Below are 72089 nucleotides of genomic sequence, written 5' to 3'. Positions count from 1 at the left end.
GCATCTCTTTTTCAGATGGAATCAGATCCTGAGGAAAGAATCAGCCCTGCGTACCTCACCAGGGCCCCAGATGATACCATAAAGTAATTGGGAAATGAACAAGAGTGCTGCTTTCTTGGTGAACCTGGTACCAGCACAAGGGTGAAGGAGATTGATACAAAGAACACTCAACTCCCACCAAACAAGATATCCAGAGACACAGAGGCTCCCAACACCTCATCACTGAAGTAGACCTAAAACGAACCCAACATGGCTCTAGTTAATTCATGGAAGTGGGGATGAAAAGATTGTTAGAGCCACAAGTTGGGACATTATGCACAGATGTTGCCCATAACTGATGGCTAACCCTACAATGCATGACCTACATTCCCCAGTGAAAAGGATCCCTTCAGAGGGAGGAGGACAGGGAGGAAGCTAGGATGGCACCAACATGGCTGTATGCACACTGTATACATAACTAATAAAATAAACTTTTTAAAAAATAAGGTAGATAGGGAGCTTTAAAATCATCTACACCGGCCCCCCGCCCCAAACAAACAAGCAAACAGCAGCCACCTAAGTCAGAACAGTTCATCTGACAGCAGTTTAGAGTGGCATGTGTCTGACTTCTGTCATTGTTTTATCAGGCTTGCCTGTTCAAGGGCTTGGGGAGCATGGGAAAAGGATCACAGTTCTGTGGTGTCAGGTTGCAAAGCATTCCAAGGCTGACTACTGGCTTGTGAGAAATTCTTACTGGGAATCAGCTCCAAAACCAGGGCCTTACTTCCACACACCATCTGAGTGCAGAGATTATCCACATCTTGAGTTGAAGGCAGGGCCAGGCAGGAAAGACTTCCCAAGGGTCACCTGCAAAGAAAATATTCTTGATAAAAGCTCCCCAAAGTATACTCTCAAGAGTTTTGTGACCGTGAATCAAAGTTTAACTTCTCCAGAAGGTCAAATTCTTTATGCATATAGTTGGATAATAATACACAACTCATAATGCAGGAAGAATTATGTGAGGTAGTTTAATAAATGCACTTAAAACATGACCAGTGTATCCTATACCTACTCCATTCATTCCTTCAACTGTACTGGATGAGGGTCTACCATATGCCAGGCAGTGTTGAGATATTAAAGACAGAATTGGCTTCTGCCCCAAGTGGAATTTGTCCTTCACGTATTATTCAGCAGTATTCAAAGTTTCAATATTTTGTTTAAATTATTTGTTTCCTTTTGGGGAGACAGCAAAGGAAAAATAGAGGGGGAACATACCTCTTCACAGAAAGCTAAAGAAGCTAAAGAAATAACAAAGGGCCCTGACTGCCCATTGGATAAGCTTTCCCAATTTCTTTTGATATTTATTTCCAGTTTTATTTTCAGAGTACTCCCTGGTTCTTTTCAGTCCTTTTCCAATGAATTTCACTGGAATTTTACCATCACCATCTCCATCCTGATCCAAGACCACATTTTAACATCAAGGTAAGTAGAACATCCTTTAAAATATACATATACATATATATATATATATATATATATATAATTTATTTATTTGAGAAAGAGGCAGAGAGAGAGAAAATGGGCATGCCAGGGCCTCCAGTCACTGCAAACGAACTCCAGACACATGCACCCCCTTGTGCATATGGCTTACATGGGTCCTGGAGAATTGAACCAGGATCCTTTGGCTTTGCAGGCAAATTCCATAAATGCTAAGCCATCTCTCCAGCCCCTAGAACATACTTTTGAATTCCCCAATTTCCAGCCCTTGTTACTGTATTTATATCTGCACTTGCATTTAATTGTTGCCCAAGCCCTGGGCTTACACAGATTGCCTCACTGTTTGAGATACATCTACCCCCAAATGAAATTTAGACAGAAGTACCTACCATGGTAATTAGGGGCTAGCAATTACAGATAATTTCTGTAAAGAGGTTTAGTGAATTGACTGGTGAATTTTGCTTGATGGATAAACTATCTGCTTGCATCCTGGGACTAGCAAGGCCAAAACTGAAGGGAAATAGCAAGATTGGGATGTAATTGATATTTTCCTCTGTATGATAACTCTGAAGATACTATCACTTGAATCATTTTTTATTGGGTGTTCCAGCTGAAGTGTTTGTTTCATCTTTAAGCCATTACGAAGTGTGAGGAAGGCAGGCCACAGAAGGACCCATGTGCTGTTAGAAAATGTATAGGAAACAAGCACTACCTTTCTCAGGTTTGTCTTTAAATACTACTTGTGGAATACAGCCATAGTTGGCTTAGCCATCCTTGTACACAGCTTGCATAATTTTTCCTGCCAATAGGCTGCCTGGTTTTGTACTGGAAATATATAAACAGAAGCATTTCTCAGCCATGCTACCCATTCTATTTCAGTGGATAGACATGGGGAAGAGAAATATAACACAAATTTCAGTCATATCAAAGTAGATATGAATTTTTTAAAGTAATATTGCCTGAAATGATAATAAACACTTAAATTCTGAGCATTATAGTGATTTGTGGAAAAAATAAGTCATAATAAATATTTCAAAGCATGGAAGTATCATTCCAGTTATGGCTAGTGTGTTGAATCACAACAACCTGTGTTCATATAGTGCTGACAGTTCATGAAATTATTTTATGTATATTTATTCCTATCTTGACCTTATTGGGTAGGTGTGGAGGATTTTTGCCCTCCATTTGTTTATGAAAAGCAAGGGAAGAAGAAAGAAGACGCAGCTTGAGGCAGGAAGGAAGAGCTTCTATTTCCGATATAGGGGCCAGAGCTTCTATTTTGGATCCCAAGTAAAACACTGCCTCAATTCTATTCACTGGTCTTTGGAGATAGGTTCTAAATATCCTATAGGAATTCTGTGCATTGCATACTGACAATGGAAACAAACTGAGAGTGGTAATCAGAACTTTATATTATCTAGCATTTTTTTTAGGTTGCCACAAGAAGAATGCTTCCAATTGTTATGAAATGACTTTGGAATAGAAAAAGACCAGGGGAAACAAACAACACCCAGAACCAAAGATACCATTCACCTGAAAAACTTGACAAGATCACACCAATTACCCAAATAAGATAATATAACCACAAGAAGGCTTATGTGCTCAAACATAGGGAGACAGGTAGCTTATATGCATAAAACAACCAGATGGTGAGTGAGAGGGCAAGCACTTTCAGATGGAGGTTGAGATAAAAAAGCAGTAGAGTAGCAGTGGCAACTCAAAATTCTGAGACAGAGAAAAGAAATATACGGGTGAGTACCCCAGTTTGACAAGAGGAAGTAAAAAAAAATCAGCATATATCAAAGAAGAAAAGAAGACAATAAGGAAGAACCTACCCTTATTTTAAAGAGCAAAGAAAAATGAGCCAGGCACGGTGGTGCATGCCTTTAATCCCAGCACTAGGGAGGCAGAGGTGTGAGGGTCATCATGAGTTCAAGGCCATGTTTTGGGACAATAATGCAATTAAGAATAATGTCACATGCTTTGTTTGCAGAGGATTGTTCATTTTACTAGCCGACATGTTATAAATGACAGTGTGGGCAAAGGAATAAAAACAAGTGGGCAGACATAATTAGTCAATGTGTAAGTGTGATATTTCATTACGAAGTGTCCCCAGGAAGAGAAGATGTTGACTGCTTCCTCCTGGAGCTTTGGTTTGAGATATCTGATGTCACTCTTGACTGTGCTGTACAGAGACAAAAAAAAAAAAAGACAAAATCCTGAGGGCTGTATAATGGAATTGCTCCTAAACCACCTCGTGGGTTGATATACATTATCAGCCATGCAGGTTGACAATCCTAGTCTGATGATGATTGTGCTTTGTTCCCACAGGGTGAGAGAGGAAAGAAAGATGAGGAACACATTCAGGCCAAAGAAGCAGCATGTTTCAGAATCCTATGCAGTGTATCTATGTGCACACCAGAGAAGTGTAAAGTAATTCTCAACCCTGATGTGATGACCTATGATGCCATTTTTTATACTGGGTCTTCTGTGTCCCCAGTGTTTGATTCTAAAGGTTCCCTGATGGCCATGCACACTACTGGCTTCATGTGTGAATATGAGGGCGAGGTCTCCAATATCGAGTTTGGCTCTACTATGGAACACATCTCACTGATATTATGGAAAACCATGAGATGTGGTACAATGGAGTGTGTATAAGAAAGCAGGATGTAGAAATGCTGAGTCTAGAATATTGAGGACTAGAAAGAATTCAGTCTACTAGCTCTTTAGAATGGCCAATGGCCTTGTTACCCTACAGACAATTATGATACTTTTGTAACTTGATGACTTGTTTATTTTTATTTATTTATTTGAGAAAGAGAGAGAAAGAGGCAGAGAGAGAGAGAGAGAGAGAGAGAGAGAGAGACAGACAGAGAATGGGTGCACCAGGGCCTTCAGCCACTGCCAACAAACTCCAGATGTATGAGCCACCTTGTGCATCTGGCTGAAGTGGGTCCTGGGGAATTGAGCCTCCAACTGGGGTCCTTAAGTTTCACAAGCAAGCACTTAGCCGCTAAGCCATCTCTCCAGCCATGACTCGAAGCACCTAGAAGAAAGACTGAGTTTATTTGGCCTTACCCCGTTGAGATGCTTCATGATGGCAGGGGAAGAATAGGCGGAGCAGGCAGCCGGGCTGTCTTGTCAGCACTCAGGAGGGGAGGAGAGAGCATAAACCATTACAAAATCCCAGTGGTAACCCTCCTCCATCCATGTTCTAATACCAAAGTCTCTATCAGCTAGGGGTTCAGCATAAAGATAGGTTTTGTTCAAACCACCACAACCACTGTCCTCAACAAGGCATAATATGACCGCTATGTTTCTAGGCAACACAGTTGTGTTCCATCAGGGGCTAAGAGAAAAATGTATGAGGCGACTGTGTTTCTTCCAACCCCACCTATTTTGTTTTAGTTGACAGTATGTCAAAATCTATTATAACTCAATTCAAAAGTATAATTTCAATATATAGCAAAAATGTGTTTTGATGAGATATTGATGCTTTCCACATTGCTTCTATAATACGTCATTTTTACATTCTATTCCCAATCGAGACTAACCCATATGCCTAACAAGAGTGGATACCGTCTTCTACCTCAGGACTGAAGATGTTTGCACACACTCCGGCATTCCCAGATAGATCAGTTTATGAAAAGGAGACTTGCTCTCCTGTCATCTATATTTGCTTGATTGTCAGAGTACTGGACCCTGCCCTGCCCACCCACAGGGGACTTTCCCTCTAGAAACCCACCCACGCCCCCAGTCCCCAAGCACCCTCCTCACTCACCCACCCGGCCACCACTTTCCAACGCTGACCTGGAAGATCTGCTGGCTGGAGCTGCAGCAGAAGCCAGTCCAGAAATCCTAGCTTTGGGTCCCTATGACTCAGAGTAAATCCCCTGCGCCCAAGGCGCTAATGCTCCCAAATAGAGAGAGGCACTCCACAATGCAGGACTGCAGGAAACCTATGGGCAACCTGACTGTGAGGCTCGGTCCTGCTGGTGGCACATAGGGAAAGACAAGACTGTGCTTGCTTCTCCCCAACTCACCAGGTAGTCTTACCGCCCACCTACTGTGACGTGCGGTGGGGGGCGGGGGGGGGGAGCCAGGCTTCTGCCCAGGCAGTAAAGGGCCAATCCGGTGTTCTTTCCACACCTGGAGCCGCCTCTTAGGTCTAGGGCTGCCGCTTCTGTCTAGCAGCAGGAATTCCAGAGACTCCACCGCTACCGGAAAGATTTCTGATCAGCTTAAGCTTCTGTCTAGCAGCAGGAATTCCAGAGACTCCACCGCTACCGGAAAGATTTCTGATCAGCTTAGCAGAGCAGGCGGGTAACACCCCTCTGGAAAGGACGCTCCTCTTAGGTGAGTTACTCCATGGCTTTAGGGGCAGACCTGGAATTTGGGAGATTTGTTAGCCGTGGAATGGGGCAGGAAAACCTCTAGCTGGTGGAGAGGGGCGGGAAAGACCTGCGCATCTGAGTGTCGCAGCTCCTGAAGGGGAAGGGAGTGTGTTTCCATCCAGAGGTTACCCAGCCCTTACCAACACCTCGAGGCTGGACTTCCACTGTTCTTTGGTATCTGAAAGTACTTCACTTTGTCCCTGTTCACACTTGACCTTCCCCCAAGACCAAAATTCGTTCCTGTGAATTTCTCCTCACCATCGTAGGGTAAGCTTAGCTCTGGTCATCAACAGGTATCTGGGAGCCAACATCTGACATTCTCCACCTCCACAACATATGTAGCCAGCACCCTCACCTGAGAACCAGTGGGGTGCCTGAGGTCTCCCAGCCTTCTCTTCAAAGGCCCTCAGTCTCCAGAGCTGAGAAAGTAGATGCCACCTGAGTTCCTTTCAACATTTTTCTTTTGCATCTCAAGTACTGAGTACATTTTCTCTTAAAGAAAACTTTTAAGGAAACATCTTAAATATATGACTTAGGGGGTGATGGTTCTGAGGTAGGATCATACTCTAGCCCAGGGTGATCTGGATTTCACTCTGTAGTTCCAGGCTGGACTCAAACTCATAACAGTCCTACCTCTGACTCCCAAGTACTGGGATTAAAGGTATGTGCCATTATGCCCAGCTATGACCAGATTTTGAAAAACTTTTATGTTAAAAAGAAGCCCATACCTATCACCATCAATATTATAAATTACCTCTGTCCTTGTTAGTTTTGTTGAACTTGTGTAATGCAGGTTCACAGAGAACGCATGGATTCTGAGGAATCTGATTCCCTGTGGACTATGAAGTTCAGGGTGAACATGGGGCCGGGCACACTGAAGCCTCTGGCGCTGGGAATGGATGGCTTTGGAAGCTTTTGAGGCCTGACCAGCAATGTCACCCATCTGCAGGGGCTGGACGGACCAGGTTTGTTTGCAGTGGCTGCTTCCAGTCCCAGTCTAGACAAGAGGGAGCCAGGTGGTGAGCGAGGACTAGGCTTAGATCAGATGTGCTCCTGGCCTCTGGAAAGCCTAGCTGAGTAAAAGTGAAAGAGAGAAAGAGCACTTGACTAGAGCACCCAGAGAACTTGAGAGAGTAGGAAGTGGAGAAGGGAAGGAGGGAGAAGAAGTGAAGAGGGGCAAGGAAGAATGAGGAAGGAGGTAGGGAAAAGAGAGAGATAGCCAGGCTTGGTGGTGCATGCCTTTAATCCCAGTACTTTGGATGCTGAGGTAGGAGGACCACTGTGAATTTGAGGCCATCCTGAGTCTAATTCCAGGTCAGCCTGGGCTAGAGTGAGACCCTACCTTGAAAAAAGAGATAGACATAGGAAGAGGTAGAGACAGACACACCAGACTAAGTATAGAAACACCTTCCTGGAAAGCTGACAGGTTGCTAGAGAGGTGACCTTGTATAGGCTATGTGGTGTTTTTGTTGTTGTTGTTTTTAGTAAAGAAAGTCCTGGGCAGAGGATGGGTTATAGAACCTAGTCTTTTCATAAAAGAGCTCATCTAGGTTAGCTCTGGACACTTTACAATGTGATGCAACCTGGCTTACCCTGGACACTGTAGAGGAAGTGTGTGGCAGATAGACATGAGTGTTTTCTGAACCTCCATGTGCACTGTGACTGCTCAAGTACGTGCCTGAGAGCTGCATGATTCATATTTCTTCCCAGATGTTGGAGGAGTGTGAGTCATCAATAGCCGTGGGACTTCACACTTTTCTCCTGTGGCTCAGCATTAAATTTCCATTTTCAGATTTCTTAATTACAGTCCATTTCCTCCTACCTGCACCCCTCTCCAGGGTTTCCTGCTGTCTGAAGAGTGTCCTGTGGGGAAGAACTGACAGTGATAATAATACTAGCAGTAATATTACACAGCAAGAGATTGGGCATGGGCTGTTGTTCTCAAAACACTTTACCTGCATTGTATACTTTTTAATCTTCACATTAGTCAAGGGTGATGTTATCACTTCTCTTAGGATAAGGAAAAGGAGGCAGAAACTAGTTAATATTGCCAAGGCCATGCCACCATTATACAGCAACCTTCAAGTTGAGCTCAGGCAGTCTTATAAGCAATAACATATGACTTTATCTATTTAGAATTCCTGCTTTTTTCACAAACAAGAAACTGTGATTCATAGAGGCCAAATAGATTTTCTTAGGAGCTAATTACCATAGTTACTTGGAGGAAGATAGGGCTCCTATCTACACCAGGGGGATTAAGAGCCTCAGTATCATCTTTGAATGTGGTAAACAATGTGTGAAGAAATAATTCTGGGGGTGACCATTCTGTATATAATTTTCTATTCTCTCCAGCAACTTTGTCATTTTTCTCGACCAAAAACCCGTAAGAAGCATAATGAAGCCAAGCATGGTGGTATACACTTACCAATGCCACACTCAGGAGCATGAGGCAAGTCTACCCAACAAGACTGTTCATATATATATATATATATATATATATATATATATATGATCAGGTCTGGGGAGATAGCTCAGTTATCAAATTGCTTGCCTCACAAGCATGAGGACCTGAGTCAGATTCCAGTATCCAGTGACCATGCTGGGCATGGTGGTGTGGCAGACAAAGACAGGCAGATTCCCTAGGGATCATTAGCCATCCAGCTTAGCTTAATTGGTAAGCTCCACACCAATAAATGATCCTGTCTCCGAAATACAAAAAAAACAAAAAGGACAACATACATGAGAAATTAAACCTCAGGTTGTTTCTGAAGTCCAATCACACATGTGAACCTGCAAACATGTGTTAAACCCACACACATGCATTGCATCACATGCATTTAAAAACTAAAGAAATTAAATTAAAGGTGATTTGTGTTTCCTGGATGGGTGTTTATAAGAATGGACTGGTATTGTGATTATGTAAGAAAAAGATATTAACATTTAGAGATGGGAAGTAATTTAAGGTTAAAACGTCATTATATCACTTATTGAAATTGAGTAAAAAAAATAAAAAGAGAATGTAAAGTTGAAAAAAATTAAATGAGTAATTGTTAACTATAAAATGGGTATTTGATACTTCACTATATCTTTTGCTTTGTCTTTTCTATCTCAAAATAGTCTTGTTATAAGATTTCCAAAGTCTACCCTCTAAAGTTTTAGGACCTTGAATCAAAGTTTGCCATTCTAGAAGTTCCTGTTCCTTATGAGTAAAGTATGACTCATAGTGCACATCTGCTAATGTAGTAAAAGCTACATGAGGTCATTTAAGAATAGCAATTAGTACGTAACCCAGGCCATCCTATGCCTACTCTGTTCATTCTTTGAATGTGCCTTTATAAGTGTATAAAGTTGAAGGAATGCCACATGTCAGGCATTGTTAAGAGTTTGAGTATTGAACAGAGATGTGCCTGCCATCCTCAGTGGTATTGATCCTTATAAAGGAATTCAGCATTGTTACAGGTTTCAACAAATTGTTCATTCTTTTTTGTGAAAACAGCAAAGGAGAAACACAGGGGAAAACACCTGTTCCAACAAAAATAACTAAAAATCAAAGTAGTTACTGAGGTTTCATAGCAAAACTTTGGATCAACTTTAGATATCTCTTTCCAAATTTCATTTGTTTTCAGGTACTACCAGTTTTATTCTACTCATTTCCCTATAATTTTACCATCCCTTACCATATTAAGGACAACTGGATGTTAACAGCCACATAAGTAGAACACTTTTGAATTCTCTAAGTACAAACTCCTTTGGAGGGTACTTATTTCTACCTACTCTCTGATTCAAGCTCTGTGCTTGAACAGATATTCTTCGTGATTAAGATAAGCCTTCACCCAAGCATAACCAAGATAGAGCCACTTTCCAAGATCGTTGTGCAGTTAACAATTGCAGATAATTTCTATAAGTTTGTTGCTGTAATTTGTATAAGTTTGTAGGGTCTGGCCCATAATGCCCTGCTTTCAACATTGGGGTGACTGGTTGGTGAATATACTACCTACTTGTCAATTTAGCATTCTGGGACAAGCAAGGAAAATGGTGGGATTGGGACTCATGCAGTCTGTCCCTCTGTACAACTGAGGATAACCGTGCTATCACTTCAGACACTTTGCACTTGGCATTTCAGCTGAACCATCTGCTTCATCGCCAAGCCATCATGAACTATATGAAGAATAGGTTACAGGAAGTTTCATTTGATGTAAGTAAAAATAGAAAAATCAAGCAATATTTTCCTTGGGTGTGTCTGTAAATACCACTTGAGGAATATACCCAGAGCTAACAGCCAACCTTGACCACAGATTGTATATTTCTTCCTGCCTAAACACTACCTCATAGTGTATTGGGAATATTGGTTGTACAGAAGGGACATAAAACTCAAAAGGTATTTTAAGATTATGTGAAACTGCAATAGAAGAAATCAAAGGCTATTTGTAAGACTAACCTGTGACCAGTCAAAATCAGTGCTATTTTCTAACATGGAACCAGGGGCTTACTGTCCCAACTGGGATCCAAGGCACTGAATCTAGGTCCACAGTATTTTTATTCTTAGGCTTAAGCATGTATAACAAATAGCTTACATATGCATCACAAATAATGACTTTGACATAATACAGACTGTCTTGAGAGAACATCCTTGATTTTATGGAATGTGGTTTTGTGACAGGGTTTCTTTTATGGGGAGGAAGGTGCACAAAGCCCATACCTGAGCTCATGTCTGTTTATACAAAGAATTGAGAAAACAAAATAAGAAGGTGATTTTTTTTGTAAACCATTACATTTATTTCATAAGTCAGGGAACCAAAGGGTGAGAAATGGGTACATCTAAGGACCCATGGAAGTCCATGGACCTAAGAAAAAAACACGAGAAGGGGTGTGGTGGTTTGATTCAGGTAAATAAAATAAAAAATAAATTTAGGTATGCTGAATCCTAGGTTCCCAGCTGATGGAGATTAGGGAATTAACACCTCTTGGAAGCAGTGCATTGTTGGGGGAGGGCTTATGCGTGTTATAGCCAGTTTTCCCATGCCAGTGTTTGGCACACTCTCCTGTTGCTGTTGTCCACCTTATGTGGGCCAGGGGGTGATGTCAACCCTCTGCTCATACCATGGTTTTCCTCTGCCATTGTGGAGCTTCCCCTTGAGTGTCTAAGCCAAAGTAAACCTTTTATCCTACAAGCTGTCCTTGGTAGGGTGATTTCTGCCAGCAATGCAAACCTGACTGCAACAAGGGTACTCTAAAAGAGAGGCTTTGCCCTTTAAGAATCAAACGGCAAAAGAAAAATATCCTTTCCATCCCTGGAAGCAGCTAAGCTGGAAGGAGCCAGCACTCCTGGGTGCAGTGTCCAGAAGGGGCTGAGCTTGAACTCTGCGCACACCTGAACAATTCTAGCTCTATGTCAGCAGCTACAGATAGCAGACAGAATGTGTGACGTATGCAGCCAGAAATCAGTTTAAGAGTTCTCTTACTGTTTACATACAAAATCTCAACATCTTTGTTTGAAAACATTTTAGTTAAACTGGATACCTTTGGAGGCAGCATATCAAATATTCAAGGAGCACTGAGAACAGAGACACTTTAATCTTTCAACTTCAGGAGCAGTGGAGCTAAAGGACCATTTCTCTTAGGTAAAGACAATTGTTTGAGGGTGAGATTCTATCCTATAACAGGAAATACCCAGTTTTGAGAGTTAATTGATTTATTCTTTTAAACAATAGGAAGCTTACACGATATTAGAACTGAGACATTCACTTAAATAAAATATTCACTAAGACTCCTTGATTACATATATCAATAAAAGAAAAGCATAACCTGGTCATTGATACACCAAAACAGCTTGGTTTTTTAAAACCCTCTTTTTCTTCATTATTTAATCCTGAAACAGAAACTTGTAGAAACTAATCTGAGGTACATTAAAGGTACTTTGATTATCATAAAGCAATTTCATGTTTTTAAGCATGACTTTTAAAATAGATAAAGCATATAAAGATACCCAGCAGTTCATGTTTGAATGGTGTCAGCATTGTAAATAACAAATTCTAGTACTGTGATCAACTCACTTTAGCCCAGAAATTGTGAATGGAGCTCCTCAACATGGCTTTAAGGAAGCACAGGTTATCAGATCATGGGGAGTCTTCCTTGCTTCCCTAAGAACAAAAGTCAGAATGCAAGAAGACGGATTTTTTCTTTCACATATCCAGTAATGGCCAGTGAGCAGAATTAGCATCATTTAGTGTCTGTGTTCACTACTGAACAGGACAAGAAATTAACTACCTTTATATTTCTAGCATTTTTTTAGTTTAGATACTAAAATATACTTTTATAAAAGAAAAATCAGCAACTACTACATAAACCTTGACCTTGAGATGCAAGTTTCCCATTAGTTAAAAGCTTGACAAATACAGAAACACAGCTACCTTGACTGAATACTTTGAACAAATTTCTGAAACTATTATCATAAGCAGACCAATATCACTGAACTGAATTTTAACTTTGGCATAAGACACAGTGACATAAACTAATTGTCCTACTTAGTAAAAATTAGTTGAGAATGTTGGTTAGGTGGCTCAGGGGCTAAAGACACTTGTTTGCAAAGCCTATTGGCCCAGTTTCCATTCTCCAATACCCACATAGGGCCAGGTGTACAATGTATAATATGCATCAGGGAGTTCCCTTGCAGTGGCAAGACACCTGGCATATGCATATCTCTCTCTCTCTCTCTCTCTCTCTCTCTCTCTCTCTCTCTCTCTCTCTCTCAAAATAACTTAATTTTTTAAAAAATGGGCTAAAGGCTGGAGAGATGGGTCATCACTTAGGTGTTTGCCTGGGAAGCCTAATGACCCATGCTGAATTCCCCAGTGCCCACATAAAGCCAGATACACAAGAGGGGTACATGTGTCCAGAGTTCACTTGCAGAGGTTGGAGGCCCTGGCATGTCCATGCTCTTTCTCTCACTCTCAAATAAATAAATTTTAAAATAAAATAAAGCAAAAAAGAATTGAACCTAAATAACATTCATGACATCATTAACAACTTAAAATTAGCTGTTTACATGGTGTTAAAGTATAAAGCTCCAACCTGCTTTACCCTTAGGTAAACCTGGTAGTCTCTTACATTTTAAAGGGGCTTTTACTCATTTTCTCTCTAGCAAAAGTCTGGGAACCATATTGTAAAACTAACTCTGGTGAACGGACACAGCGTACCTTTTTTTTTTTTTTTTTTTTTTTTTTTAATGAGAGAGAGTGTGTGCGTTAGAGAGATTTGAGGATCAAAGGAGTCTAGGATGCACCAGGCCTCCATCTGACTGAGAGCTGAGTTTCCACACTGAAAATTGGCAGTTGTAGATGTTTATTTCATCCCTGTCCTCTGATGCCTTTCAGAGTGCCCCCTAAAGCATGGTCACTAATACATTCCTGGAAATTGCCAGAGACCAAGGAAGAAAAGATATAACCACAGTTTATCTAGGATCACTGGTAACAGGTACTTCTCTACTTTACCTTGAAATTTGCTACAACCTGCTCTTGGGCCTGTGCTCCAGCACAGAATAATATTGCCTAAAGTGGTCAAAATTAAGTTTGGGAGCCAGGCGTTGTGGCACACTCCTTTAATCCAGCTAGAGTGAGACCCTACCTCAAAAATCACACACACAAAAAAAAATTAAGGTACTTGCCTACAAAGGCTAAGGACCCAAGCTCTATTCCTGTAATCCATGTAAGTCAGATGCACAAGGTGGAGCATGCATCTGGAATTTGTTTGCAATGGCTAGACACCCATTCTCTCTCTATCTGGCTCTATCTCTGAGTGCCTCGCTCTCTAATAAATAAAAAAATATGTTCTTTAAAAGTAGAAAATCTAGCCAGGCATGGTGGCACATGCCTTTAATCCCAGCATTTGGGAGTCAGAGGTAGTAGGAGGATTGCCATGAGTTCGAGGCCACCCTGAGACTACATAGTGAATTCCAGGTCAACCTGGGCCAGAGTGAGACCCTACCTCAAAAAGCCAAAAAGGAAAAACTAAAGTACAAAATCTTAGATTCAGGGCTGCTCAGTAGTATGTCTTCCACAGAGCTCTAAGATGATTACAGTTTTCTGGGTTTTCACATATAGTAAGACACACATGCACACACACACACACACACACACACACACACACACACACGATGTGTTTTAACTGGTTTCCATGACTTTTAAATCTGTATTTCAAGTAAATACTACAAATTTTACAGAGAAAGATACTGAGGAAAAGATAAAAGATTGTAAATTCTACATGTGTACCTGGGTTAACATTATAAATCAACTCTAGTTGTCTTTTCCTTGGAATATTATTAAAGAAAAGTGCTTCTTGGTGACATACGAAGGATTAAGGGGAGTTTTAAGTACTAAATGCTAAGTTAATTGTAATCAATAACATAGCTGTTAAAGAAAGATGTTTAGATGGTCCTCTGTGATTTTGTAGTGAGGTAAAATGTTTAAATACTCAACTAAAAAGTATGTGGATGGTATAGGAGGTTGGTATAAATTACACAAATGTAAAGATTAGAGACTTATATAGATATAAGATATGACAAAAAGAATTTAAACAGTAATATATATGTTAATAATGTATATATGCAATGCAAATTTATATATACATAAATAATTTATAAAATGTAAAGGCCAAAGCAATCTAGATTCAACTTCTTTCTAGGGAGAGAGCTTAGAAAATAAAATTTCTAGGCCAGACACAGGTAACACCCTGTCACCTTGGTGGAAGCCAAGGGTGGAAGCAAAAGTGTAATTCTCATCATTTTTTTTCTTTTCTGAGAAGATTCAAGATTTCTCCCCAAAACATAAGACTGTGTTGCAAATTCAATGACTCTCTCTTTCCTGCATTTCTTATACTCCATAATACCAGGTGGGGTACCAATTTGTTAATCTGGGGGGGGTGGATAAAGAGACTTTGAAGAACAGGACACTCCTTGAGCATTCAGACCCCTTCACAAGATTGTAGTCTTTCTGTTGTCCAAATGCAGATCTGCTGGCCCAATTTCAACGGCTGTAATCCCAATGAGATTACAGGCAGGAATTTTGGCTCAAAGACTTCATTTTTTTCTTTGCCATATCCCTCTAGTCATACCAGTCCATTTCTACACAAAGCAACCCTGCACAAATTCTCAGGACATGGGCATAACAGCAAGCCTCTCACATAAACGGCCTCTATCCCAGTCCAGACAAACCTCTTTCTCACCCTCGTAAGCCAAACCTCACAGTCCATAGTTCTTCTCATATTCAGGGCTTTTAACTCTGACCATAATAGTCCATCAAGCTGTACTTACAGCACTGCAAGGCATCTCTTAAGCCAAAATTTCAAATTCATCTACATTCCTCCTGAAAATCAGCTCCAGCCAGGTTTCTAGCAGCAATCCTATTCCTCTGGTACCAACTTTACTGTTGTAGTCAGATTAGCTTTCTGGCAGAAATCACCCACCAAGAGCAGTTTGTGACAAAAAAAAAACAAAGGCTTATTTTGGCTTACAGACTCAAGGGGAAGCTCCATTACAGCCAGGGAAAATGATGGAATGGGCAGAGGGTTGACATTGCCTCCTCCCCAATATCAGGTAGGCAACAGCAATAGAAGAATGTGCCAAACACTGGCAAGGACAAACTGGCTATAATACCCAAAAGCCCACCCCAAAAAATACACTGCCCCCAGGAGGCATTAATTCCCAAATCTCCTTCAGCTGGGAACCTAGCATTTAGAACACCTAAGTTTATGGAGGACACCTGATTCATACCACAACACCAGGTTCCCCAACATTTAGGGAACACCAAATTTCACAAGTCACTAGGGAAGACCCAAATTTGATACAGAAATCTGGGGGTTCTTCTGACGATTACTAACATACACACACAGATTATTTGGGGTGATCCTGGATACTTGTCTTATGAATTCAAAGAATAAAATTTGTATGCCAGAGGATAAAGTTCACAACAATTTTACTATAGCTTAAAACTTTATAAGCAAGAAGAGAAGAGGGGCCTAAGCCCGGAATGTGAGAGAAGGAAGCACTGTGAAGCTCTTGCCCTGAGGCAAGAAGGGGTTTCAGAATCCCCATAAAGGAGGAAAGGTAGAACTCTTGCCCAGAAAGGCAAAAGGGGGTTTCAGAAGCCCACCTTGAGATGCAGAGTGGGTTTTTGTGTGTGTGTGAGAAGTGAAACAGATTTCTACACTACATGGCAAAGTTCAGATTTCACAGGTTTCTGTAAAATGGGGAAAAATATAAGGATTAAGGTCTCTATTGATTAGGAAAGGAATAGCATAATCTAGAAATCTTCCCACGGGGTGTAACTTTCCAGGGAGGAAAGATATAAGGGGCGAAAAAAAAAAAAATCCAGGTTCTTCTTGCATGCTTAATGAAATTTCCTGCTTTTAGTCAAGGAAATGATTGTTAACTTTTGGGGTCTACCATAACAGCCTAGCCATTTTCTGTTTGCTGTTGTTTTCTCATTCTGAAGAGGTAGCCCTAAGTACAAGTAGGGAACTGGAGAGCAAACCAAGCTGGTTTCTTCATGCTGAGTGGGGTCATCAGGTGTAACAGTTAAGGTTTCTCTCCAGTTGTCTAAGAGACTCACTAAGTATTAGTAGAGTGTAGTCCTGGGGGTGAGAAAAAAAAAAATAAAGAAATGTTAGGGACAAAGAATGAAACAAGAAAAGACAACAGGAAGTGAGCACTGAGTAAATTGGAGCACTATAGGGTTCCCAAGTTTGTAGATTTTCAGGCCTTGGAGAGCAATGAGGGAACCCAGGTAGATGGACCTGGGTTTTCTTTATTTTTTATTTTCATATTTTTATTGGTGCTGAGGAACAGTACACAAACATTTCAATTGTACACAAGTCTTAACACGCATACCAAAAATCTAAAGACCATGTATTGTTTCTTTAGAAGTTATTCCAGTGACACCCAGCTTCAATCTTAGAGGCATTTTTCCTTATTAGGCTGTCGTGTACAGACGTCTTCAAATGCTCACAATCTCTACTCACTCCCACTGGTTCACAAATTTAGTATCATATACACTGCAAATGCAAATTTCTCATCTTTCACAGTACGTTATCAAAATTGTTAGGAACACTGGACTACCACGACTAGAGATGTCACAGAGGCACACGGTGCGGACAACAGGGCAGTGACCAAGGAGTGGTGTTTGTTTTTTTCTTAGGAAACGACTCTACTAAAAACACAGACTAGGAGTAACTGAAAATATTCAAGACATGTTAAATGCACAAATGTGACTCCAAATTGCCAGGTAGTATGCTTTGTATTGTAGGATATAAAACTAACCCACCACCTATGGAATGTTAAGCTGACACCCAAGACAGTCAAAGCTCCCCATAATTCAATATCCCTCTATTTTCTGGTTGTACCAAAAAATAAACAACCAGCAGATGATTTCACCTCTTAAAAAAAAATCATTTACACTTAAAAAATGGGATGAGGTAGGATTCCCTCCTTTTAAAAAATGTTTCTAGAGCTACTAAAAAACTTGCATTTACAAAATAGTTGATAAAAAATATTCCTCTGGATTGTACAGGAAGGAGACAGGGATGCTGATGGACACGGAGGATGACGACTCAGCCTTGGCGTCTTCCTCTCCCGCTTCCTCGGAGGCTGGACTCTCCCCGCTCTTCGCCTCTCCGTTCTCCGCAGGTAGGTCTTCTTTAGTCTCTGGCTTAGTCACTTCAGCCTGCTTGCCCTTTGCTCCCCTCTTCCCCTTTGCTTGCACTTTTTTGTCTGAAGATTTATCCTTTCCCGCTGCTTTTTTTGGCGTCGCTTCCACTTTCGCAGGAGCCGGTTTCGCGGACAGCCTGGCCGACCTGCGCTTGGGTGGTCCTTCCGCGCGCCCTGGGCCGAGCTCACCTTCCTCTTGGGCATCTTGGCGGCGCGTGCGGATGCTGCGGGCCGAGGCTATGCTGCCCGCCGCCGCCGCTCTGCCTCCCGCCACCCGAACTGCTAGGACCCGCGGCGGGGGCCTGCACCTGGATCTTCATAAGACCATATGAGCATGGACTAACTCTAAAGAAGAGGATATAAAGTAGAAACAACAATCAAGCATGCAATGCCCCAAATTAATAGAACTATTCTTATCATAAATGATAGGCATAATTTTCTTTTACCATGAAGATCTAGAAACCTATTTCTAAAGATGTGCACCAACAGGCATGGTGTATACTTGTTCTGAAAGCAAATGAGATATTAGTAGTGCCACAGTCAGTTTCACATTGCTAGGATGAACCTTCAACAGCCATGGCTTATGGGAGGCAGGGGTTTATTTCAAGCTTACAGACCCAGGGGGAACCATCCAAGCAGAGAGAAACCATCACCAGCCAGCAAACATCAAAAGCAAAAAGTATAAACCAGCAACAAGCAGAACCCCAGAGCTCACACTGCTCTCTTACATCTTTAGGCTGGAATTCAGGTCCATCCGCAGGAAAGCACCATTCATATATTGGAGGATATGAACTGGAGTATATGGTACAAATAACAATAATTTTTGTCACTAGACAATAAGCTTTCATTAAGTTTAACTTTTATAATTTTTTAAAATATTTTTTGTTCATTTTTTATTTATTTATTTGAGATCGACAGACACAGAGACAAAGACGGATAGAGGGAGAGAGAGAGAATGGGCACACCAGGGCTTCCAGCCACTGCAGACGAACTCCAGATGCCTGCACCCCCTTGTGCATCTGGCTAACGTGGGACCTGGGGAATTCAGCCTCGAAAAGGGGTCCTTAGGCTTCACAGGCAAGCCATCTCTCCAGCCCAACTTTTATAATTTTTTAATGTCAACTTTAAAACACTTTAACAGACTTGTGTTCTATCAACAAACACAAGTAAAACAATCTTCATGATTTAAGTTATTATAATAACCATTAAAACCCAACTAAATTTTTGACGTTTAGTGGAGCCTGTAAGGCAATCTGAAAAAGCAGAGTTGAAGGCTAGTATCTTTGTTGTACTTCATAACATCTGACTAATATTCTAGCAAACCAACATCAGTGATTTAAGGTTTTAACTTTGATATCTTCGGGGCATGGTGACATAAACTTAACATCTTGTAACCAGTTAGATTACCTTTTCTAATCCACTACAACCCCTAGGTAAGCCTCATGGCTGTCTTGTGTACAGTAAGGAGTTTGTACAGAAGCTGCGGGTCCAGGGACCGTGCTCCCAGGTCTGGGAGTGCAACAGGCCCCACTGTGAACTGAGCCCTCGACTCCCGCTGCTGCCACCATTTTGGTCACCCCACATGATCCTTTCCAAGATTAGGCTTCCAAGGTGAAAATGACTTAAAGAACACAAGCATTTAAGGAAATACACCATCTCCCTAAATGCTCACATGAGCTATGAGCCCTCTAGCAAAAATAAAAACACAGCAGTTTAAAAGACACTGAAAATCCACGTACACCATTAGCATATCTGTAGGCCAGGCCACCACTGAATTGTACAGTTTAGCAGCTGAGTTATAGCATCTTCAGTGACAGGAGGGGGAAAAGTGCACAATTTTATTTTCTACTGCCAATTACTGGCCATTTTAAGAAGTATTCTTCCACAACCAAGAAACACAGCAGAAATGTCCCGACTATGGGTTGTTGCCCATGTGCCATGCACCCAGTACGACTGCAATGTAGCCTATAATTAAACCTAAGGCATCAGAGGCTGGGAAGCAGCCAGGTCTCCCAAGTGTGAAACAGTGCTAGAGGTACTGACCTTTTTGGCTTTTGAAATAAATTATCTTTGTAAATATATTTTATTTATTTATTTAGTTAGTTAGTTATAAGAGAAAGGGGGAGAGAGAGAATGGGTACACCAGGGCCTCTAGCCACTGCAAGTGAACTCCAGATGCATGTGCCCCCTTGTGCATCTGGCTTACATGGGTCCTGGAGAATCAAACCAGGATACGTTGGCTTTACAGGCAAATGGCTTTAACACTAAGCCATCTCTCTAGCCCCTTTTTGGCTTTTAAAGAGCCAACATAGCTGGCAAAGTCCCAATCTATTTCTGAAAATTGTTTTTTTATAGAGCCCAATAGACTTTGAAATAAAAGACTGCAGGCGTATGGAACAAGTTAAGTGACCCTTTACTATATCTTAGTGGGCCACAAGAATGGTATGGGATTGGATCTCCATAAAGATGTGGGAGAGAGGATTGACACTGTGTGATCTGAGATCACCCAAGCCAGTGACTTTCAAGTTTCAATTTCTTGTCCAATTTAGGAAAGAATTTAGAAATGCAGTCGTAGATAAGGGTAAACTTTAAAGGATTTACTATAGGTGGAACTGAGGTAAGAGGGAAAAGAACAGGAAACTCCTAAGCTAAGAGTTCCCACAGCTGAGAAAAAGGACAGGAAAAAAGAGGAATAGCTTATGTGGAGGACTGGATCAGGTCCATTTATAAATTGGATAGGCAGTTGGGATGAGCTGATGAGCCTCTGTTGCAGTCAGGTTTGCATTATTGACAGAAATCACCCAACCAAGAGCAGCTTGCGGGGGGGGGTAAGGCATATTTTGCCTTACAGGCTCAAGGGGAAGCTTCATGATGGCAGAGAAAAGCAATGGTATGAGGAGAGGGTGGACACCACCCCCTGGCCAACATCAGGTAGACAATAGCAATAGGAGAATGTGCCAAATACTGGCAAGGGGACACTGGCTATAATACCCATAAGCCCACCCCCAACAATACACTGCCTCCAGGAGGCTTTAACTCCGAAATCTTTATCAACTTGGAACCTAGCATTGAGAACACCTAAGTTTATAGGGGACACCTGAATCAAACCACCATATTCTGCCCCTGGCCCCCTTGAGCTGACAACCATCCATGGTATAAAATGCAATACACTCAGACCAACATTAAAAGTCCCCACATTTTTATCAATCCTAATGGCTTTCAAACATCACCATAGTCCAAAGTCTTTTAACTGAGCCATAATATCAAAAATTCTACCCCCCAAAAAACCATAATGGCAGAGAATAAACACTCATACCACAAAATATGGCATTGGGCATAGCAAAGAAATATTCAGACAATACAAGATTTAAAATAGGTCAAACATCAAATGCTATAGGTCCAAGTCCAACAATGCTAGTCAGTGACAAATGTCCAAGTCCAGCAACAAGTCTTGGGAGTTCCAATTCTGCCCCTCCAGCTAGGCTACTCACAGTCCTGGAAAACTTCATTCAGGGCCAGCAGCTCTCCTTAGCAGCCATCTCTTGGTCTTGGCATCTCCATTGGGTCTCCACTGCAACCCATGATCCATCCTCATGACTCCATCAGGTCTCCATAAAGGCATCCAGTAAACCTGCTTCACACTGTTCATGGCCATTTCTAAAACACAAGTCCTCATTGCAAACTCAATGACCCTCTCTTTCTTATATTTCTATACTCCATAATAGCAGGCAGAATGCTAAAGTATTAATCCAGGGGGGAAATAAAGCAGCTTTTGAAGAACAGGACACTCCTGGAGCACTCAGGCCCCTTCAAAAGAGTCTACATTCTTCCTATTGCCCCAGTGCAGGTCAGTTGGCCCAATCTCCAAGGTTGTAATCTCTCAATTGCAGCTGAACAGGCAGCAGTTCACCCAAAGATTTTTTTTTTTTCTGTGCCATATTCCTCTGCTCATACAAGTTCATTTCTATGCAATGCAACTCTGCACAACTTCTCAGGACATGGGCATAACCACAAGTTTCTCACACAAACTACTAGCCCAATCCAAGCAAAGCTTTTTCTCACCCTCATAAGCCAAACCTCACAGTCCCTACTTCTTACTGCAGTCAATTCTTTCAACTCTGACCAGAATAGTCCATCAAGCTGTACTTACAGCAGTGCAAGACATCTCTTAGGCCAAGGTTTCAAGTCCTTCAACATTCCTCTGGAAAATCGGATCTAAAATTAGGCCAAAGCCACACAGTCAGGTGTCTAGCAGCAACCCCACTGTTGGTACCAACTTTACTGTGGCTGTTAGGTTCATAGTGCTGGTAGCTTAAGGAAGAATAGCACAGGAAAGGTACCAAAGCAGAGACTGGGACAATCCAATGAGAAATAGGTAGTAAACATGGCTGTCCCATGTTCAGAGAAAATACATGTGTGCCAGTCTCAGAGTTTAGAAGAAATACCCATGTGGTGGATCTGGAGTTTACAGATGTTTACATACATGGTAGGCTCAGAGATCAGAGAAAAACCATACATGTAATCAAAGTGAGAAGTTAGCCCAAAGCATGACTCAGCTGGAGGACAAAACAGGGAAATACACAAGCTGAAGGGAAGGCCTGTCTTGGCCTCAGCAGAGCTGAGACAAACAGAAGTGGGCTTACATGTCCAGACATAAGAGATCAGAGGCAGAGAAAAGGATGAGAATAACAGGGGCATGCCTTTATACTTAAATCTTTCATCAGACTCAGGTGCGTAAGGGGGAGGTCCGGACTGGTTTGCAGATTTGAGGGGGGCTGACCCAAAGCATAGCTCAGCTAGGTAATGTGCTAGACTGCGGAGGCAGCAAGAGGAACTACAGCCTTTGTGGTTGAAACTGGATCATACAGCAGTTTGATTCCTGCCAAGGCCAGGTGACAACTTCTGCCTCCCTCTTTGAACTCCTGTGCACAACTAAAACTGCCTAAAAGAAGCTAGTTTTTTTCCTGTTTCTCTTTTAAGGAAGCAATGTTCACAAACTCTCTTTGTTTTTTGGGGTTTTTTTGTTTGTTTTTGTTTTGTTTTTTTGAGGTAGGGTCTCACCCTAGCCCAGGCTGACCTGGAATTCACTCTGAATTCTCAGGATGGCCTCAAATTCACAGCAATCCTCCTACTTCTGCCTCCCGAGTGCTGGGATTAAAGATGTGTGCCACCACACCCAGCTAGACTCTCAGGACATGGGCATAGCTCTTTGAAATCTCAATTGCCATAACTGGAGGTAGCTTCACAATCTCAGGCCTAGTTGAAACATGGCCTGTTGAGAGGAGCAGAGAGGAAAATGGGTAAAGATCTCTGAAACTCTTACAAACACCTGACAGTAAATCATACTAACATATTCTTGCTGAAGTTGATATTTTAAAAATAAAAGTTTTAGCCAGGCATGGTGGTGCATGCCTTTAATCCCAGCACTTGGGAGGCAGAGGTAGGAGGATTGCCATAAATTCAAGGCCACCCTGAGACTACATAGTGAAGTCCAGGTAAGCCTGGGCTAGAGCGTGATGCTACCTCAAAATAAATAAATAAATAAATAAAATTTAAAGCTGGCCATTGTAAAATATGTCAGGAATCCCAATGTAAGAAAACAAAGCAAGAGTTTGAAGCTATATAGTAAATTCCAGGGCAATCTCATCTACTTAAAGAGGCCTTCTCTCAAACAAAGAAACAAACAAAAATACTAGTGCATTTCAGTATGACAGTCAGCAAAGATACATCTATTACTCAAAATAAATTTAAAAAGACTAGAAAGACCCTCTATAGGAGCTCAAATGTTTTAATACACCTGGAAAATGTTGTATCCCTTCTCTTAGTTCTTCGAAAAAAGACACTCTGTATAATATGAAGAGCTTCTTTGACTGATCAGATAAGAACCTGATTTTATGTCTTTGATCCAAACTTAAATTCTGATTTAATTCTATGCATTTTTTTATTTGAAATTGATTTAGAATTTCATGCAGTAATACTGCAAATTACATCTGAAAAGGAGAACAATGGAATAGAATTATAATAAATGACTGAAAGTATCTGGCATTTATTTTTAGGTCCACAAAGAAGAGCAAAACAGTCCAAATATTTCTAACATGAAGGCCAAATCTGAAAACATACAAAGTGAGATAACTAACACTGAGAACCAAATATTCCATTCACCAAGAAACACTCAACAAGATCAGACCAATCCCAAGAAGAAAACGGACTTCACCTTGAGAGGATCTGAAATGAAATATCAGCTCTCAGAATCACAGACAGATAGCTTACATTCAGCCCTTCTCAAACATTCTACTGCCAAAAGGGTGCTAAACACTCACAAAGGCAAGGAAATGCTGGTGTATGGCACAGAAGGCATTAAGGGATACATAAACCTAGCAATGCCACTCAGATGTTTTCCAGAAGGCAGTTGTGTGAACATTACATTTCATCAAAGGGAAGAGAAAGAAGATAACCAAGTGTTTGTCAGGCATGATGAGGTAACTACTGACTGTGTCACATTTTACACTCATGCCATTGAGAAGAAGAAAAAAAAAGATTCTGAAATGTGGAAAACTGCCCAAAGAGGGAAACAAACTCTGTGTCTATGACTTCAAAGGAGAGACCATCAAGGATGCTCTTCAGGGCTGGAGAGATGGCTTAGCGGTTAAGCACTTGCCTGTGAAGCCTACGGACCCCGGTTCGAGGCTTGATTCCCCAGGACCCACGTTAGCCAGATGCAAAGGGGGCGCACGTGTCTGGAGTTCGTGTGCAGTGGCTGGAAGCCCTGGCACGCCCATTCTCTCTCTCTCTCTACCCCTTTCTCTCTCTGTCTGTTGCTCTCAAATACATAAATAAAAATAAAAACAAAAATTAAAAAAATATTTTAAAAAATTGTTTAAAAAAAAAAAAGGATGCTCTTCAAAGGGATGGCAGATTTCTTTCCTTTGTCCAGAATGACCCTTGGAGACTCATCAGTGACCTGGACAGAAGCACAGAAAACACTCAGCTGGTTGATGATGTAGAGGGCAAGTTATGTGAGATTCACATTGAGCAAAAAAGAGCAGCAGGACAGCAGAGGCCATGCAGATTTCCGAGTTAGAGGAAAGAAAGACAGAGGTGTTAAAAGAATGCATTATAGATGAGTACCCCAGTTTGAAAAGAGAACATGAAAAAATCAGAGCCTATATCAAGGAAGAAAGTAAGAAAAGAAAGAATAAAGGTTCCTTATTTAACCTGCATAGAACAGCCTTTGGAAAACTGCCAAAAAATTCTACCCCAGTGAAAGTAATCAAACTTCTTTCAAAGCTCAGTGACTCAGTTGGGTTCATCTTCTGGGACAATAATGGAAATAAGGGTAGTGCCTCCTGCTTTGTTGTTAAAGGATTGTACATTTTCACTTGTCGACATGTTATAAATGATATTGTGGGCAAAGGAATTGAGCCAAGTAAGTGGGCATCAATAATTAGTGAATGTGTAAGGGTAATATTTGATTTTGAAGAATTCCCAGTAAAAGAAGACAACTGCTTTCTCCTTGACCCTTGGTTTGGAATAGATGATAAGACCCTATGCTGAAGACTCCACGTACTTGGGCTGCACAGCCACTGAGAAATCCTGCTGGAGCTGAGCTGATAACCTCCTCCATATAGACCACCTGACAGAATGTTGGAAGAAGCCATTCTGCATGCAGTTCAATGGGAGAAAGAGAAAACACCAGTGAAGACACTCAACAGTGGACACTGCAAGCCTTATACTTGTCCAGCCAGGCCAAATGAGCCAACGGGTACAATGGTGGCACATCTGTCATGGTGGAAACCAACTGCCCTCTAAGTGGACTGGAAGCTCACTCCATGGGAGGGAATATATCCCTGATACTGAAAACTTAAAACAGGGGTAGTCATGAGCCCTAAGGGTGTAACACATGCTGCTGTCTGGCTAAATGTATATGCTATGCTTATTAAACTGCCCAGTAAGCACTTCTCTTAATGTTCATACCCTTCTATTAATGCTACGCTCACTTTTGGTAGAGAATCTTCTCTTTTCAGATGGCAGTGACCTTGGTTCGACTCAGAAGGTATCATGGTGCTGTAAAGAAGTGACCGGAGTGCTCAGTACTGTAATATCTCTATCACACTTTCCAAGGCTCAGGTTCTAATGCAGAAAAGGTGGTGGAAATAATGTAAGAGCCAAAGGAAGGACAGGACTCCTTACAACATGCTTCCCCCAGAAACTAATGGCTTGTATATCCATGACCTCACAGTGCCTGACACTACCTACACAAGACCATCATAATAGGAGGAAAAGATCATGACATCAAAATAAAACAGAGACTGATTGAGATGGGGAGGGCATATGATGGAGAATGGAGTTTCAAAGGGGAAAGAGGGAGAGGGAGAGTATTACCATGGGATATTTTTCATAATCATCAAAGTTGTTAATAAAAATTTGACAAAAAAAAAAAAACATATTGTGGGCTGGAGAGATGGCTTAGCAGTTAAGTGCTTGCCTGTGAAGCCTAGGGACCTCAGTTCGAGGCTCAATTCCCCAGAACCCATGTTAGCCAGGTGCACAAGGGAGTGCATGAGTCTGGAGTTTGTTTGCTGTGGCTGAAGGCCTTGGTGTGCCCATTAAAAACAAAACAAAACAAAAAAAAAAAAAAAAAAAAAAAAAACACATTGTGCTGTCCTTAAGTAATCCAGCTATGCCTGACATAAAAGGGAACAATTACAGGTTATTTGATAGGTACTAGCAAGCTCCTCATTTTTCTCTCTTCTTTCTTCTCTCCCCCTCTTCTCTATTCTTCCCCATTAGAAAATATTTTCTTTACATTTTTAAAAATATTTTATTTATGAGAGAGAGAAAGAGAGAAAGAAGAAAGAGGAAAGAAAGAAAGAACGAGAAAGGAAGGCAGATAGAGAGTAGAGAATGGATGTTCCAGAGCCTCCAGCCACTGCAAATGAACTCCAGATGCATGTGCCACCTTGTGTATCTGGCTTACATGGGTACGTAAGTATCAAACCTGGGTCGCTAGGCTTCATGAACAAGCTCGTTAACCACTAAAAGCCATATCTCCAACCCATAGACTATGTTCTTAATAAAAACGCTCCATTTGATTTTTACTACCTTAAATCATAGTTTAATCTCTAAAGAAGTTCAAATTCTCTATGAATGAAATAAAACTAATAATACACATTTGACAAGGTAGTCAGAAATATTTGAGGTAGTTTTTGAAGAGTACTTAAACATGCACAGTATATCCTCTGCCTACCTCATTCAGTCCCTGAGAGTGTCTTTCTGAAGGTACTTTTTGAGGGTCTGCAATGACCCAATTATTGGGATGCTGTGGTATTTAAGATATGCATGCCTTTTGCCCTCAATGATATTCTTCTTACTAGAAAAAGTTTCAATGTTTTGTTTGGATAGTTCTTTCTCCTTTAGGGAGAGAGCAAAGCAAAGACACAGAGAAAAATGTAGCTGACTATAATAATGAAAGAAAAAAATGAAATAGCTATTCAAACAATAGAAAATTAAATCTAAATTAGTAGCCAAGATTTTGTTGAATTGTCGATATTTTGGTTATCTTTTTCCAAATTACTTTTTGTTTTCGGGTATTGGCCAGTAATTTATTTACACACTTCCCTGGAGTTTTACTATTTCTTACCATCCCCATTTTAAACAAAGACCAGATTTTGACATCAATGTAAGTAAAATATACTTTTGTATTCCTCAACTACAAACTTTTTGGGAAGTATTTATATCTGCCTTTGAATTATCTCTCTGAAAATCTCAATAGAATTACCTGCATACATAGTAGTTCTCATAGGGGGAGGGAACTAAAGATAACTCCCTAAAGAGTTTAGTATAGGGCCTCAACTGGCTTTCCATGGCAGTTGTGGAGGTTAACAATTACAGACACCTTCTGTAAGAATTAGGTGGTTCCCAACACATAGTGCTGTGTTTTCATTACTAAGATGATTATGCCTTGTGGATAAACGATGTACTTTGGGTAAGCAAGACTAGAGCTGAAGGGCAAGGGTGGGATTGGGATCCAGTTAATATGTTCCTCTGTATAACTAACGACAACCATGAAGGTACAAGTGAGAAGCACAGCCCACCGAATATCCAAGGTAATATCAGGACAAATGTGACAGTCACATGCCACTCCTCTCTGGTATACTTGTTAGTGCTATTTGTGGAATGTACCCTTAGTATATCTGGGTATGGGCATCCTTGGTCCTTGATTGCATAATTATTTCGGCCCAGAAACCACTTCATTGAGTGTTATGAATATTGTATGCTGTAAAATCATTTCCACCTGCTTTATTCTTTCAGGGTTTTTTTTTTGATAGGCCTGAGGAAAGGATAAGTAATACATATTTCATCAAGCAACATAGCCTTTAATTATATACATATATATATACAAAAAATGAAATTCTGCCTAAAAAAACACAATGATAATAAGGCTAAAATGAAATGTGTTAGATTCAAGTGTGTCAAAAAGAAAATTCATACTATTTCCTCTCATGCTTCCTGAACATGGCTAATCTACTTAATCAAAACAGTCTATGTGTGTTTGATGATTTTATTTTTATAAAATGTTTGTTGTTAAGTATTCTTATCATAATCTTGATAGTCATGTGAGGAAGATTTCTGACTTCACTTTTTGTTAATGAAGGGAAAGGAGAGAAGGGAGTTACTTGAAGCCAAAGTGAAGGTTGGCCAACTTTGCTAACACAAAGTCAGAGATCTTTCTATTCTCCAGGCTTTGTTCTCACATCAAACTCTTGTACCCTTTCCTGAGTGTGAAGTGCTCCTGGAATTGATCAAGAAGGCAGAGAAATGCTAGGCATTTGGATAGGAATTTTTGGAGCTTTCTCCTGGTTTCCTACTCCTACGTTAAAGAAAACTAGATGGTCCATGGAGCTCAACAACCCAAGACAAGCCTATATCCATTATTCTCTATCCTCACATCACAAAGGAAGTGATAATCACACATAGGACCTCCCTTTTTCTTAAAGTGTCCGGCCAAGCATGTTGACAGAAGTCCATAATGCCAGTATTCCAACAGCAAATGCAAGTGGATCCCAAGTACAAGGCCAGCCTGTGTCACTAATGTCTTTAAAACCAACAAAAATTGTTACCACCTTATATTGTTGTTTTCCCAGGACCAATGAATGGCATATGAGCCCATGCTGTTGACACCCTTGTTACAATGAATAAGACTTAATCAAAATGCAAATTTATAAATCCTCATCATTGAGCTGGACACTATCATAGAGAACACTCAGCCAGTCAATGAGTTAGAGGGCAAGCTCTTTCAGGTTGAGGTTGATATAAAAAAAGAGCAGCAGGGTAGCATGGCCATGCTGAATTTGGAGTTAGGAAAAAGAAACACATAGGTGTTAAAAGAATACTTTGTGAAGGAGAATCTCAGTTTGAAAACAGAACATGAAAAAAAAAAAAAATCAGAGCTTATATCAAGTAAGAAAAGAAAGAAGAAAAAGCCTTATTTAAAAGGCATAGAAACACCTTCAGGAAACTGACAAAACATGCTATTCTGAGCACAGTACTAAAACTCATGGTTCATTGATTCAGTTGGGTTCATGTTTTATAACAACAATGGAAATAAGGGTAGTGCCACCTGCTTTGTTTTTTGAGTATTGTCCATTTTCACTAGGCGACATATTATAAATGACATTGTGGGAAAAATAATAGAGACAAGTGGGCAGACATAATTAGTCAATGTTTAGGGGTGACTTTTCATTATGAAGAGTCCCCAGCAAGAGAAGATGCTGACTGCTTCCTCCTGGAGCTTTGGTTTGAGATATCTGATGTCACTGTGATGTCATGAGACTGAAGGAAAAACAAATAAGTTCCTGCAGGGCTGTATAATGGAATTGCTCCTAAACCACCTCGTGGGTTGAATTATTAGCCATGCAGGTTGACAATCCTAGTCTACTGATGATTGTGCTTTGTTCCCACAAGGTGAGAGAGGAAAGAAAGATGAGGAACACATTCAAGCCAAAGAAGCAGCATGTTGCAGGATCCTATGCAATGTATCTATATGCACACCAGAGAAGTATAAAGTAATTCTCAACCCTGATGTGATGACTTATGATGCCACTTTTTATACTGGGTCTTCTGTGTCCCCAGTGTTTGATTCTAAAGGTTCCCTGATGGCCATGCACACTACTGGCTTCATGCGTGAATATGAGTGTAAGGTCTCCAATATCGAGTTTGGCTCTACTATGGAACACATCTCACTGATATTATGGAAAACCATGAGATGTGGTACAATGAAGTGTGTATAAGAAAGCAGGATGTAGAAATGCTGAGTCTAGAATATTGAGGACTTGAGAAAATTCAGTCTTCTTCCTCTGTAAAATGGTCTGTGTCCTTGTTATTCTATAGACAATGATGATTACACTTTTGGTTATATCCCCTGTTCCTTTATTTTCTTGCTCAAATTATTGTGGTTTGGGCCACAGGGAGCACATCTAGGTGACTCCTGTGTCCCTTTGTTGTATCATAAACAATGCACTTTGTTTTCTTGGCTTTTCAACCCTTCACACACATACTCATGCCTCCAGCTATACAGTTACACATTGTAATCTCCAGGATCCCATCTCTTTGCTAAGGACTGAACCCAGGGCCTATGCTCTCTATCATACTCAGCCTACAAGAGTTTAAAGCAATACAACTTTCCTTTGCATCTGAGTCTTCCCCACACTTTGGAGAGGTACTTTCCTATTTAAGATCCTGAGGTGGAACAGGGCAAAGGAATATATGTATACTACTCTGTAGATATGCATACATATATAAACATATTCGTAAATCTCAACATCTGTGTCTAGACTGCATCACAGAATTCTCACCTACATCAATATGTAATTCATACCTACCTAGAGCATACTAGCTTCTTCTTGTTGTTTATTTGCATATTTCCACACAAAATATGGGAAACATGAATCCTACCATTTTTCAGTCGTTAGTTAATTGTTTAATCAGAGGTAGGTAGATGGTAGATGCTATATATACATATAGATTTCTATATGTATACACACATATATACCTACATCTGAGTAACATAATTGCAAATCTGTTCTTGGAGAGGGGATAATATTTATCAACTAGTTAAATTTACTCAGGTACAATTTCTTTCATTTATAATTTTATACACTTGAAGAATTATAAAACTTTTTTTGATTCAGAAGACCCCACTACCCTTAGTGATGTTTTTCATATATTTAGGATACAACCATACAAACAATACAAAATTTTTTATCATAGCCCAGATTTGTTCTTGCATTTGATCCATTTAATTCCAAAAAGGTCAATGGAGTTTAATATAAATTAATGCTCACTCTTTGAGCTAGAAACATCTGTTAAGTTTTAGCAAGAGCATAATATCATATATCCATCACTACAATGTTGTTCAGAGTGGTTTGGCCACCCTGGAATTGTGCTTTGACTGCTTATCCTTCTTCCTGATCTCTGGCCATGAGTGATTCTTTGTTGCCTTAATACTTTTCCCTTTTCCAACATATCATACAAGTGGAGTGATACAGTGTGGAACATTTTATGACTAATATGCAACTTATATTTCTTGTGTATTTTCTGCTTTGGTATCTCAATTATCTTTACCACTGAATGACAATATTTCTTAACTTATTTGTAAGAACACACAATCTGTATACATCCTCAGTATTACTTAATATTCTTTTTTAAAAAAATTTAATTTATTAGTTTCCTTTTTAGCAAATACAGGCAGTTTGGTACCATTGTTTAGGCTCATCCATGATCTACACCCTTTCAATGGACCCTCCTTGTCGATGTAAATAGGTTGTGCATTGTGGAGTTAGCCCACAGTTATTGGTACGATAAATGTCTCCGCATATCATGACCCAACATGTGACTCTGACATTCTTTCCACCTACTCTTCGGCAAAACTTCCCTGAGCGATGTTGGGTTGATTTTTGGTCTGCTTCAGTGCTGAGGTGTTGGGGGCCTCTGAGGCTGTGGCTTTCTGACTTGGAAGGCATTGACTTTTCTCTGTGTTGGTCTCCTTCCCCTTTGTGCTGGTATCCAGTTCATCAGGAAAACAGCACCTTGCTAGTTTCCCCAAATTTCCTTAGTTTCAGTCGGAACCCTTTTGAGGTATGATAGGGCAGCTCTCTCCTTAGGATCTGGATCTATCTGAAAAAGAGAAGCAGATTCTTTAACGGAGAGTAAGTTAGCACCAGGAAAATTGAGATAACACTTACTTTTTTGATAGAGAGTTTAATAGGTATAGGCCCTCTTGTACCCCATGATTGATGGTAGCTTGATATTGGAGAGTGGGCTTATGTTTGGATATGGTTCTGACTTGTTTCCCAGCTCAAGCTAAAGGTCCCGTACCACTGAGGGGATCAGTTAGCCAAATCAAGAGCAGTTGGTTCCCCACCATGGCTGTGTGCCACTATTGCACTTGTGTGGGCATCACACCAGGTTACTTGTTCCTAAGAAGGTTAGACCATGAGTTGCTTGGACAGATATTGGTCATTTCCCCCAGTCACCCATGTAGCACCTTTTGGCGCTAGACACACTGACTGTCTGGGGACTGACTCTCTCCTGGCTTCCAGCCATGACGTTCCATTTTATGTGTCAGCTGTGTATGGAGTCTTCAGCAATAGGGTCTTACCACTGACCTTTGATGGGTCATCAAGTACTCTGACAGAAGTCTGTCATTGTTTTAGGAAACCTTATAGGTTTCTCTAATCAAAAGCTCATTGTGGATGATAGCACCATGCTGGTAGTGGGGTTACAGGTCAGTGCCCAGTAAGAACATGAGCAAAAACAATAACTAATATCCAAGAGTTAGAGAGGGGAGAGAGAGGGGGAGAGGGGGAGAGGGAAGGAGGGAAGATGTAGAAGATTTAGGTAAGTCTTGATCCTACCCTCTCCAGTGTCTTGTGGTTCAGGTGTTTCCTTTAAGGGTCTAGTGAAGGTTCAGCCATTTGCTCTGCATTTTAGGAAGTAGCATTTTATGGTACCATTGCCATTTGGGTCCAGATTAGTGTTTCCCACCCCTTAGATGCCCCCCCTCACTCCCCATCCATCCTAGTGTCTACTCCATGAGGTGCTTGCTGGGTATGTAAAGTATTGTGGGTAGATTCAGGTTAGGTATTGTAGATGAGTGAGACTATGTATCGATTTTTTTTCTGTGATTGGGTAAGTTCACTGAGAATGATCTGTTCCAGGTTCAACCATTTTTCCTCAAATTTATTTGTGCCGTTATTTCTTACTGCTATATAGAATTCCATTGTGTAGATATACCACATCTTTGTTATCCATTCTTCTAATGATGGACATCTGGGTTGATTCCAGCTTTTAGCTATTACGAATTGAGCCGCTACAAACATGGTTGAGCAAATCTCTCTGGCCTGTGGATTGAAGGTTTTAGGGTAGATTCCCAGTAAGGGTATAACTTGGTCTGTTGATATCTCTATAGTCAGCTTTTTCAGGAGTCTCCATATTGCTTTCGAAAGTGGTTGTACCATCCTACATTCCCACCAACAGTGAATTAGTGTTCCTGCTTCTCCACATCCTCGCCAGCATTTATTTTCATTTGATTTTTTTTGATGTTTGCTATCCTTATTGGGGTAAGGTGGAATCTCATGGTTGTTTTAATTTGCATTTCTCTGATGATTAGGTATGATGAACATTTTCTTAAGTGTGTGTTTGCCATTTGTATATCTTCCTCTGTGAGCTGCCTGTTCAACTCTGTGCCCCATTTTGTGAGTGGGGTTTTTGTCTTCTTATTGTTTAGGTTTTTGAGTTCTTTGTAGAGTCTAGAGATTAGGCCTCTATCAGTTGAAAAACCCACAAATATTTTCTCCCATTCTGTGGGTATGCTCTTGGCATTGCTTATCATATGCTTGTCTGTAAAGAAACTCTTAAGCTTCATACGATGCCATTGGTTGAGTGACTGTTTAAGAACGTGAGCCACTGGGGTTTTGATCAGGAAGTCTTTTTCCATCCCTATATCATGGAAAGTACTTCCTAAATTTTCTTCCAGTAGTATTCGAGTTTCTGGGCTTATGTTGAGGTCTTTGATACATTTGGATTTGAGTGTAGTGCATGGTGAAATGTGTGGATCTAGTTTTAGTTTCCTGCATGTTGTTATCCAGTTTGTCCAGCATCATTTGTTGAAGATGCTATCTTTTTTCCAGCCTATATTGTTCAGGCCTTTGTCAAATATCAAGTAGCATTAGTTGCTTGACCCAAAATCCGGGTCCTCAAGTCTATTCCATTGGTCTATACTGCTGTTTTTATGCCAGTACCATGCTGTTTTTATTACTATGGCTTTGTAGTATAGCTTTATATCAGGTATGGTGGTGCCACCAGAGGTATTTCTTTTGCTGAGGATATGCTTGGATATGCGAGGCATTCTGCTTTTCCATATGAAATTTGAGATCATTTTTTCTATCTCTGTGAAGAAGACTGTAGGGATTTTAATTGGAATTGCTTTAAATCTATATATTACCTTTGGTATGATTGTCATCTTCACAATGTTAATTCTGCCTAGCCAGGAACATGGGAGGTCTTTCCATTTTCTCAAGTCCTCCTCAATTTCTTTTTTGAGAGTTTTTATATTTTTGTTATATAGATTGTTTAACTTCCTTGGTTAATGTTATTCCAAGGTATTTTATTTTATTTTTTTGTTGTTGTTGCTATTGAAAATGGGACTAGGTCCCTTATTTCTGTTTTCTGTATCTTTGTCATTTTAATACAGAAATGCTACCGATTTTTGTGCATTGATTTTGTTTCCTGCTACTTTTCTATAGGAGTTAATCACCTTCAGGAGTTTTTGGGATGGAGTCTCTTGGGTCTCTTATATAAACAATTATGTCATCAGTGAATAGAGATAACTTAACTTCTTCCTTTCCAAATTGTATCCCTTTTATTTCCTTCTCCTGTCTTATTGCTTGAGCTAGAACTTCCAGAACTACATTGAAAAGCAGAGGTGAGAGAGGACATCCCTGTCTTGTTCCTGATCTCAATGGGAATTCCTCCAGTCTCTCTCCATTAAGTATTATTTGGGCCTTTGGAGCTTTGTATATTGCCTTGATTATGTTAAGATGTGAACTGGCTATGCTGATTCTCTCCAATGTTTTGATCATGAAGTGATGTTGTATCTTGTCAAAGGCCTTTTCTGCATCTATCGAAATGATCATGTGGTTTTTATGTTTAAGCTTGTTTATGTGGTGTATTACTTTGACTGATTTTCATATGTTGAACCACCTTTGTGTTCCTGGGATAAATCCCACTTGGTAAAGGTGGATAATGCTTTTTTTTAAAATTTTTATTTATTTATTTGAGAGCGACAGACACAGAGAAAAAGGCAGATAGAGGGAGAGAGAGAGAATGGGTGCACCAGGGCTTCCAGCCTCTGCAAACGAACTCCAGACGCGTGCACCCCTTGTGCATCTGGCTAACGTGGGACCTGGGGAACCCTGCCTCGAACCGGGGTCCTTAGGCTTCACAGGCAAGCGCTTAACCGCTAAGCCATCTCTCCAGCCCGGATAATGCTTTTTTGATGTGTTGTTGGTTTCAGTTTGCGAGTATTTTGTTCAGTCAGAATTCTGAGGACCAGAACCAATTGATGAACCATTACCTTATATAGGAGTGTGTAGGAATGGGGATACACTAGTAAACAATGGTGACAAGCATGTTTCTTGGTAATCTTTAACTTTTGTGGACAGACTTGCTAGGTTAAAACCACTTTGGTGCTTGCTTACAAAAGCACTAATGGAATCCAATTATGAGAAGGCAGGCTTTATTACACCTACATTTTTATGGCATGGTTCAAGGAAGAAAATATATTAGAGTTATGAAGTCACCCTGTTAGAACTTTTGTTAAAAATACTTGATGCTTGAAGCAGGCTAAAAACCAAACATCATTTGTAACCACTGACTGTCTAACACTGATTTTGGTGAGATATTCACTATTAAATTTGTGATTGTAGTCTTTGCTCTATGTATTTGTGCCTATTCATAGAAATTGTACTGCTTAAATAAACAAAGGCTAAGCTTATGCAGCCAGAATTGTATACAACCTGATGCTCTACTTCAGTAAAATACACTCAGATACATTCACCTTGTGTGTGTGTCTGTTTGTCACTTCGCCGACTCCTTGCCCACCTCCCAAGGCCTGTTCTCCCTCGGACTGGTGGTCCTGGCTTTGCCAGTCTGTGACAATATATCATGTTTATAAGATAGCCACTTTTTAAAGTTCTTTACATAAGTGTATCTAAGCATTCATATTAGCTCTCTGAAGTACATGCTTTTATATAAATATTCCAGCAAAGAGACTGAGGAACAGAGATTGAAGGATTTAGCCAAGACTATATAGCTTTTAAACTAAGCCATGAATTCAGTAGTCTGACCTTTGAGGCCTTTCTCTTCACTATCCTTCACAGTCCCTCAAAGTGTGAGGTGTAGATAAAGGCTCTTGGGAAGATTATAGTGCCCGCAGTACTTTTTGCCCTTGTCATTCAAATACTGAAAGAGATAGTATAATAAAATAAGTTTATCTGGTTTGGATTGGACATAGGCTGTTAGACCTGAAAGACAGTTCTAATACTTTTTGGAATGTACTGTATGAGTGAGAAAAATAATGAGCATGAGAAAGGAGATAGAAAAACTCTAAACTTGGGAATATGCGTGTCTTTTCAGAATGGCTGTCTTCCACTCACGTACGTCCTTCAAGCTTTCCTCTTTATTTTACAACTTATTTAGCAAATGCTCGTGGGGAGGGGGGTTGTTTAGTCAGGGTCTCCTCAGGTAACTCAGCTTCAGCTTCAAGCTGGCAGCACTCCTCCAATTCTCTGTAGAATGCTGGGATAAGAACATGCACTCCACCTCCACTGACTCTGCATGAATGCTTTTCTATACAGCTCTGTGAATTTAAACATGTATAGGTTCTTTGTAGCCATCATTGCTACCAGGGCACAGGCAATTCCAACATCTCAAGAGAGTAGCCAATGGCCCTCTACACCCTGCCCCTTCCCTCTTCTTGTAGCCATTGGATAATGTCCCTGCTTCCTCTCTATGCATCACTCTGTGATGATCACTTCCAGCCCTAAAATCTCTCAGAAACACAGACCTGCACACCACCGTGCCCTTAAACACAGCTTGTCAAAAATCAAGTTGTACTGACTGATCTCAAATCCAGTTTGATGTACTTTCTGGCTAAGTCTCCAACATCCAGACTAAAATTTCTTCCACACTAGAGTTCATGCAGCAAATTTTTTTAACAAAAAAAATAATTTTTCTCATCTTCCAACAAACTTGTGGAATTGGTGGTTTTCTTCCCGTGAGTACCGTATTTCTGGATTTTCTCTTTTTTTTCCATACTTTTTTATTAATGGCATTATCATGGCAGCTTACATTTATGTCTGGAGTAATGAATAAATAAAATTTCATCTTTAGCCTCTAAAATGATCATAGGTCATAGATATTGTCATCATTTCAGTAGTACAGATAACAAGAGAAGACATCATGTAAGGTCATCCCAGAACAGGGAACTGGTTTAGGACCTCGGATATCTGAGTTGTAGGCTTGAAATGGGTACTGGATGAATGGCTTCTCAGGTAAGAAACTTTTTGAGTTCAATCCCCAGCACTCCCACAAAAATCCAGTTATGGCTACACATACCTGTTATCACACTAGTTTTTAAAAAATCTAAAGCCATCTCAAGACTCATTTAAACTACTTATATTAATTCCAGAAATTAAAAAAATATATAAACAAAGAAAGCAAGAAAGAAATGTTAGCTTGAAAAAGAGAGAAATTCCCTTCTCTCACATAAACAGTCATTAGAGTCATTGACATTACAGCCAGTCTGAGGTATCAGCTTACACTACTATGGCAGTTACCATGTCATCTCTGGAACAAAACACCTGACCAGAAGCATCTTGAAGAAGGACTGAGCTTATTTCACCTTACACTTTTGAGGAGCTGCTTCATGATGGAAGGGGAGGTATAGGAGCAGGCAGCTGGGCTGTCTCATCAGCACTCAGTGAGGAGAGGAGAGAAGGTAGACCAGCACTGGAAAGGTGGGCTTGAATATTACATCTCAATGATGCACTTACTACAGACAAGGCTCCAACTCCTAACTGCTGTACCAGCTGGGGATTCACTATAAGGCTTACTCAAAAGCTCATGAAGCTATGTGGAACATTTTCCATTCAAACTACCACAACAAAGTCTTCAAAAAGGAACAATATGACTGCTATGCTTCTAGATAAGGCAGCTGTGTTCCTTCAGGGGTGAAGAGGAAAATGTCCACTAATAGTGTTTCTTCATAATCCCACCCATTTCGTTTTTGTTGATGGTATGTCAAATTATATTTTATTTAACTCAATTCTAACATGTGATTTCAACATGTAATAAACATGTTTTGATCAGACATTTGGGCTTTTCAAAGTGTTCCTGTAACACTGTGGTTGTTGGAATAGATGGTCCCCAATATATTCATACTACAGTTCATAATTTAGGGCTGCAACCACCTAGCTGGAGGAGCTGCCACTGGGCTGGATCCAGCCCAAAGGTGGGGTGGTGGATTTAAACTCCAATCTAAAGATATGCAAAGTGTGTCTAGCTAGAGTTCCTGAAGTATGCTGCATTTTGTGGCTTTTGGCTTGTGCTTCTCTCTTTCTGTTTGGACCTGTGAAAGCTGGCCAGCTTCTTCAGCCATTATGGAACATCCCCTGGCTCTGTGAACTTCAATAAATCCCTTCCTCCATAACTGTGCCTAGTCTGGAAGTTCATCTCAGCGAACCTGAAGCCGTCTGCTACAGATACAGAGGCATCATTTTTACATTCTGTCCTCAATCAAGACTAAGCAGGGCAAGTGCTTAACAGAGTGGATACCCTCTTCTACTTCAGGACTGAAGATATTTGCACACACTCCGGCATGCTCACACAGATCAGTTTATGAAAAAGAGGCTTGCTTTCCTGTGATCTAGATCTCCTTGATTGTCAGAGACCTGGAGCCTGCCCCCTCCCCACCCCACCCCCTCAGAGGACCTTCCCTCCAGGAACCCACTCACACCCCGCCCCCCCAGGCCCCAAGCGCCCTCCTCACTCACCCACCCACCCGGCCACAGTGACTCCTGCCTGCTTGCAGCACATGACACTCTAGCTTGGTTTGGTGACTGGCTTCTTTTCCCCACCCGTGAGCACAGGGTAGCAAGAAACCGCTTTCCAGCGCTGACCTGGAAAGTGGAGGTCCCCTGCTCCTGGCTGGAGCTGCAGCAGAAGCCAGTTCAGAAATCCTAGCTTTGGGTCCCTATGACTCGGAGCGGATCCCCTGCGCCGAGGCCCGCCCAGGGCAGCCCCCGCCAGCCCGACTGCGCTGCCGGCCCTGGAGGAAGAGCGCGGCCGCGCCTGCTCCGCCGCAGCCCGCCGCCCGGTTTCCCGCGCACCGCGGGGGCGCCAGTGGGCGGGTCGCCGCCCAGGCGGTGGAGGAGCGCTCCAGAGCTCCCGCCCCGAGCAGCCGGGTCGCGGGCCGCCCTTCTTCCCGCCGCCGGGGCTCCGCGACTACGGGGAAGGATTCCTGCCCACAGAGGCCGGGCTGGGGTCCCAGCGCCTCTGGAAGGGACGCTCCTCCCGCGTGAGTTACGCCTTGGCCTTGGGGGCAGCCCTGGAGTTTGGGGGAATCGGTTAGCAGAGAGAGAGAGCGGGAGGACCCCCGGCTGGAGGAGAGGGCCGGGAAAGACCTGCGCTCCGCGCGGCAGCTCCCATGCCCGTGCCCGGGACCCAGCCCCTACCCACGCCCCAGAGGCGAGGCTGGGCTGGAACGTCCTATGGAATCGGAAAGCCCCGGCTCGCACTTGACCTTCTGCCCTCAGGACCCAAATTCTGTGGCGGGCGTTGGCTTGCCACCTCGGTAGCAGCAAGCTCAGCTTGGTTTCATTGACAAGTTGCTGGGAGCCAGCATTTGACATTGCCCACGTCCACAGCAGGTGAAGCCAGCACCTCGAGTGAGGACCAGTGTGCTGCTGTGAGGTCATCGGCCTTCTCATCAGGGACCCCTCTACCCCGCGGTGAGAAAGGAGAAGCTGCCTGAGTTCCTTTCAACGTTTCCTTCTACATCACAAGTAATTATACCCTCAATTTTTCATAAGTTTTTATGTATGGAAAAAAAAAGACTCCTTACCTATCAACAGCTACACTATAAACTGCCTCTGTCCTTTTTAGTTTTGTTGAAGTTGTGTAATGCAGATTCAACAGAGAACGCATGGATTCTCAAGAATCTTATTCCCTGTGGACTATGAAGTTCAGGGTGAACATGGGGCCGGGCACACTGAAGCATTTGGCGCTGGGAATGGATGGCTTTGGGAGCTCTTGAGGCCTGACCAGCAATGTCACCCATCTGCAAGGCCTGGAGAGCCCAGGTTTGTTTTCAGTGGCTGCTTCCAGCCCCGGTCTAGACAAGAGGTGGTGAGCGAGGACTAGGCTTAGATCAGATGTGCTCCTGGCCTCTGGAAAGCCTAGCTGAGTAAAAGTGAAAGAAAGAAAGAGCACATGGCTAGAGCACCCAGAGAGTAGGAAGTGGAAAGGGGCAAGGAAGGAGGGCGGGGGAGAGACACAGAGGAAGAGACAGACAACCAAAGTAAGGAGAGAAACAACTTCCTGGGGAGCTCTCAGGGTGCTGGAGATGGGACCTGGAGGGCTGTGTTGCTCTGTTGTCTTATTGTAGGAAGTAAAGCAATTTCTGGGTCCAGGGGAGAAGAATCTAGGCTTCTCAAAAGAGAGCTGCTCTAGGTTCGTTACTGATACTTTACCGTTTGATGCAGAGTGGTTCAGTCTGGACACTGTGGACAAGGTGTGTGGAAGGCAGATGTAGAGTTTTTCTTAACACCCTAGTCTGTGCACTGTGACTGCTCAAGTACATGCCAGTGAGCTGCATGATTCATATTTCCTCTTGCTTTATTTTCCTTTCCAAGTATGTGAGGAGTGTGAGTCAGCAATAGGCAAGGGAATGCCCACTTTTTCTTGCTGACTGAGCAATAAACTTCTGCCTTCAGATTTCTTAATTAACATTCCTTTCCATTGTCTTGTACCCTCACCCCTCCCCTGGGTTTTCTGCTGTCTAAAGAGTGTCCTGGATTAAAGTACTAGTTGTCATAACAATACTATTAGTAATACTTACATGCTAATATATTGCATGTGGGCTGTTGATCTCAAAAGACTTTACCTGCATTGTATACTTTTTAATCTTCACATTAGTCAAGGGTGATTTTATTACTTCTCTTAGGATAAGGAAAAGGAGGCAGAAACTAGTTAATATTGCCAAGGCCATGTCACCATTATACGGCAACCTGCAAGTTGAGCTCAGGCAGTCTTATGAGCAATAACATATGACTTTATCTATTTAGAATTCCTGCTTTTTTCACAAACAAGAAACTGCAATTCATAGCGGCCAAATAGATTTTCTTAGGGGCTCACCATAGTAACTGGGAGGAAGATAAGGCTCCTATCTACTCAAGGGGGATTAAGAGCCTCAGTATCATCTTTGAATGTGGTAAACAATGTGTGAAGAAACAATTCTGGGGGTGACCATTCTGTACATAATTTTCCATTCTCTCCAGCAACTTTGTCATTTTTCTAGACCAAAAACCCTTAAGAAGCATAATAAAGCCAACCATGGAGGTGCACACTTACCAATGCCAGCACTCAGGAGGGTGAGGCAAGGCTACCCAACAAGACTGTTCTTAAATAAAAATAGATCTGGGGAGATAAGCTCAGTTATCTTATTGCTTGCATCACAAGCGTGAGGACCCAAGTCAAATTCCAGTATCCAGTGACCATGCTGGGCATGGTGGTGTGCCTGGAACTCCAGGACTAAAGTGGCAGATAAAGACAGGCAGATCCCTGCGGAATCATTAGCCATTCAGTGCAGCCTAATTGGTAAGCTCCACACCAATAAATGAACCTGTCTCCAAAATACAAAAAATGAACAGCATACATGAGGAATTAAACCTCAGGTTGTTGCTGAAATCCAAACACACAAGTGAACCTGCAAACACATGTGAACCTCACACACATACATAACATACATTTAAACCTTAAACTAATTAAATTAAAGGTGATTTTTGTTTCCTGGATGGGTTTTTATGAGAATGAACTGGTACTGTGATTATGTAAGAAAAAGATGTTCTAGGGATGGGCAGTGATTCAAGGTTAAAATTTCAAACTATTTCTTACTTCAAAACAAGTAAAATAAAAAGAGATTGTAAATTTGAAAATATTAAATGGTCAATTATTAACTATTCTATGGATTCTTGAAACTTCATATACTTTTTGCTCTGTTTTTTATATCAGAAAAATGGTCTTGTTATAAAGTCTCCAAAATCTACCCTCTAGAGTTTTATGACCTTTAGTCAAAGTTTACCTCTCGAGAAGTTCCTGTTCTTTTTCTTTTTTTTTTCTCAAGGTAGGGTCTCACTCTAGCCCAGTCTGACCTGGAATTCACTGTGTAGTCTCAGAGTTGCCTAAAGCTCATGCTGAATCCCCTACCTCTGCCTCTCAAGCGCTGAGATTAAAGGTGTGTGCCACCACGCCTGGTAAAGCTCATCCTCATTACGAGTAAAGTAGAGCTCATACTACACATCTACTGATGGAGTAAGAATCTCAACAGAGAGTTTAATAACAGCATTTAGCACATGACCCAGTGCATCCTATGCCTACTCTGTTTAATCCTTGAGTATGTCTTTATAAGTGTACTAGCTGAGGGAATGCCACATGTTAGGCGTTAAGACTGTGAGTACTGAACACAGATGTTCCTGCTATCTTCAGTGGTATTGATCCTTATAAAGGAACTCAGAAATCTTAATGGTGTCACCAAATTGTTCACTTGCTTTTGTGGTATTAGAAAAGAAGAAATAGAGGTGAAAATAACTGTTTTAACAATAACCAAAAAAAAAAAAAACAGTAGTAACTGAGGTTCCATGCCAGAACTTTGGATCAACTATGGATTTCTTTTGGTATTTCTTTCCAAATATTATTGGTTTTTAGGTACTACCCAGCTTTTATTCTACTCATTTCTCTGTAATTTTACCGTCCTTTACCATATCCATCTTAAAGACAACTGGACATTAGCATCCATGTCAGTACACTTTTGAATTCTCTTAAGTACAAACTCCTTTGGAGGGTACTTATTTCTACCTAGTCTCTGATTCAACCTCTGCTTGAGCAGATATCTTTTATATCTAAGATACACTTTCACCCAAGCAAAACCTAGATAGAGTCTGCTTTCCAAGTTAGTTGTGCAGTTAACTACTGCAGATAACTTCTGTGAATTGGTTGCCGTAGGGTCTTACCCATAATGCCCTGCTTTCAATGTGGTTGGTGAATATACTACCTACTTGCCAATTTAGCATCCTGGGACAAGCAAGGAAAATGGTGGGATTGGGACCCATGTAATCTTTCCCTGTGTACAGTTAAGGAGAGCCATGCTATCAGTTCAAACACTTTATGCTTGATGTTTCAGCTGAACCATCTGCTTCATTGTCAAGCCATCATGAACTGTAAGAAGCGCAAGTCACAGAAGATCTCATTTGATACTAGGAACAATAAGAAAATTGAGCACTATTTTCCTCAGGTATGTTTGTAACTACCACTTGTGGAACATACTCAGAGCTGACAGGCATCCTTAGCCACAGGTTATATAATTATTCAATTGTATAATATACAATTGGGAAGAAGTATAATTATGTATTGAGAATATTACATACACTGATATCTTTTTCATCTACTTTACTCTTTCTATTCTGATGCATGGTTGTGGGGTAAGGAGATAAATTTCAGCCATATAAAAGTAGCTGCTGGGCTGGAGAGATGGCTTAGCAGTTAAGTGCTTGCCTGTAAAGCCTCCGGTTCGAGGCTTGATTCTCCAGGACCCACATTAGCCTAATACACAAGGGGGCACAAGCATCTGGAGTTCGTTTGCAGTGGCTGGAAGCCCTGGTGTGCCCATTCTCTCTCTCCCTCTCTCTCTCTCTCTCTCTCTCTCTCTCTCTCTCTCTCTCTCTCTCTATCTGCCTCTTTCTGTCTCTGTCACTCTCAAATAAATAAAAATGAACAAAAAAATAAATAAAAAGTAGCTGTTAAACTCAAAAAGTATTGTAAGATTACCTAGACCATAATGAAGAAAACCAAATGCAATTTATAAGAGTAATCTATGAAAAATCAAAGTCAATGCTATTTTCTAACATGGAAATATTTTTCTGAGTGTGATTGCTATGTAGTCATAAGAGTCTATATGTGTTTAGTTCTTTAAAGTTTATAAATCAGGGGATGGAAAAATGGCTTAGTTCTGAAGGCACTTGTCAGCAAAGCCAAAGGACCCAGGATCAATTCCCCAGGACCCACATAAGTCATATGCACAAGGGGACACACACATCTGGAGTTTTTGCAGTGGCTAGAGGCCCTGGCATGCCCATTTTCTCTTTCCCTCTCTCTCTCTTTCCTACCCTGCCAATTTCTCTCTCAAATAAAAAAAGAAAAAGATAATATTTTTTAAAGACTCAAAAACTATTTTTTTCAAAGTTTATAAATTGGTTTTGTGTCTAGTCATTCTTACCATAACCTTATTAGACAAGTCAGGAAGTTTTCCTCCTATTTGTTTAAGAAGAGAAAGGAGAGGAGTTGGCTTGAGACAGAAGTAAATACTTGGACTTAAAGCTTGCTGAGATAAAGCCAGATTTCTTGCTTTTCTTCAAGCTCTGTTATCATACCAAACTAGTCTTTCCTTTCTGTAAGTATAAATGTTGCTTTAATTTGTCACAAGGGATGAGAAATGGCAGCCATTTGAAAGTTAAAAATTAAATTACAACTTCAAAGTTAAAATCTTAGAAAGCTAGAAGATCCAAATAGTTTGATAATTTGCAAAAAGCTTTGATCTTTTTGTCTTTATCCTACCCCATGAGAAAGCAAGCTAATAATCAAACATACTCCATCCCTTTCTCTTAAAAGTGTCAGGACAGGCCTACTGTTACAATCTGTAATCCCAGCATTCTAAAAGCAGAAGTAGAAGGATAACAAGGTCAAGGCCAAAATAGTCTAAATAGAGTCTCAAAAACAAAACAAATGAGAAGTTTAAAGTATCTAAATATGCTCAAAAATTATTTGAGTGGTGAAAAGTGTATTACAGTATACCCATTGGATGTTCCCTACAGAATTTAGACTGAAGAGATGTTTTTGAGTGTATATAAAGGACCACAGTAAATTCATACTGTCTAACATTCTTTTATTTATATATTAAGAGAGAGAGAGAGAGAGAGAATGAATGAGTACAACAGACCCTTCCTACTGCTGGAACTTAACTCCAGATGAATACACCACTTTGTGCATCTGGCCTTACATGTGTATTGGGGAATTGAACTCAGGCCATCAGGCTTTACAAGGAAACACCTTTAACCACTGAGGCATCATGGAGCCCCTTGCCTTACAATCTTTTTCTCCTAGAATATTAGTGTTATTACAAAGAATGTAGAGGAAACTTAGTTATTTCTGTTGTGGCTCTCCTATTGCAAATTACACACTGGCTGAGAACTAATCTCTGGGTCCTCATGACCTTTCTGTCCAAGAGGACAGATGACTTACCTGAGCTGAAAGACGTGTTTAGTGTGTCCAGTCATCTCCTGCAGTATGTTTGACCTGAGAGCAGGGACCAAAATGTTGCTTGTCTCTTTAGCTACACTGTCCTCAATTACTGTGGTTTCTATGTGCAGTTACTGGAAACCTAGAATGACAGTTACACCAGCCTTGGAAAGTGTGGATGTGGAGCACATCTGTGTCTTTAGCAAAACCAACATAGTTAAACAATGGTATACAGGATTATTCTGTCTATTCATTAACTTTAGCTGTCTGGTGACATTGCCAGACACTTCTAAAATATAGAAAGCATGCATATCTAATCTTTAAATATCACACAATTGTAAATAGAGACAAGACATGTTAACATTCCAAGAAACAATTTTTTTAATGTCCCTATTTATTTTGAGAGAGAGAACAGATGTGCCACGGCCTCCTGCCTCTGCAAGGGGACTCCAGACACACGTACCACTTTGTGCATATAACTTCACATGGGTACTAAGGAATCAAACTCTGGCCATCAAGCTTTGTAAACAAGTGCCTTTAACCACTGAACCATGTCTCCAGCTTCCTAGGAAACAATTTTGTTCAAACAAATCTAAATCAGTTGACTTAATAAAGAGCAAGAAAACATCTCTAAATTGACTCTATCACAAAGAGCAACTAAGGCACTAAAAAGCATAAAAGTATCATTGTCTGAAAACATTTTTAGTTAATCTGGATACGTTTGGAAGTAGGCATACCAATTACTCAGAGAGAGCAGAGACAATTTAATCATTTAACTTCAGAAACAGTGGAGCTAGAGGACTATTTCTCTAAGATGAAGACAGTTGTTTGAGGGTGACTTTCTATCTTGTTGCAGGAGATACCAAATCTTGAGAATTAATTTATTCATTTAAGCAACAGGAGTCTTATGAGATATCAGAACTGAGACATTCACTTAAATAGTAATATACTTGAGTAGGAGTGTATGACATGTATCTTAGTAAACGTAAAAAGAATCTGGTCATTGATTAAACCAGTACAGCTTGATTGTATCAAAAAAACTCTTTTTGTTCATTTTGTTCAGTACTGAAATAGAAACCTATAGCAATCTATCTAAAGGACATTAAAGATAATATGATTAGCATAAGGTAATTATATTATATTTTATATGACTATTAAAATAGGTGAAGTTGATAAATATACCCAACAGTTTATGTCTGAATGGTACCAACATTGTAAATCACAAATTCTAATGTTGTTAACTCACTTGTCCCCAGGTATTAGGAATGGAGTCCCTTGACATATCTTTAAATTAAGGGAACATGTGTTATCTCAGAATACAGGGAGTCTTCCTTGTTCCCCAAGAACAAAAGTCAAAATGCAAAAAGACAGAATTTTTTTTCATATACCCAGTAATGACCACTTAGCAGAATTAACATCCTTTAGTTTCTGTTTTCACATTTGAATAGCACAGGAAATTAACTACTTTTAAAGTTCTAGTTTTTTTTTTTTTGATTGATACTCAAATGTAGATTTGTAAAAGAGAAATCAACAATTAATAAATAAAACTTGATCTTAAGACACAATCTACCTAGGAGTTAAAAGCTTAAGAAATATAGAAACTTCACTAACTATATTTAACATTTTAAAGCCAGTTTCAGAAACTGTTATCATTAGCAGACCAACAACAGTGAACTAAATTTTAACTTTGTAATCATGAGACATGTTGACATAAACAAATTTTACAATTTATTAAAATGAGTTGAACATAAATAACATTCATCACACCATAGAACAAATTAAAATTATCTGTTTACATACTAAACTACAAAGCTCTAACCTGCTTTAGCCTTAGATAAACCAGGGTACCTCTTACATTTTAAAGGGCTTTTACTCATTTTTCTGTCTAGCAAAAGTCTGAGAACCATATTTTAGGAAGAAATGAGGGAACACTAATGATGTGACAGTGAGTGCCTTTTAAGTAACCTTAGGCAAGAGAGAAAATACATGGAACCCAAAGTCCTTGAGCTGTTTGTACTCCTTTTCCTTGTCACAGAGTCAGGTGGCTACTCTGTCTCAGGAAGAAGTTCCAGAGAATATGGGTTAAATGTATTTGGAGTCTGAGACAGGAGAATGCTTGATTTATGTTTATCTAATGTCCACATACGGCCTTTAACATCTGTTGGATTTTGGATCATAATTCTCCCTTCCTCTTGAGTCTTCTGTCCTGTACCAAGATGCACTTTGTCAGGTCAGGGCTGAAATGCTCCATCCACGTCTATACTGTGTGTTCCAGGATATGGATAGAAGACAGCCTAAGGAGTACATGGAAGTAGGAGAGGTCATTTGTACCAGATGGCATTTCTCTCTTGTGCCTGGTGCCTGTGGAGAAAAGAAGAATAAGTTCAAATAACCCAGCAAATAAGTAGGTGTTTTTCTGGTTTCGCCTCTCTCATAGGCACAGGATCCTCACCCCAGGGTATATCATGCCAGACCTCAACAAGAACAGACCACACTCAGAAGTCCATCTCAACTCATGTAGCTGCCACCATTTTGGTCACCTCACATGGCCTTGTGTAAGATTAGACTCGCAAGGAGAGAGAGATTTAACAGACCAAGCATTTGGGGAAATACATCATCTCCTTATATTCCCAGAGCAGCTCTGGAACCTTAGCAAAAAATAAAAATGAAATAAAATTAGAAAAAACACTCCCTTTTTTTAAGAAAGAGAGATTCCCAGGGGCTCTAGCCATTGCAAATGAACTCTAGACACATGTACGTGTGTATCTGCTTACATGGGTTCTGGGGAATTTAACCTCAGTCCTTAAGCTTCACAGGCAAGGACCTTACCTGCCAAGCCATCCCTCCATCCCACACAGTTTTAAAGACACTGAAATTCTAGGAAAGAGCATAAGGAGCTCCATTAACAGCTGAGTTAGAGTATCCTCAGTGATAGAAGGGAAAAGTGCAGAATTTTATTTTCTATTACATTGCTTACTGTCCTTTGTAAGAAGTTTTTCCCACATACAGTAGTAATATCCCAGAGCCCTATGGGCTATGACCAGGGGGCCAAGCACCCAGTTCTGCAGTGTAGCCTGTGATTAAACCTGGGGCACCAGGGGCAGGGAAACACAGCCAGGTCGCCAAAGATTGAAACAGCATTCCCACTGCCAAGTGACACTGGCCACTTTTGGCTTTTTAAAGAGCCAGCATAGGCTCTAATAACAAGCAGAGTTCCAGTGTGTTTTTCTTTGTTTTTATTGGTAGGATCTCACTCTAGTGCAGGCTGACCTGGAACCCACTGTATAGTCTCAGGCTGGGAGCACTTCCCCCACGTGGTGTCCCCTGCTTGCCTCCTTCCTACCTGTGTCTTCCTTTGGGGTGGCTTCTCACTTTTGGTGACATGTATGACTCTTCTTTGATCTCTGAATACATCACTATTTCTTAATCCTCTCCTGTCTTTTATTTGAAAGGAAAAGAGAATTACGGTTTCTCTTCCCTTTCATCCACCTAGGTGACCTGAGTTGCCTGTGTTTATTTCATCTAAATAGTGAGTCAGGGTCTCTCCTCTCTTCCAGCCTGCTAGGGGAGGCTCCCATTACTTGTCTGGGTACTCTTCCATTCTGTTCCAGTCTAGGAACTTGGGGCCATGTTCTCTACCAATTAATGAATTAAGAGGCAGGAAAGTATTTTAAGAGAATAAGTAATCCAACAATACTAGGGAGACTAAGACCTCAGACCTCATTAGAACATTATGGGAGTGGGAAAGCCAACTCTCTTGGAAATATCAAATACCATGACAGGAGGTAGCTTCAGAATTTCAAGTCTAGTTGGAGCATGGCCTATTGAAAGAAGGAGAGGGAGATGGGTAGAAAGTTCTGAGACTCTTACAAATATATGATATTAAGTCATACTCACATATTCTTGGCTAATTTGATACTTAAAAATAAAAAGTATAGGGACTAGAGAGATTGCTTAGTGGTTAAAGTGTTTGCCTGCAAAGCTAAAGGACAGGTTCAATTCCCCAGGACCTACATAAGCCAGATGCACAAGGCTGCATGTGCATGTGGAGTTCATTTGCAGGGGCTGAAGGCCCTAGCATGCCAAATCTCTCTCACTCTCTCTCTGTCTCTCTCTCTCTCTGTCAAATAAATAAAATAATTCTAAATCTGGGCATGGTGAAATATGTCAGAAATCCCAGTGCAAGAAGACAAAGCAAGAGTTTTAAGCTATGTAGCAAATTCCAGGGCAGTCTCATCTGCCTTGCTTGTCTCAAAGAAACAAAAATATTAGTGTAATCTGTAACAGAGAGTTAGGATTTCAAGGAAGTCCTTGAACCCCAAACCCTGGGTTCACATTTGCATTTAACCAAAGAACTGGGCAAATCAAATTGAGAAGGATAATTATTAAATCATTATATTTATTTGGGGAAGTACAAAACCAAGGAAAGAAAAATGAATACAGCCATGTGACCTGAGAGCCCATGTGGAGAGCCTAGAAGAAACGTAAAAACAGTTAGCATGGAAGGAAAAGAAAGTGCAAAGTGCTCCTGCTGTGTGGAGAGCAGGAGGAGGTGAGGAGCCCATGCAGGAATAGGGGTGGGGGGGAGGGGGACTCACCAGAACCTGGAGATTCAGGTGATGAATGGGCTGGGTCACCAAGAGAGCTTGCCCACTTCTTAAACATATTTATCACCTTAATGTGTGGCCTTTTCCTTCTGGCTTACGTGAGCCAGATTGAGAGCTCATTGGTCTGGGCCAGAGGCTGGTTTAGGCAGAGTGTAGTCATGATGCCAAGTTCTGGGAGCTGAACCTGACCAACCACAATGTCAGGATTAGATTTGAGTTCTAAGAAAGGAGACCTCCCTCCCAGGGAAAGGCTTGGATGTGGAAAACAAAAAACAGATCTGGAGAACTCCTTTGGGCAAAAGATAAGAAGTCAGCTTATCCCTTTATCTCTAGCAAGTGCAAATTGCAAGGGCAGACATTACTGCCTTTACTTTCAGGAGACCAGTCACCCTAACTGCCTCACAACAAAGCTACCTGATTCCCTCTCAAATCCAGTGTAATAGTCAACAAAGATATATCTTGCTAAAAGATTTTATTTGAGAGAGAGAGAGAGAATGGGGGATGCCAGGGCCTTTGACCACAGCAAATAAACTCCAGATGCATGTGCCACCCTGTGCATCTGGCTTATGTAGGTCCTGGAGAATCTAGCCTGGGTGCTTAGGATTTGCAGGAAAGTGCCTTAACTACTAAGTCATTTTTCCAGCCCTGAAAATGATTTTTAAAAGACTAGAAATACCCTCTGTGGGAGCTAATAGATTTTAGTAGATCTAGATAATGCCATGTTTCTTCCTCTTAGTTGTTGGGAAAAAAAGACATCTTGTGTAATATAGGAAGAGCTTCTTTGACTGGTGTGATAGGAACATGAGCTTACATTTCAAATCAGAAGTTAAATTGCGATGTAACTCTATTCACTGATGATTTAGAATTGATACAGTCTCCAGTAGTAATACTGCAAATTGCATCCTAAAATGGGAAACAATGGGCTAGAGTATTAATAAGTCATTGAAACTTATCTGGCATTTATTTTTAGGTTCCCAGAGAAGAAGAAAACAATCCAAAGCTTTCTGATATGAAGGGTGAATCTAAAAACAGACAAAGGGAGATAACTAACACCCAGAACAAGAGATTTCATTCATCGAAGAACACTCAACAAGAGACCAATCCCAAGAAGAATACAATTTACCTCACCTTGGATGTGAACCACAGGAAAAACAAAAATATGAAACAAGAGCTTACAGAAAGAGAAACAAAAAGCTTATATACTGCACTTCTTACTCTTGATGCTGTTAAAGAGGAGACGGATATTCAGAAAGGCAAAGAAATGGTGGTGTTTGGAACAGAAGGCATTAAGGGGTACATAAACCTAGCAATGCCCCTCAAATGTTTTCCAGAAGGTAGCCATGTGGTAATTAAATTTTTCCAAAGTGAAAATGACAAGAAGGAAGATAACCAAGTGTTTGTCAGGCATGATGAGGTAACTACTGACTGTGTCACATTTTACATTCATGCCATTGGGAAGAAAAAGAAAAAGATTCTGAAATGTGGAAAACTGCACAAAGAGGGGAACAAACTCTGTGTCTATGGCTTCAAAGGAGAGACCATCAAGGACGCTCTGCAAAGGGATGGCAGATTTCTTTCCTTTGTCCAGAACAACTACTGGAAACTCATCAGTGACCTGGACACCATCATAGAAAACACTCAGCCAGTGGATGAGCTAGACGGCAAGCTGTTTCAGGTTGAGGTTAAGGTAAAAAAGAGCAGCAAGGCAGCAGAGGCCATGCAGAATTCCGAGCTAGAGAAAAGAAATACGCAGGTGTTAAAAGAATACATTGTACATGAGTACCCCAGTTTGAAAAGAGAACGTGAAATAATTAGAGCTTATATCAAGGAAGAAAATAAGAAAAGAAAGAGTAAAGTTTCCTTATTTAACCTGCACAGAAAAAACTTTGGGAAACTGACAAAAAATTCTACCCCAGTGAAAGTAATCAAACTTCTTTCAAAGCTCAGTGACTCAGTTGGGTTCATCTTCTGGGACAATAATGGAAATAAGGGTAGTGCCTCCTGCTTTGTTTTTAAAGGATTATACATTTTCACTTGTCGACATGTTATAAATGATATTGTGGGCAAAGGAATTGAGCCAAGTAAGTGGGCATCAATAATTAGTGAATGTGTAAGGGTAATATTTGATTTTGAAGAGTTCCCAGTAAAAGAAGACAACTGCTTCCTCCTTGACCCCTGGTTTGAGATATCTGATGTCACTCTTGACTATGCTGTCCTGAGACTGAAGGAAAGTGGAAAACAAGTCCCTGTAGGGCTGTATAATGGAATTACTCCTGTGCCACTCAGTGGTCTGATATACATTATTGGCCATCCAGATGGAGAATCCAAGTCTACTGATGGCTGTGTGGTGATCCCTCAAGGTGAGAGAGAAAGTAAATGTTGGGAAAATCTACAGGCAAGGGAAGCAGCCGGTTGTGGTGATTCTAGGCAGTATGTCCATATGTACACCCAGAGAAGTTTCCTGGAAATGCTTCACAACCCTAATGTGGTGACTTATGACACGACTTTTTATTGTGGGTCTTCTGGATCCCCAGTGTTTGATTCTAAAGGTTCACTGGTAGCCATGCACACTGCTGGGTTCACTTGCCCCTACCCTAGTGGGGTCTCTAATGTCATCGAGTTTGGCTCTGCTATGGAACCTATCTTTGCTGATATTAAGCAAAAACATCCCAAATGGTACAATGTTGTTTTTGTAGTCCAACCAGATGTAGAAATGCTAAGTCAAGACTAGATGGGATAGTATCTCCTATCCATGATACTGTCCCCAACCTTGCTGGTTGGAGAAAACAGCTGATGCAAGCATTGGAGTCTTTTCATGCTGCACTGGACCCTGCTAACTTTCTTCTTTAGCATCCCCTTATCTGCTAACTCCTGAGACCAACTGGTTCCTGCTTGGAATCTATGGCCGGGGCCTTCAGAGATCCTACCCATGCTCTATAAAACTTTTTGATCACACAGATGTCACAGAGCTAACCTCTGAGTGTCTTACATGTTCAGATCTGAGAGGGTAATAAATACCACAGTTAAGGAGTTTAAAATATCTTACATAGATGAGAAAAGGCATGTCCAGATGCCATAAGGTTGTTGGGGAAAGATCCCAGTATTGGGATCAGCTACCTCTCTATGAGTTGCTGGTTATAGAGGCCCCAGAGATAAAATGAATAAAGGTATTGCCACTCCTGTTGGTTGCATTCCACAACTAGATGGTAAGACCCTGTTGCTGAAAACATCGCATGCTTGTCTGCAGAACATAAAGAAATCAAGTTTAAGCTGAGCTGAAAGCGTCCTCCTTAAAAGCTACCTTTCATAATGCCTAAGGGTGCTTTGCAGTCCACTGGGAGAGAATTGTCCCCAGCAGTCCTACTATGCTGTGGATCCTGCATGCTACATTATCGATCTACCAGGCAAGCTGTGCTTGCTGATACAATAGATTGCTGTGGGTAGAGCCAACAGCTTTTTGACTGGATCCAAGGCCCACTCTATAGGACGGAGTTATGTCTGGTACTGTAAACCTAATCAAAAGCCTTATGGCTGGGAAGGTCATGGTCTCCAATAGTGGAAAAACTGCTGTGATTTTATTGATTGCATGTGATAGGCTTGTCAGGTTTTCTGCTAAACATTTGTGTTATGCCCATAAGTCACGATTATTGTAAGCCTCATTCCAGTCTTGGAAGGAAATAACTTTTGCAATAGGAGGAATACTGCACACTTACCTGGTCAAGCTCCTGAGACTGACTGTTCCTATGACATAGTAGCCCAATGATTAGCCAGAGATCTCATCCCTCTAAGGCTCAGGGAATATTGTGGAAGAGGGGGCTGAAAGAGTGATAGAGCTGGAGGAACAGGTAGCAAGTTGTATAGCAAATTCCTTTGAATTGAAACACTCCCTCCTGAGAGGAGGAGGGAGGCTCAACAGACTCAAAAGGTAATAAGTCTGAGAAAGCCAAAATCTAAAAGATTGTAAGCCCCCTCCATAAGGTTATGTAAAGAGAAAAACAAAGTAACACTGTGTGGTTGCAAGGTTATATTAACTTCCTTTGTCCTTCTAGCTTTACTTTTTCCAGAATGTCTTATAATAGGAGCTCTGTAGTATAACCTGTTATAATAATAAGATATTAAAGATTTGTATACTTTTGTGGCTTGATAGTTGATTTCTGCTCATCACTGAAGGATAGTGTATGCATTTACTATAATTGGTTTATTTGCTCACCCTCTGAAAAATCTCCTGCTTATTTTCAGATTTGAAAATTTATGAATAAAACTTATTCAAACATCTGTGTTATGCTTCTGTATGACATCTGTTTTCAGCACTAATGGGTATATAGCTACCAAGGACTGTTATTGATGGATTCTTCACTAAAACAGTGTTGAGCTTTGTAAATTTTTGCTATTGTCTTCCAGCATAACTACAGCTTTCCACTTCCCACAGTCAACAAAGGAAACATACTATTTCTCCATATCCCACCAGTATTATTATTGTCAGGCTTTGTGTTGTTTGTTTCTTTTCAATTTGGGGCATTTTAATACTATTTAGATGTCTGGAATTTAACCGGTTGGTGATGGAGACCATAATATACCTTAAAATTTGTCTACTGGTATCAAACCATTTATGCATTCCCTTCATTTTTCTGGAAGTTTTACTCTAAGTAAATCCCATCATCAGGTGCTTTTATCCAGCTGAAATATTTAACAGAATGCTCAGCAGCCATTTTTAATACAATACCTGACACCATCAACCAGAAATACTAAGATAAAAATATCAAGATAAGTTGGACACAAGTGTGAAAAATCATTTCTTCCTTTCCTGTTTTTATCCAGATATGTGTGTGCATGTGTGTGTGTCTGTGTGTGTGTGTGTGTGTGTGTGTACACACTAGCCACTACAAACTGCAGATGCATGCACACTTTGTATATCTGACTTTATGTGGGAACTCAGATGCTTCTTATGCACTTTTTCTTCTCATTTGGCAAATGCTAACCCAGAAGATACAGAGATTCTAGGAAAAAATTGTCCTTCACTTTTTCAGTCAATAGTTGTGTTACTTGATGATAGATAAATAGCCTACACACAATATATGTGCACATACATTATCATAACCATCAAAAGTCCACCTTTTGTCAACTTGACACCCAAAACATGATACTTTCAAGCCATAAACTTGTATCCATTGTCCCCATAGGCTCATTACCACATCATAATGCAAAATACAATCAATCAAACTTCAGAAGTTCCCATACATTTTTTTCTTTACCAGTTCCTACGCTATTCAAAAGTGTAAGTGCAGGGATATGCTTAATGATTAAAAACGCTTCTTTGCAAAGCCTGAAGGGCTGGATTCAAGTCCCCAGTACCTGTGTAAAGACAGATGCACAAAGTGGCACATGTATCTGGAGTTCATTTATAGTTGCAGGAGGTCCTAGCTTACCCAATCTTTCTCTCTCTCTCTCTCTCTCTCTCTCTCTCTCTCTCCTTCTCTCTGTCCCTCTCTCTGTCTCTCTCTCACACACAAATAAATAATAAATGAAAATATTTTTTTAAGTATAAATGTGTGCTAGAGGGATGGCTTAGTGGTTAAGGTGTTTTCCTGCAAAGCCAAAGGACCCAGGTTCAATTTCCCAGGACCCATATGTAGCAGACAGCTTCAGGTTCACTGAGATAAACTTCCAGATCAGGCACAGTTATGGAGGAAGGAATATTTATTGAAGCTTACAGATCCAGAGGAAGTTCCATAATGACAGAAGAAGCTGGCCTGCTTCTACAGGTCCAAGCAGAGAGAGAGAGCAAAAGTCAAAAGCAAAAAGCTACACAGCACAGCACACTTCAGGAACTCCATCTAGGCCCACTTTGCATATCTTTAGATTGAAATCTGAAACCCACCAGCGCACCTTAAGATCCACCCAGTGACACCACCCCCAGCCAGGTGACTGCAGCTGCAAACTACAAACTAATAAAACACTGAATATATTGGGGGCATCTATTCAAACTACCACACTACATTAGCCAGATACACAAGGGGGCGCACGCATCTGGAGTTCATTTGTAGTGGCTGGAGGCACTGACACGCCCATTCTCTCTCTCCCTTTCTCTCTCTCCCCCCACCTTTTCTCTGACAAATAAATAAAAATAAAAAATACTTGCCTTGCATGGTGGCACACACCTTTAATGCCAGCACTTGGGAGGCAGAGGTAGGAGGATCACCATGAGTTCAAGGCCACCCTGAGACTACATAGTGAATTCCAGGTCAGCCTGAGCTAGAGTGAGACCTTACCTCAAGAAACCACAAAAAAAAGAAAAGAAAAGAAAAAAAATAGTATAAATGCTGCAGAGTGCAGAATCTATTCTGAGACTTAGGCAATCTCTTAACTGTGAACTCTTATAATATCAAACACCAAGCTACATGTTCCCAGCAGAAAATGGTACATAGAGAGTCCCACACCTAGAAGCAGGAGCAAGGGGTATAGCAAGGAAAGTTCAGACCAAAATCCAGCAAGGCAAACTCCAAATCCTGCAGCTCCATGTCTGGCATCTGAGGTTCATGATGGCATCATCCAGGCTCTAAAGGACATTTCTCTGCTTCCTGTGGCACCCATAGTCTCTCTCTTGGGACGTTCCACACTGAATGGGCAGCTTTCCCTAGCAGATGTCCTATGGTTCTGGCATCTCCAGCACTCTTTGCCTATTGTAACTTAGGACTGAAGTTCATAGTTTCATGTAGTTGGCTCTTAGGGCTCCCTTTCAGTCACATCCATGCTTTCTACATTGTCTGGACTTGTAGCTATCTGGACCTGTAAGGAGCGACTCTATGACCCCTCAGTCTTGCACTCATTACCACATGGACAGTGCTGCTAAGTTCTGCTACCAGTTTTGGATGACGTATGACCCCACTGGGCCATACCAATAGATGCCTCTGAATACCTTCCATGCCATCTTTGGTGAAACACTTGCGTTCATGCAGAGAACCAACTCAGCTTAGACTTTCTTCCTCCAAGTGAGTTTGGATTTTCACGAGATGAAGCCTCTGATGAATGAGGTCTTTCCCTCAGGATGCCTTTTCTATTGTCCCAGTGCAACACAAGAGGTTTCCCTTTCACGGCGCTTATCTCTTTAACAAGTGCAACTGCTTTCTCATGCCCAGTCTGAATGCTACCTTGTCTTAAGATTTCCTCTGACAAAGTCTTCCACTGCTTTTGAATTCAGCATCATTCATGTTCTCAGGACATGGGTAGAATGCAGCCAGCTTCTTTGACAGCATGTGACATGAACTGCCTCATTCTTGATAAAGGCCTTGTTTGCCTCTGAAATAAGCCAGTCTTCCCCTGTCCATTATTTGTTAGAATGGTTGTCTTCCAAACTCCCACAATGATCTAAACTCTGATTACAAATTCAAGACTTTTCCAGCTCAAAATCCCAAATTTTTCTGCAATTCTCCCACAAACTAGTTGTTAAGCATCCAAACAATATAGTCAGGCTTATCATAACAAGAACCCCATTTCTTATACCAACTTTCTACTTATATTAGTTACTTTCTTATGACTATGACCAAATAATTAAGGAAGAAAGGTCATATTTCAGCTTATAGTTTGAGGCCACTGCAGTCCATTACGGCAGCAGCAGGAGCTTGAGGCGGCTGGTAACATTCAGCCACAGTGAGGAAGCAGAGAGAGCTGAAAGTGAATGATCACTTAGCTTTTTGGTTTTTATACAGTTTAGGACCCAAGCCCATGGAATGGTGGTGCCTACCATTATGGTGGTTCCTCCCACCTCAACTAACTGAATCTAGAAAATGTCTCACATGCTCAGAGATTTATTTCCATGATGACTGTAAACCCTATCAACTTGACAAGCAGAGGTTAACCATCACATATTTCAATGAAATCTTAATTTTTAACATTTTATTTTATTTTTTTTGAGACAGAACTCCAGATGCATTCACCATATCGTACATCTGGCTTTACTTGGGTAGAGGGGAATTGAACCCAGGCTGGAAGGCTTCCAAGCGAAGCACCTTTAACCACTGAGCTATCCCCACAGCCAGACTTCTTACTTTTAATTGATTAATTAATTCTTTGTTTTGAGACAGAATCTTATATACCCCTGGCTGGCTTTAAACTCACTATGTAGCTAAGGGTGATTTTGAACATCTTTGTTTATACTAATGTGTTTGTATACATGTGTGTTTATGAGCATGTGGGAATGTGTGTGTGAGTGTGTGCATATAAGGGGTCAGCACTGGTGTCTTCCCCCATAATTCCCCACCTTACTTTTTGAGGCAGGGTCTCTCACTGAACCTAGAGACTGCTATTTTGACTAATCTATCTGGTTAGCAAGTCACAGGGAGCTTCCTGTCTCAGCCTTTCCAGATCTCAGATTATAAACAAGCTAGGCAACACCTAGCTTCTTCCTATTTTTGTGAGTTTTGGGGAATTCAACTCAGGTCTGTATGCTTGCACAGCTAGCACATTTCCTAACTGAAACACTTCCTGTTCTTCCTGCTTCCACTTTCGAAGTGGTAAGAATGTAAGTATGTGCCACCATACCCGAAGTGCTGGACATTAAACTCAGGGCTTCAAGCATGCTGGGAAAGTACTGTACCAACTGAAAATACATTCCTACACCCTTTCCAAATGCTTTACTTATTATTCATTTATATACTTAGTTAGCTTACAAAGTAGCAGGTTTCCTTGTGGCATTTTCATACATACTTTTGGTTAATTTTTCCCTCCCTTCTACTTTGCTCCTTCCTGTCATCTCCCTGCATGCCCCTCCCTCCCCCCCACACACACTGCACCCTTCTACACCAAGGACTTCCTCTTTCCCCACTCATGCCACATGACTTAAACTGCCTTTCCAATATCCCTTCATTAAAGGTTCCCTTTTTTCCTGTGTCTCATGAACCCCTTTCTAACTTTCTAACCTCTACCTACACTCACTCCCACCTAAATATACATGAAAAGGATTTAAATGTGTCATTTCTCTCATTTCTTGTTTCTCACATTATTCTTTACAAAAACTCATTATTATTACTTTATCTGTTCACATTCTTCACACTGAGACACACGTTTATTTTTTGTCATATGTCCTTCTTCTTACACATTTTATAAATAGCCAGAATGAATGTTTAACTTCCAGTTTTGAAAACACTCCCAAATTGTGTACTCAATTTTACTTAAAATTCTTGTTTATAATATACAAGAAACATGTAGTATGTTCATAGGATAGCATACTTTTTTCAAAATATTTTTATTTATTTTCAAGGATGGGGGAGAGAGAATATGGGTGTACCAGGGCTTCTTGCCACTGAAAATGAACTCCAGATACATGTGCCACTTTGGGCATCTGGCTTTACGTTGGTACTGGTGAATCAAACGTGGGCCATCATGCTTTTCAAGCAAGCACTTTAACCACTGAGAAATCACTCAGCCCTTTGGATAGCATACTTTTAAGTACTTTTCATATGATAACTGCAAGTCCTCATGTGTGGATGTATGATCAGAAAGCAATCTGACAATTATAACAATGGTTCAGACATACCACTTCTACTGAGGTCTGTCAGGTATGTCAGAAAAACTAAGAGAAGGCTGAAGGAGTGTATGGAAAAGTAGAAAGGTTGGTAAATGGATTTGACTCACCAGCAAATGCATTAATTTTTTTTTTTCATTTACCAGAACTGATTTTTGCACTGGACATTTTGTTACAGTTCACATTCTAGAGCAAGCTACCCTAATCCTTTTTCAGGATTTTCATTATTCTCTGGATGTCTACCTATGTTATTGAATGATGAGATCATTCCCCTACTCTGTGTATCATTCTCTGAGGATATATTCTTACACCAAAATTCAAATATGGAGCAATCATTATAAATTATGCATGTAAGTAAGTTATGACATGTAAGAGAGTAAAATGAATCATTTATATCAGGCTGAAGAGGGCCATTCTTTTCATATGCCATATTTGTAACTTTGCCTACTCCCTACAATTAATTTGTAAATAACCCAAACCACGTGTCCATGATGCTTTCCCTCACTTGCAACAGTGCACATACAATCAAATGTGTGAGATGCCTGTTGTGCGCACTCCCCATGGAAGCGGGACAAGGCCATGTTGTACTTCTTTTCTCTAAGACTGTAAATACCTAATATTTTCACTGCACTTTTAGTGCTATAGTTTGTACATTTTTGTGATGTCTTATTGATGATTTTACTGTTTAAATGGCCCCCCATGCACATTGCTGAAATTTAAAATAATATTTGTAGACAAAGAATGATTATGATATGTCTTATAGGGAAAAGTATATGTGATGTATACATATGTGCAACATAAAATACATGTATTTAGATATATAAGCTTTGTTTAAATATATTAAATATATAGTATGATTGGCTGAGAATTCAATGTTTATGAATCAACTATATAAATTAACTAGTTTCCTTTAATATAAACACACATAAAACAAGATGTCTTGCCTAACTGATATATAACCCTTTGTTAGCTCTAAGAGTTCAATATTCTTTTCTAAGTCTGTGTTTGTAGCAATTTTATAGAAGATGACCACCACAAATAACAAGAATTCATCGTTTTTCATTTCAGATATAGTTGGACATGTCTAATCATCAGATTTATAATTAATCAATAATTTCTGACAAAGCTCAGTACCTAGTAGATGGGCAAAGAAGACATGGTTATGCATGTTTTCTTGAGTGAGCAGGAGGGATAATAATAATAACTTGCCCACATTGCTGGTACCTAGGGTTTAAATCATGAAATGCAGTTATTGTTCTTATGAATCAATGCCAACCAAGAAACTACTATGTCCATTACTCCACATAAAATGTATCCCCTGTGAGTTGGAGAGATGGCTTAGTGGTTAAGGCACTTGACTGCAAAGCCTAAGGACCCATGTTTTACTCTCCAGGTCCCACTTAGTGACACAGCATGCAAGGTCACACATTCACTCAAGGGGGCGCACACGTCTGGAGTTCAATTGCAGTGGCTGGAGACCCTGGCGCGCGCTCTCTCTCTCTCTCTCTCTCTCTCTCTCTCTCTCTCTCTCTCTCACACACACACACACACACACACACACACACAAAGGCCAGTCTGTTGAGTTTGCTTCAAAAAAACTAAAAATATATCCACTCCTGCTCACTTAAGAGCATTGTAAGGATTGGGGAGATGGTTCAATTAGTGCTAGCTTGCAAGTCAGCCAAGTGTATTTTGGTCTTCCTCAGTGGTCCACATAAAGGTGGGTGCAAAGTGGAACACACATCTGTAATCTCAACATCCCTAAGGTAATGTTGGTTAGATCCAGGAGAAACAGGGAGCTGGCAAAGCAGCAGCAGATGCAGGAAAGACTCTTCTATAACTTAATAATTAAATAAGAAAACACCCTGTTTTAATTTAATAATTAAATTAAGAATTAATTAAGAAATTAATCAAATCTAATGAGGAGATCTTCTTGGATCAACTATGTGGTTCTAACCCTAGTACCAACTCTCCTTATAAGTACAGGAGAAACAATTGAGATGAAAGATCATAAATGGTGGAGGCAGAGACCAGAGTGATCAGTCTGTAGGTACTCCTCAACTTATAGTGCAATCACAGCCTGATAACCCCATCATAAATTGAGAATATTGAAAGTCAGAAATGCTTGCCTTGATGGTTAATCTTGGTTGTCAACTTGATTGGATTGAGAAAGACCTAGGAAATCAGTAAAGCACACTTATGGTGTGTCTGTCAAGATGTTTCCAGAGACAATTAGATCATAAGGACACTGATATAAGGAATGATTAAAATATGTATGGGCCACTGGGAGATAGTAGAACTGTGGAAGATTAAGACTTGGTTGGAAGAAAGGGGTCACTGGTGGATGTGTCCCAAGGTGCTAATATTTAACCTGGCCCCTTTCTGTTACTTCTCTGGTATACGTCCTGCTCACCATGACATGATCTGCCTTTCTCTGCCATGTCTTCCTTGCCATGATAGAATGAAACTTATATAACCATAAGCAAAATAAATCTTCACTCCCTTAAGTTGTTTCTGCCAGATCTGTTGTTGCAATGACAAGAAAGCCAGCACACATTTCATACACCTAACTGAATTCTTCTCATCACACTTTAGCTCAGTTTACCATAAATGTGGTCAGAACACTGACACTTGCTGACAATTGGGCAACATCATCTAGTTTGGGCTATTATATGGAGTGATGGATGTCCAGCATCTTAATGAATGCAGCATTCAGTGTAAGTTCTCCACACTCACAATTGCTAACCAGAACTGTAGCTCAATGTCTGTGCCCAGAATCACAATAAAACCTCACACCATGTAGTATTAGCTGAGAGAAAAACAATCAATTCAAAATTTGAAGTACAGGCCTGAAGAGATGGCTTAGCAGTTAAGGTGCTTGCCTGAAAAGCCAAAGGACCCAGGTTTTATTCCCCAGGACTCATGTAAGCCAGATGCACAAGGTGGTGCATGCATCTGAAGTTTATTGCAATGGCTAAAGGCTCTGGCACACCCATTCTCTATCTTTATCTGCCTCTCTCTCTCTCCTTCAAATAAATAAAATTTTTAAATATTTGAAGTACAATGTATATCAAATGTATATTTCTTTTGTACTACTATAAATTTTAAAAGACAACAAAGTCAAACCATGCATGGTTAAGTCAGGGAGTATCTGTATAAAATCAGAAAATACACTTGGCTGACTTGCAAGCTAGCACTAATTGAACCATCTCCCCAATCCTTACAATGTTCTTAAGTGAGCAGGAGTGGATATATTTTTAGTTTTTTTGAAGCAAACTCAATAGACTGGCCTTTGTGTGTGTGTGTGTGTGTGTGTGTGTGTGTGTGTGTGAGAGAGAGAGAGAGAGAGAGAGAGAGAGAGAGTGAGCCAGGGTCTCCAGCCACTGCAATTGAACTCCAGACGTGTGCGCCCCCTTGAGTGAATGTGTGACCTTGCATGCTGTGTCACTAAGTGGGACCTGGAGAGTAAAACATGGGTCCTTAGGCTTTGCAGTCAAGTGCCTTAACCACTAAGCCATCTCTCCAACTCACAGGGGATACATTTTATGTGGAGTAATGGACATAGTAGTTTCTTGGTTGGCATTGATTCATAAGAACAATAACTGCATTTCATGATTTAAACCCTAGGTACCAGCAATGTGGGCAAGTTATTATTATTATCCCTCCTGCTCACTCAAGAAAACATGCATAACCATGTCTTCTTTGCCCATCTACTAGGTACTGAGCTTTGTCAGAAATTATTGATTAATAGATACCAGAAGTATGGAGAGAGGCATAGAATGGGTTCTTACACAAAGTCTTCATAAGGAACTTAATCCTGATGATTCTTTGATTTCTGACTTCTGAAGTCCATAACTGTGCAACAAGAGAACAGATTTCTGTCTTTTTAAGCCCAAAAGTTTGTGATACTTCATAACAATATTTTTTTTTTGCTTAACACAATAGAGCTTTATTCTCTCCCAGTCCTGAGAGAATAAAAATCTTCCAGTTGAAGTGCAGGATGGCTGTATACTTCTCAGGAACTCTAGGAGTGAAGCTGCTACTGGTGTGTGCATGTGTTTGCTGCTGTCCACCACTTCTGACAATGTAAACCTCTGTCTCTTTCACCAGAACATTAAAATCTCACACATAATCTCCTCCCCTCAAAATTTTTTATTTAACTATGTGTGTAAAGTCTTTTTCATTAGTGGCTCTGTGGCTTAAACATGGACCTATAATTGGAGGTCATTATTTAGCTACCCGCTGTATGAAGATGAGAATGACTTGGAAATATACTATTCTCAAGACTGAAGGGTCAGATGTTCTGTTTGTATTTATTTTCTGTTCTTGGACTTTCTATTTTAATCCATTTTCTCCTAAGGTCAAACTCTTATGATTGGAATGATAATATAACATGTATACAGGAAAACAGATAAACTAATGGTAAATGTAATCAGGCATTTGGGGCCTACTATCACTTTACTCTTGTAACAAGAAACTTTAGAATTAAAAGGATAGACCTCAGTTTCCCTTTCAACCACTAGAAGTATACTTCTCTCTCACTGTAGCAGCTACTTTCTCTGTGCTAGGACAAACACCGGAGCGGAAACTACTTATGGAAAGAAAGGGTTGATTTTGGCTTAGAGTTTTGAGGAAAAGTTTCATCATGACCGGGAAAGCATGGCAGAGCAGACAGCCAGGCAGTCACATTAGTGAGGAGGAAGCAGCGAGAGCTGGTGACCAGCACTAGCGGGGGCTGGATTGAAATACTCCAGGACCCACCCCAGGCCGCGCTGCCCCCCTCAAAGCTCAACCTCCCAACGGCTCTACAACCTTCTCAATCTACCACTATCTGGGAACTAAGTATCCAAAATATGCAACGCTACGGTTTGTAGAGGGGCGGCGCAGGGGGAATATTACGTTCAAAACACCACATTCTGCCCCTGACTCCTATAGATACATGGCCATCTTGTGATACAAAATACATTCAGTACAACTTTAAAAATCCTCATGGTCATTACCAATTCCAACACTTCAAAAATCCAAATTCCAAAATTTCATCAGAGACTCAAGACAGTCTCTTACCTGTGAGTCTTGTCAAATCACCTCAAGTTACATATTTCCAACATATAGGGTAAACATTTCCATACAAAAAAAAAAGGAGTAATAGGGAGATAGCAAAGAAATACTGAACCAATGAAATATAGAAAACCAGCAGGGAAAACATCAAGTCCTGTAACTCCATGTCTGGTATCTGGGACTCATGATGAAATATTCTGGGTTCCAAAAGACTTGGGCAATTCTGCTCCTCTATCCATGCTGCTTGCTTTCAGGAAATAATCCACCCCAAGCCAGCAGCTTTCTTTGGTGGCTATTCCATATTCCGGCATCTCCAGCAATCTGTGATCTCTACTGCAATCTATGGCTCACATGGACAGCTCTTCCAATGGCTTCACTGAGCCTCTTGTAGTGACCTAGCGGTCATCTCTAGAACCATGTGCACTTCAATGACCCTCTATTTTCTGAATTTTTTTGCTTCCAAAACCAATATCAGGTGGTTTGCAAATTGTTAATGCAAGGGAGAATGAAGTTTAACTTTGAGGGACAGGAAACTCCTTCAGCATTCTTCCTTTGGCCCCCTACCTTCCAAAATAATGCTAAAATAGCTCAGTTGGGAGAGTGTTAGACCGAAAAGGATCAGAACCCCCCCACCTTTTGTTTCAATTCAGAGCACCTGGCCCATCCTCTATGGTAGTATTCTCCTAAACAATTGTGATGGAGGCAGCCTAGAACCAGCCCAAACTTCTTTCTGTGTCAGACTTTTTATCTCTCATTATCCTTCTGACCAGTCCCTACTTTTCAATTCAGACTTGGTCATGTTCTCAGGACACATGCAGAACGTACCCAGCCTCTCTGTCAGAACATCACACAAACTCAGCCTAATCCTGACAAAGTTCTCTTTCCACCCTGAAACTTCGTAAACCGAATCTTCACAGTCCACAGCTCTTTTGTCCTTGTGGGCTTTCAAATTCTTACCTGAATGGCATCTTAAATTCTGCTTCATTTCAAATCCTTCCATATTCCTTCCAAAATCAATTCCATAAGGATCAGAGACCACATGGTCAATTTCATCAGAGCAATAATCCCACTTCTTGATACCAAATTTCTGTAGCTGTTACTTTCTTGTTATTGGGACAAAACAACCTACCAGAAACAGTTTCTGGAAGGAAAGAGTTGATTTTTGGCTTACAGTTTTTTTGTTTTGTTTTGTTTTTAAGTCTTTAAAAAATTTTTATTTTATTTATTTGAGAGAGATAGAAAGAAGGAGATATATACATAGAGAGAGAATGGGCATGCCAGGGCCTTTAGGCACTGCAAACAAACTCCGGATGCATGTACCACCTTGTGCATCTGGCTTACATGGGTCCTGGGGAATCAAACCTGGGTCCTTTGGCTTTTACAGGCAAGTGCCTTAACTGCTAAGCCAGGCCTGGCTTGGAGTTTTGAGGGCAAGTTTCATCATGGCAGGGAAAACAAAGCAGAGCAGACAGCTAAGATGTCACATCAGCTGGAAGTAAGCAGCACGAATAAGCTTAATAACACTGGCTAGGGGACTGGATTATAAAATCCCAAAGCTTGACCAAAGTGACACACTCCTCCAACAAAGGTCTACAACCTTCCCAAAGGTTCCACAACCTTCCCAAAATGCCACAAGCTACAGTCCAAGTATTTCAAACACATAAAGTAATGAGGGACATTTCATTCAAACCTCCACACTCATCTTCCACAGTATTCTAGGAATGAGAGATGCTACGTAACTTTACACTGCTATGGTATGAATTTTTTGCCTCCCTTCCAAATCCACAAGTTGAAGCCTAGCTAAGTCTCCAATGTTCCAACATTACAAGGTTGGACTTTTTGAGAAATGATTTAATCATGAAAGCATAATAGGATACATGCCCATATAAGAGATTCCTGGGTACCTGTGTAGCCATTACACCATGGGAACATGCAATGAAGAAATACCATCTTTGAGGAGCTGGACCTTGTCAAACATCACATCTGGAGACATTTTGATCTGGTCTTCCTGGACTCTAGAAAAGTGAGGAAAAGAATTCTGTTATAGCAGGTCAGTACACCAATAGAAATAGAATATTATGCCAAGATGAGACTAGCTAAATGATCTTTCAAGGTGTTTTCTTAGAAAAAGGACAAAATTGCTATGAAACAAGTTCAGGACTATGGGAAGATTGCTTGGGATCTGGCAGCAAATTCCGACATGCAAGGATTGGTGCAACAGGGGAAGGAGAGAGTGAGCACAGGTCCCCACTGACCCACCTGTTGTTTAGTCTACGTATGGAGAGGCAAGAGCAAAACTAGCTACCCACATGGCTTCTTGAATGTGACACATGCCATTATCCTGTGCACGGGAGTAGGGAGAATGTCCTCATTGCAAGCCTAGCAAGCCCCGAGGCCCAGCAGGAAAGTGATGCAACTCCGGTTACTGAATGAAGGAACTACTGCCACAGAAATTGATGGTGTCAGCAATAAAGAACTTATTATCTTATTAGGTACGTAGCTTTGGGTGAACTAACACGTTATAAATTCATTAGATTAAGCCCAAATCAGCCATTCAAAATGGAAAATAAATGCATGGAATTTATTTCTCTTCTTAACTCTTAACTCTTAAACTCACCCATACCCTACCTCAGCCTCACCCTGTTTGGAAAAAAAGATAATAAGAGAGAACACTGATATTTTTCTGTCCCCAAAGGGGAGCTGGAGGCTATACATAAGTGGTGTGTCTACACAGTGGTGTTGGTAGGGTTTCAGGGAGGGAAGACCTCAAAAAAAAAAAAAAATCTAGTGTGGGAAAAGCCTGCTAAGCAGGAAGGTGGGACTGCTGGGAGAAGACAGGATGCATGGGAGCAGAAAGGGAGTCTGGGTCTGGGTCCTCATTGAGAATTACATGAAAGGAATATGCCATTGCTTGAGTGAGTAGCTAGAGGAAAGGGCTGACAATCGGTTTTCTCCCTCAATCTTCACTATTCTTTCCTTTTTTTGAGGGGGGGGGGGTAACCAAGGCAGACCTACAATTCACTGTGAAGTCTCAGGGCAGCCTCAAATTCATGGCATTCCTCCTACCTCTGCCTCCCATGCTGGTATTAAAGGCGTGCTCCACCACTCCTGGCTATGCACAGTCCTTTTCACACACTAGCTGTCCTTTCTCTGCACCTCTGCATTCTCTGGCATCAAGAGTAGTTGTTACAGTCTCTGATTTTCATCATGATCGTGTCAGGGAAAGTCAACAGGACTGAAATGATGGAGTTTAGGTGAGATTTGTGGTGGGGAGGACAGCAGCGATAACAGAGTGGGTGGGACCTTACGTGTGGATTCAGGTGCTGTTGTTCAATATTAGGATTCCTTCTGTTTAGCATCTGCTCCATGGTGGGCATGTGGGTGGTCCCCTGCTCCTCTATGTGGACTAGCAAAAGCAACCCAGATCAGAAAGGGAGAGTGGTTGTTAACACTGAACTGTTGCAAAAGGCCATCTCCTAGTACGACATCGCCACCTATTGGAAACAGGCCATAAGTACACACTGTACAAACCAAATAAGACAGCCAGCATCCTCTGACCAAACCTGTTGAAACTGAGGGACCAAGGAGTTCTTTTCCCCTGGTATCCCTTTTCTGGGATGACTCAACAAAGACTCCCTAGTTAAGAATAAAATGGAGGGCTGGAGAGATGGCATAGGGTTAAGTGCTTGCCTGTGAAGCCTAAGGACCCCAGTTCGAGGTTCGATTCCCCAGGTCCCACGTTAGCCAGATGCACAAGGGGGCGCACGCGTCTGGAGTTCGTCTGCAGTGGCTAGAAGCCCTAGCACGCTCGCTCTCGCTCGCTCGCGCTCTCTCTCTCTCTCTCTCTCTCTCTCTCTCTCTCTCTCTCTGCCTCTTTCTTTCTGTCTGTCACTCTCAAATAAATAAATAAAAATAAAAATAATTTAAAAAATTTTTAAAAAGAATAAAGTGGGGCTGGAGAGATTGTTTAACAGGTAAGGCACTTGCCTGTAAAGCCTAAGAACCCGTGTTCAACTCCCCAGATCTCACGTAAGTCAGATGCACAAGGTGACACATACACAAGGTCAGACATGCTCACAAGTTGGCGCACACAACTGGAGTTCCATTACAGTGGCTGGAGGCCTTGGTGCCTCAATTCTCTTGCTTGCGCTTTCACTCTTGCTCTATCTCAATTAAAAAAATTTAAAAAGGTCAGTCTGTTGGGCTTGCCTCAGAAAGTATTTTTTTTAAAGAATGAAGTGTCCAAGGAGCCTTGGGAGTTAAATGCAAATGGTACATTCAAGACGTCAGCCTACATGGTTTTGACATCACTGATTTTGTAAAAAAAAAAAAATAAAATAAATAAATAAATAAACTTCAGCTACCCTCTTGGAGGAAGTTTTGTTCCTTACTTTATCACCTGGATTTCACTAGCAGAATATATTATAGACTTGACAGGTGTGTATATCAGGTGGTGAGAGATAAGCCCTATGAATAATAAGTTCTGAAATCAGAGGCACACCAGGACATTCTATGAAGAGAAAAAGATAAACTACTGAACCTTGCAGAGCCCACTACGAAGAAGGACGCACAGTGCCTGATGGGCTTGTTTGGAGTCTGGAGGTAGCATGGCCCATGTGAGGGTATCCTGTCTCACCTATTAATAGGGCACACACTAGGTGGTCAGCTTTGTGTGGGATCTAGATTAGGACAGGCAGAATATCCAAGTGTGATGAGAGTAGCATTGCTTCTTTGGTCATGCAGCCTGGCTGCCCTTTAGATACTGGAAGTATTAGATATGGGGAAAGGTACCATATGAAGTATATGGAAATGTGAGTAAAATTACAATGCAGGATAGTGGGATTTTGAAGGAAGTCATGTTTTTGTAGGGGAGAATCAAATGTCTTTTGGATAGTGTTCTACTTATCCTTGGTATGAATACATACATAGTTTGCCCATTATGTGGTGGGTCATACTAAGTTATAGTGTCAAATGTGCTCAAAACACAGCCTCTTTGAAGATGGAATGGAGCTTTCAGCTCTAAACATGATCAACGCAAGAGACAGTAATGAAATCCACTAGAAATATGAGAAGCAGACATCCAAAAGATACCCACCTGCTAATCCTGAGAGCCTGTGAACATGTTAGGTTATGGAGAAAGGGGTGAGCGAGGTCAAAAATGAAATCGACAATGCTAATTAGCTGAGTTGAGGATAGGCTATCTTGGCTACTGGGTGTGCATACATTGTCACAAAGATGCTTAAAAATAAGAGAAGAGAATGAGAAAGCCAGAGATTCAGAGGAAGATGTGACTATGGAAGAAAGGCACAGAGATTGCTACCTTTTAAGATAAAGAGGCCATTAGCCAAGGAGTGTAGGTGGACTCTTATGAGTTGCAAAAGGCAAGGAAACACAGTTGCCTTCTGAGGAGCCTCCAGAAGGGAATGAAACTCTCAGATACCTTGATTTCTGTCTAGTGAGGCCCACATCAGATTTCTGATATGTACCTAGTAAACAAGAGATAGTCAGGAGGGGCCCTTCTTACCTGCTTATCTTCACTGCCATTGGGCCTTCCTTGCCCTCTTCTTTCTGACCACCAGTGACAGGACCTGATTCCCTCTCAAGGGTACACTTCTTCCAGGAGGCATTAAAAGAAAAACTCGTTAAACTCTAAACAACAGCCTCTCCCTGCTGTTTCACAAATTTAGCATCTATAGACCAGCAGTTAAAGAAGGAGTTGACATCTGTGCTCAGGTAATCAGTCCAGTTCATCAGGAGGATGTAGGGTTGCTATAACACAATGATGGAGGGAGAGAGAGAAGGAGAGAGGGAGGGAGGGAGGAAGTGCTTGTCATTCAGGTAATACACTGGGACCCTTCTACTACTCCTTTACCTGGATTTGGTAGTGTCAATGAATTGACAATTGCATCAAGTCTAACCTGAGCAGAGCATGAGAAAGTGTCTCAGGCACCCCAGAAAGGAAGATTTGGGTCATGACACCAGAAAAGATTCTAGTGCTGAGAGTAGTAGCTGAGGGTAAAAGGAATTAAGTGGATAGCAGCAGAGGGAAGCAACTGAAATGAAAATATGTGGTCAGACTAATGGATACAGATGAAAAAAACATGTAGTAAAATTCAGCACTAATTCATAAGAACTCAAAAAAAAAATGAAACAGAGGTTGATATATGTGGCAGTCTGCCTCACATCACTGGAATGAACCTCCAAACCAGGTACAGTTATGAAGGAAGGGAATTTATGTGAAGTTTAAAGATCCAGGGAAAGTTTTATAATGGCAGAAGAAGTTTCCCCCTCTCACAGATCCAAGCAGAGAAAAAAGCCACCACCAGCACAAGCGCGTGCACTTTAGGAACCCCAGGCAGGGCTCAAGCACTTTGTACATCTTTAGACTGGAGTTCTAAATCCACCCCCACACCTTAGGGCTGGACCCGAGGATCCACCCCCACCTCACCTCCTCCAGCCAAGTGGGGATATCCATTCAAACCACCACAATTTAGAATATATATATATATATATATATATATATATATTTTTTTTTTTTTTTTTACTTTTTTTTTATTTTTTGAGGTAGGGTCTCACTCTAGCCCAGGCTGACCTGGAATTCACTATGGAGTCTCAGGGTGGCCTCGAACTCACAGCGATCCTTCTACCTCTGCCTCCCAAGTGCTGGGATTAAAGGTGTGCGCCACCACGCCCGGCCATCTATTTATATTTTAAAAACTCTACAACTATCATGGTAATTATTGGTAGAGAATCTAATGCATTCCTGCTAAGAGCAAACAGAAGGTAATGACGTCCTCTCTCACCATTTCTACTCAATATCATACTAGAAGTCCTAAGTAATTCAATAAGATAAGAAAAAGAAGTAAACAGCACATGGACTAGGAAGGAATAAAACCATCTTTGTTTACAAATGACATGACTTTCTATGTAGTATGTAGAAAATCCTCAAAGGAAAAAAAAATAAGAAAAAAGAAAATCCCCAATGAATGAAATTATTTTTTTAATCTCCTAAAACTTGATAAACGATTGTCTTAGTTTAACCTTGCTACTATAACAAATACCTTAAAGTGGGTTATTTGAAAATAGCAAAAATAGGAGCCTGGAGAGATGGTTAAAGGCGATAGTTTGCAAACTCTGAGGGCCTGGCTTTGGTTCCCCAGTACCTGCACAAAGCCAAATGCATTAAGTGGTGCATGAATCTGGAATTTGTGATTTATTCTCATTTGCTCTTTCTACTTGCAAATTAATAATTTTGCAAAAATAGAAGAAATGTAACTGTGGCAGCTTGAAAGTCCAAGATCAAACAACTGATTTTACAGATTTGGTTTCTAGTGAAACCTCACTTTCTGTTCCCAAAATGGTATTGTTCATTGTATATTTAGAATGAGGAAGGGCAAAACAGCCAACTAATTCACCGAAGATATTTTGTAGTAGTATTTATCTCACTCATGACAGCTCTGTCTGTGAAATGTTATCACATTGGATCTCAGGTTTCAACACATAAGTTCTGGGAGAACAATTACTTCAACACATAGCAGTGATTAGAGCAGTTGTAGAATTAATAAACACCATACAAAAATCTATTTTTTCCTATATACCAGCAAAAAAATGTATTCGATATTTAAAGCAACATTAAATAACATTTTAGTAAATCTATCCCTAAATACCTTAGTAGGACTTTCAGTGGCATTTCACTAAATCTATAG

General features: G+C 40.8%; 1 protein-coding gene and 1 pseudogene across 4 annotated transcripts; one reads left to right on the top strand and one right to left on the bottom strand.

Moving 5' to 3' along the window:
• Positions 1-17389: 17389 nt before the first annotated feature.
• LOC101595281 lies at positions 17390-17796 on the bottom strand (annotated as a pseudogene).
• A 21278-nt stretch (positions 17797-39074) lies between these two features.
• Positions 39075-54080, top strand: Fam111a (FAM111 trypsin like peptidase A). Of its 4 annotated transcripts, none has more exons than XM_045141622.1 (5): positions 39075-39205; positions 39555-39692; positions 39793-39989; positions 43088-43198; positions 50776-54080. In XM_045141622.1, exons 3-5 carry the CDS (start codon positions 39957-39959, stop codon positions 52534-52536), a joined length of 1905 nt encoding a protein of 634 aa, XP_044997557.1. In that variant the 5' UTR covers positions 39075-39205; positions 39555-39692; positions 39793-39956; the 3' UTR covers positions 52537-54080. The 4 variants fall into 4 exon arrangements, with proteins under 4 accessions (XP_044997557.1, XP_044997556.1, XP_044997558.1 ...); XM_045141621.1 differs by having other exon boundaries at positions 39096-39205; positions 39558-39692; XM_045141623.1 differs by lacking the exon at positions 39793-39989 and having other exon boundaries at positions 39096-39205; positions 39558-39692.
• Positions 54081-72089: the final 18009 nt, after the last annotated feature.

Source organism: Jaculus jaculus, chromosome 1 (assembly GCF_020740685.1).
Source record: "Jaculus jaculus isolate mJacJac1 chromosome 1, mJacJac1.mat.Y.cur, whole genome shotgun sequence".
NCBI classification, from domain to species: Eukaryota; Metazoa; Chordata; class Mammalia; order Rodentia; family Dipodidae; genus Jaculus; species Jaculus jaculus.
This window is presented reverse-complemented; position numbering and strand designations above follow the sequence as displayed.

What these genes read in the sequence shown, in the direction of transcription:
- Fam111a (XM_045141622.1), top strand. Translation starts at nt 39,957, where the DNA reads ATGTCACCCATCTGCAAGGCCTGGAGAGCCCAG. An exon ending in GCAAGGCCTGGAGAGCCCAG is followed by an intron (nt 39,990 to 43,087) that starts GTTTGTTTTCAG and finishes TTGATGTTTCAG; the next exon opens with CTGAACCATCTGCTTCATTG. An exon ending in TTGAGCACTATTTTCCTCAG is followed by an intron (nt 43,199 to 50,775) that starts GTATGTTTGTAA and finishes ATTTATTTTTAG; the next exon opens with GTTCCCAGAGAAGAAGAAAA.